General features: G+C 46.8%; 1 protein-coding gene and 1 pseudogene across 3 annotated transcripts; both read left to right on the forward strand.

Annotated features, from left to right (window-relative positions):
- Positions 1-4057: 4057 nt before the first annotated feature.
- Slc25a37 (solute carrier family 25 member 37) lies at positions 4058-46600 on the forward strand. Of its 3 annotated transcripts, XM_052191105.1 has the most exons (4): positions 4058-4353; positions 38689-38917; positions 40661-40717; positions 43043-46600. In XM_052191105.1, the coding sequence occupies exons 1-4, from the start codon at positions 4144-4146 to the stop codon at positions 43561-43563; spliced, it is 1017 nt and encodes a 338-aa protein (XP_052047065.1). In that variant the 5' UTR covers positions 4058-4143; the 3' UTR covers positions 43564-46600. The 3 variants fall into 3 exon arrangements, with proteins under 3 accessions (XP_052047065.1, XP_052047067.1, XP_052047066.1); XM_052191107.1 differs by lacking the exons at positions 4058-4353; positions 38689-38917 and adding an exon at positions 38924-39306; XM_052191106.1 differs by lacking the exons at positions 4058-4353; positions 38689-38917 and adding an exon at positions 39313-39441.
- LOC127691363 (40S ribosomal protein S23-like) lies at positions 24960-32379 on the forward strand (annotated as a pseudogene).
- Positions 46601-71261: the final 24661 nt, after the last annotated feature.

Below are 71261 nucleotides of genomic sequence, written 5' to 3' on the forward strand. Positions count from 1 at the left end.
TATGGCATTCAAAGGAAGTAGGCCAATCCAGGGGCCAGAGCCCTATTGTCAGTGGAACCAGAGCTGCCACAGGTCTCTGAGGCAAAGTTAGAGTCTGTGCACTGTGCATGCTCAGCAACTTCCTCTTTCTAAGCTAAGCTTGGCTTCCAGTTGACCTGGGGCAGATGGCGTGCTGGCATCTCCAGGCCTTCAACAGTCAGGAACTTTATGCAAGACTCCAGCAGAATCAGCAGCCCGTGTCTCCGGGCCTGACCCTGGAGGGAATATCCTCACCTCAGCAGCCAGTCTTCTGTTTCTGAGTTTCTGGGCTCCTGTCTTTCAAAGAAAGAACAGCTTTCCCCTGTGCAGGGTGTGTCTTAAACACAGGGTTCTAGAACTGGAATGTGGACCTTGCCCCAACAGGCCTTCTGCCCGACGTGGAGGAGCGGGGCTGGCTGCTGAATCGCCATGTTGAGGAGTGAGTCCTCCACCATCTGGGCCCTCTGCTGCTGTACGTGGTATTGTTAGAGGTGTGGAGAGCCGACTCCCGGCTAGGCCTCTGAGGATAATTCACAGATGCACATGGTCAAGATGGTTTCTCGAGGGGAACAGTTAACTCTCCCATTCCAGAGGGTGAGGGATCAAGAGGCCATATATGACACTGCTGTGAAGGAATTGGAAGGCTGCAATCAATCTTGCCATCAAAGACTCCCAACAAGCATATGTCAGCATGCAGCAGAAAATGGCTCTGGTTGCACTTCTGCTTTCTGGATCCCTCCAGTTCTATCTCCTGGCAGAGCAGCACATCTCGACCCCTGGCTACAAGCATGTCTTAGAAATGTGGTCGCTGCAATGCACCGGGTATGAGATAAACATTGAGCACACAGTCCATCCTAGAGAGAGGTAGAAAAAAATGCTAAGCACTTATAGTAAGCCCAACACAAATTTGCAGTTGGGCCTGACTTGAATTCTTTTCATATTTTGATTTTAATATTCATTTTTGTGTGCATTTCACATGTAAGTACTGTATTTATATCACTTCCCCTTCTTCTACTCCCTCCAATTCCTCTTGTGTTCTCTGCCAAACATCACATACTCCTCAAATTCATGAACTCTTGTTCTTTTTTTTTTTTTTTAAAGATTTACTTATTTGTGTATTTTATATACATGAGTGCTTTGTCTTTGTTAGTTGTGGGTTGCACATGAGTGCTGGGAATTGAACTCAGGGCCTCTGGAAGAGCAGCCAGGACCTCAAACCACTGAGTCATCTCTCTAGCCCCTGGCCGCTTATTCTTTATTATTGTTACACATATACAAATGCATTTATAAATACATCCTGCTGAGATAACTTAGTGTTGCTCATATGTGGTTAGGAATGGCCTCTTGGGATTGGATAGTCTATCAGGGGGCTCTTCCCAGAAGACTGATTCTCTGTCTCCTAGCAACTATTAATTGCCCATAGTTCTTCATCTAGGGGTGGAGCCTTGTAAGACTTCCCCCATCCATGCAGTCATGTCTATAGGTGTTGTCATTTTTCAGGTCTTGTTTAGTTAGCAACATGGTTGTTGTTTCCTGGGTGTCACTTCTCTGTCACATAGAAGACACGGTCTCCCAGCAGATGTCCTAGTCCTCTGGTTCTTATAATCTTTCTGTCTCTTCTACCTCCATGTTATGTGAGCCTTAGGGGTAGGGGTTGTGTCATAGATGTATCAGTTGGGGTTGGGCTCTCCGTGGTCCGTTGTTCTTTGCAATTTGACAAGCTGTGGCTTTCTGTAACGGTCTCCATCTGCTTCAAAGGGAAGCTTCTTTGATGAGGGGTGAGAGCTACACCATAATGATTTCCCCCCCTCCGGTTTTTCGAGACAGGGTTTCTCTGTGTAGCCCTGGCTGTCCTGGAACTCACTCTGTAGACCAGACTGGCCTTGAACTCAGAAATCCATTTGTCTCTACCAAGTGCTGGGATTAAAGGCATACACTGCCACTGCTTGGCCATAATGATTTTTTTTAAAAGAAAAATTTAAAAATCTTCTGACTCCAAAGATTATAGTCATATTCACATTTGTAAGAATCTTTAATTTGAAAAAAATTAATTTTAAAATTTCTAAGAATACTCTCAGTCACTGATAAGTTGGATACCTTCTACCAATGTCATTGTTGCCAATCTCAGCTGGTTTCCCATTCATTAGCATGTGGTATGTAAGCCCTTTTATTTTTTAAATCACAGAAATAATGTATTAACTGAAACCTGAAAAAAAAATAGTTGCCTGCAATCCCATTACTATCGCAAGTCGTTTCGCTTTTCTTTCTGTGCACAGACATTTTGTGAGTGTGATGACCCCAGAACTGTGCTTTGCGTTTTTGACCCAGCAGTGTATGAGTCATTTCCTTTGTGATTGCCTAACAGAACCACAGTTTTTACGGGGTGTGTAATACTTCACCAATACACATATTGTTTCTTCATTTCCCCTTTTACTGACTGTTTAGACAGCTTGTAAGTATTTGCTACTACAAATGATGCTTTCAAAAAGCTTTGTGTATCTCAGGTCTTTCTTCATGTCTCAAATCCAGAAGTGGGGTAAGGGAGTCCATACGTATTGGAGGAAGACTTTCATTTTTGTATGTATGTAACAGAGTCTCACACTGAGCTCAGGATGGCCTGGAACCCACCATATAGCCTGAACTGGCCTCACACTAGTGGCAATCCCCTTGCCTCAGACTCTTGGTTGCTGAGGTACAGCCTGTGAGTATCAACAACTTTTGATCAACAGTTCTTAAAACATCACCTTTGTCAAAAGTGGAGCCTTGTTTCTGTCACCCTTGTTAGACAGTGATCTGGTATCTACTTTCATAGACTTGGGATTCATCTGGAAGCTACTAGGACAGCTACAGAACACTGGGAAACAGTTCCCTTGCCCTGGGCACCTTTATTATCCTCTGCTGAATCCCTGAGGGTTGCTTGAGATGTGCTAGCCTGAAGCTGGGCAGGTACAGCGTCTACCGCATCTTCCTGTATCATCTACCTATATCATCCCTGCATATCTTATTGCTCAGACTTGCTCTTCAGAAGTTTTTACATAAGGGAAGGAGGCCCTGGCACTGCCCTCACCCCTGGGATAATGTCCTAAATGCATCTAAGGACAGAGCTGCCCATAAGCAGACCTCTGCATTTTGATTTCTAGTTTTAACCCTAGATGGAGCAAGGCAATATTAAGTTAAAAATAAAGCATCCTGGACTCTAATTCATTGAAGGGCTCAGCATGGTTTTCAAAGAATAGTCTTAAAAGATAGGCAGTGCTGCAAAATTTTATTCAGTTACTTGAGTACTCTTGCTGTAAAGATCTTACAAACCCCAAGAAAACGACCCAGGAGCTGTTTAGTGAAGGGTTCTGTTCCTGCCACTATTGTCTTGGTCCATCCAGGACAGGGTGGATTCAGATCTTCAAGGAAGAGCAACACACACTTAGCCCTTAGTTGTTTTCAGAAGAGAAACACACTTCCCAATCTACGAGGTTCTCCCCAAGCAAAGCTGTCTAGAAGTGGGGACCTTGAATGTTAACTGTTCACTTCCCGGAATGTGCCCTGGCAGAGCACAAAATGTGCACATACCCGGGTATATCCGCAATTCTAGATTCCTATGACCACTCCTTGGTCCAACCATTCTGCTTCATAACTGACATTCCCAGAAACAGCCCTCCTCTCCTACCAGATCCTCAGCCTTCGGAATGCTAAAGCTGGTTGATTAGTGTCTGCAAAATCATCGATTCCCCTTCTCCTGATCTTGCAGCTCTGCGCTTATCCCTTTTGTTGACTCTCCCCAGGGTCCTGACTGTCCCTTGCAGATGGTCACCACCCCTTAGGTAGTACAACTTCCCGGGACACCCCAATGTCTGCTCTCGCCCCCGTCCGGTTGCTTGGAAATGTGCAGCGGGCAGCGACGTCACACAGAGAGGTGGGTGCCCTCTGCCCGGCGCACCAATAGCGCCGCCACCGCCAGCCTCTTCTTCTCCAGCTATTGGTGCTTCTGGCCGCTCGGCTCCACCCCAGCCCGCCATGGCGTCAGCCGCCGCAACCCGGGGGAGGAGGTTCCCACTTTAAGAAGTGAAGTTTTCCTCCCCCTCCCCCCTGCCCACCTCCTGCCGCCTCCCGCGCCCCGCGGGGCCGCGGATGGAGCTCCGCCGTGGCGGCGTGGGAAGCCAGGCTGCGGGCCGAAGGATGGATGGGGACTGCCGCGATGGCGGCTGCGGCAGCAAGGACGCCGGGTCGGAGGACTATGAGAACCTACCGACCAGCGCCTCAGTGTCCACCCACATGACAGCGGGAGCGATGGCCGGGATTCTGGAGCACTCCATCATGTACCCGGTGGACTCCGTGAAGGTGAGGCGCGCGGAGGACTGTGGGGGAAAGGAGCCGGGAGAGCCGCCGCAGCAGCGCGCGCGTTTGCATCCCGCGCAGCTCCAGCCCCAGGGCAGAGCCACGAAGCCACATTGCCGGTTCCCCGGGGTGCGGCGACAGGCCAGGGTTCTCTCCCGGATTGGGTGCGTGCAGCCGGGGCTCCGGGAAAGCGCACCATGTCGCTCCTTCCGCGATGTCCCGGGGGAGTGCCCCCAGATTCCGCCAGGGACTCTTGCACTTCTGTCCCCGTCGCGGTCACGGGGGACAAGTGGTGAGCACTCGGTGCGCGGAGGTAGCTGTGGTTCTGCGCCGTCCGACCGCGCGGGCGCTGCACGTGCGCTGCTTCTGAAGGGAGCTGGTGGCCGGGAAGCGCTTGCCGCGCTCCTATGAGAAACGTACTGCTTCCTTCCCACCCCCTTCCCGGCCGCGCGCCCTCTGGCCCCGGCGCGTGCCTGCTGCTCTGGGGTGCTTTAGGGGCTGGGGAAGAGCCAGGGACTCCTTTTCGCCGATTCCCCAGGCTCTGGGGAGCTCTTGGTGGGTGGGGGTGGGAATACTGGATCAGCGACACTCCAAGTGACACCCCCCTTCCTACCCAGTTCTTCTAGAAGACGGTGGGACATATAGGGATCTTACTGCGACGTGGACCTGCAGACTGGTTGTGAAATAAGCTTCCAGTTTGACCTGGTCACTTACCCCCAGGTAGTTTCCCATGCGCTCCTGTCAAGAGGCGGCTTGAACAGGTGAGATTTGTTAGACCCGGAGCTGCTCTGTGCTGGACCTAGAGAGGCCCCCCCGCGAGAGATGCAGGAAGTAATACCTGTACTGACATTGCAGCTTTAGAGACAACCCTGGGAGTTAACGTGAATGAACCGAGGAGCAAGGAGGAGAGCCGAGGAGAAGCTTTCTCTGACTCCTTAGCCACTTGAATTCTGGGCTGCTGCAGCTCCACTATGCTTTGGAGAACTTGGGGGCCTCACTAAGTGGCAGTGCTTTTGTAAGGCAGGGTGCCAAGTCTGTCCACACGAAGCAGTACCTTACTGCTGATGCAGGCCCCGCCTGAGCAGGTAGGAATATCTGGGTTTTCTCAGAGCTGGCAGTCAGTGGCTGGACAGGCTAAGTCCAGTGAGCAGGATGCGGGGCCTACGGCAAGGCCTGTCTTCAGCTCACTGCCAGACCTGAGTCATCTTCACCTCTGACCCGCCACTGTCCTAGTGTGGAATCATGCAGTGCTCCTGGCCTGCCACTGTTGAGGAGTGGGGAGGGGGGAACTTGCTTTAGATTTTAAAATCACCTTAGAAAGAGCCTGGACACAATGCTAGATCACATTAATATAGGTAAAGACAGATCATATGTAAAGACATTTTCTGCAGTCTTGATTAGAGACAGGGGAAAGTTAGGAGCTATGAATCTGAACAGGTCACAGATCTGGAAATGACATTCCATTGAAGGAACCCTTCCACCTGTGAGGCTAAAGTTCCTATCACTTTAGCTTACTTTGAAGGTTAGAAACAATTACTGATGCCTCTTGATTTATTTGACTGTCTAGGCATGTGTTTCCCCTTCGTAAGTAACACACTCTGAGTTTAGTTCTCCCACACTCTCCCTACCTGTTTTGATTCAGACGTCACTTGTGTACTTAAGTCTTTTTCACATTTTTTCCATCTGTGGATAGACAAACATAGGCTATAAAGGTGTGTGTGTATGTGTGTGTGTGTGTGTGAGAGAGAGAGAGAGAGAGAATGTGTGTGTGAGTTGTGAGTGTTCTTGAATGTATGAGCTGTGAGCATATACCTCAGTGTGTGAGTGTGTGTGTGTGTGTGTGTGTGTGTGTGAGTATGTGTGTGTGCTTTCACAGCTATGTTGAGTGCCATAGCAAGTATTCACCTCATGGGATTTGCTTGTAAAATGAAGTTTCTCATTGCCAGTCAGCAGTTCTTCTAGTGCTGAGGCTGGTCCTGGCTGCCAGTTAGTAGTGACCCTCAGGACCCTCTGTTGTTCTTAGACTCACAGGTTGAATGTGAAGTTCCTTCTCTGTTCCCCTGCAGCTTTTTGGGGGCTACAAGGATTTTTTTCTTTCTAGTTTTCAGCAAAGGTAAAAAAAAAAAAAAAAAAAAAAAAAAAAAAGCACAGAGAAAGTGTCACAAGCCCTATGGCTCCAAGCAGGCCACAGGAGAGCCAAAGTCTACCAAGATCATCACAGGTGTCTGTGTCTAACCTGAGGTGGCAGGACACAATTATGTCCCAGTCATGGAAACAGTTCATGTGGGAAGACCACAGCTGCGTCCCTCTTAAATATTTTGGATGATGAAGACTGAGTAATTGAGTCAGGAGGGCGGGCTTGGCTCATGGCCCTGTAGCTCACTGCTGTCTGCATCAAGCGCCAACCTGTGCCTTTGTTTTGTTGGGGGAAATGGGCACTCCTTCACCTTTAGCCCCTCCCCCTTCGTATGGCACACCTATTGTCCTTTCGTGTTAATTATTGCAACTGAAACCAAATGCATGTAAATCGTATCTTGGAAAGAAGAAAAAAAGATGTCTTTGATTTTTTTTTTAAGGCATTCATTTTTTGAACTTGTAATTGTTAAGTATGAGTATTGAGTCCACCTGCTTTCTCTCAGATTTGCTATTTGAGGAAGTGTGAGCCATGGGACCCAGGGCAGGTCCTTTGCAATCAAAGCCTGCTGATCAGAGACTGTGTGCAAAAGCACTTCTGGCCAGGCCAGGTAAGGTACGTACATGCAACGAATCCTAGCAGTTGGAGGCTGGGATGGGAGGACAGAGAATTTGAGGTCAGCCTGAATTTCACAGTGAGTTCAAGGCCAGCCTGAGCTGCCTAGCAAGACTCCATTTCCACACAAAGTCTGAGCATCATAGAATCTGGTGGTCCATAATTTCCCTCCCAGCAGCAATACAATAGCCTGAGGTTACTTAAGTTCCTATTGGGAAGACTTGCATCCATTTTTCTAACCTTTCTCTAACTCTTTCCCCTTAGTCCTCACAGCTAGTGGTAGATAGGAAGCCTTCATTTAAAGAGTGCCAGACTGCTGGGACTGCTGAGTTCCCCCATGATTGTAGCAACTAAGGGAGGGATACCAAGTCTGGGACCTAGGATACCTGGGTATCTGCAGACTCGTGTCCAACGGTGGCTTCTTTCTAACCTGGGCTTGGCAGCATTTCCCTAGAAGCCTCTCACGGTGGTGGCAAGCCTACGGTGTGGTGACAAGCCTACAGTGTAGTGACAAGCCTACGGTATGGTGGTGTAGATTGATTGGCCCGTGAGGTAGAAGCAAGAGCTGGTGGTGGCCAGGAGTGCTCAGGACTGTAGGGAGCATGCCAGGTGGGTGGAGGAGGAAATTCCATCCAGATTAGGCAGAGACCATGCAAGTCAGCTTGGTAAGCACAGGGAAGAAAGGAAACAGGAAAGATTTGAAGTGGGGTAACTTCCGCTGAGCCTTTCACAGTCCTTCTTTGAGTGACTTGTCTGGAAAGCTCTAACCCTCGCTGGGGCTGGGTGAATCCTCTGTTCTCCAGGCACTGAATGACTGATATAGTGCTTACCTTACTGTAACTCCTCAGGGGGGTCCTCATGGGTGTCTGGGGGCGGAGGCAGCTGCCAGGACACCCCCAGCCTGTGAGCGGTTCCATTTGACTGGGAGGGAGTACTGGCAGCTGCTGGAGGCCTGCTCCCAGTTCCTTATGCTTTAGAGCAAAGTGTAGGGTAGCTGGCAGTACAACTTCCAGAGGCCACGAAGTCCCAAATTACCCTATTCCCTGGAGCAAAATGCTAGTGCTTTCTCTCCCTCTCTCCTTTCCCTGCCCTTCACTGGGAAGCACTTTTGAACAGGTGAGTTATAGGTGGACGAACATGGAGTCTAAAAAGAGTTCTCTTGACTAAGTTCTCCCATTCTTTCATGACACTGATAACCAGATCTGCTGTCTGCATCCCAGGGCAAAGTTGGGACTTGACCCACACACATTCCCTTGCCCAGGAATGGAGGGGAGGGTCACAGGGCGGGTCACAGAGGTGGTGGGGATAACACCCATAACAACCATGAGTAGCAAAGGGACCTCAGCATTTAAAAAATAAACAACCTTTGTTTTTAAATTTATACATAAACTTTAGTTAGTTTCTGTACTGGCTGGTTCTGTATGTCACAAGCTGGTGTTATCCTAGAGAAAGGAACTTTAGTTGAGGAAATGCCTCCAAGAGATCCAGCTGTAAGGCATTTTCTCAATTAGTGACCAAGGGGGGGGAGGGCCCCTTGTGAGTGGTGCCATCCCTGGGCTGGTAGTCATGGGTTCTATAAGAGAGCAGGCTGAGCAAGCCAGGGGAAGCAAGCCAGTAAGGAATTTCCCTCCATGGCCTCTGCATCAGCTCCTACTTCCTGACCTGCTTGAGTTCCAGTCCTGACTTCCTTTGGTGATGAACAGCAATATGGACGTGTAAACTGAATAAACTCTTTCCTCCCCAACTTGCTTCTTGTTCATATTGTTTTGTGCAGGAGTAGAAACCTTGACTAAGACAGTTATTTATTTAGACAAAATCTCTTTCTATAGCCCTACCTGGCTTGGGACTTACTATGTAGACCAGGCTGGCCTGAAACTCACAGAGAATCCCCTGTCTCTGCCTCCTGAGTGCTGGGATTAAAGGTGTGCGCCATAATACCTGGTGCTTTAGTTCAGGTTTTTTGTTTGTCTTTTTTTTTTTTTTTTTGGCTTACACTTCCACAGTATTGTTCATCTCTGAACAGGAACTCACGTAGGGCAAGAACCTGGAAGCAGGAGCTGGTGCAGACACCACAGAGGGGTGCTGCTTACTGGCTTGCTTCCCCTGGCTTGCTCAGCCTGCTTTCTTATAGACCCAGGACCACCAGCCCAAGGATGACATTATTTACAATGGTCTGGGCCTCCTCTTCCCATCAATCACTAATTAAGAAAATGCCTCTTATGGGGGGCATTGTCTCAATTGAAGTTCCCTCCAGATAACTGCAGCACATCTGGCCACTTTAGCTTTTTAGTATGGCGTGGCATTTGAGGTCTTTTTTTATTATTGTTCCTGGGTATGGTGTGTGAATGTGGGCATGACCATGGTAGGGTACACTTGTGGGTGGAATTCAGGGGACAATTTTGTAGAGTCATTTCTCTCCCTCCACTTTAAAGAGAGCTCAGGGGCTAGAACTTATGTCATCCAGCACTTCACCTGCTGAGTCACTGCTTACTGTGCATTTGGAGTTTAATGATGGGGTGGGGGTGGGAGTAGGGGCTGTTAATTGACTATTTCATAAGGCACACAGGGGCAAGTGTTCAGGGCTTAAGGGATGTGTTCTCCAAACTTTTTATTGACCTTTATTGGCTAAGTCTTTGCTGCCTTGACCATCTCTTCTCGGATCCCCTGGAGTTGGAGTTATAGGTGATTGTGAGCCACCCAACATGCATGCTGGGAACCAAACTTGTCCTCTGTAGCTCACCAGAACCTCCCCCACACCTTTTCTTTTGAGAAAGGATAGAAACTGACTTGAAAGTCACTAGGTAGCCCAGGCTAGCCTCAAACTCTTGTCAATCCTGCCTTCTAGTGCTGGGATTACAGTTGTAAGCCACCAGGCCTACTGGACTTTTGCCTTCTAGTTGCACAGAACTAAGTGCCTTTCCTGGACCAGTGGGTGAGCTACCCACTCCTCTCCCTTCCCTGCCCCCTCCCCGCTTCCCATTAAGCCAGTAGGGGCCTCTCTGGAACCCCAGTGCTTCCCAGTCTTTTTCTATCTCCCTTCTTACTCAGCCTTCCCTTTTGAGGGTGTTGATGTTTGTTTCTAATCTGAAGCAGTCTGTTCCCACACGGTGTCCCCCAGGGACATAGCACCTGCAGCCCTGTGGTTTGACCTTGCTATTTCCTGCTCTGTCTTTGTGAACTCCACGAAGCTCAATGTATTCTGCCCTTGGGGTTGGCATCCCGGAGTTGTGCTCCCCATGACTGAGTTCTGATTTCCTTATCTATGGAGGAGAACCCTAACTTCTGTCTCTTGTTCTCCCTCCTGGCCTCACTGCCCCCCTGATGGCTTCTCCCCTCATCTGTACTGTGAGAGTGTCTGGGTGACATTATCGTCCCCTGTCAGCGAAGGCTGCCTTCATTCTCATTCTTTTCCTAGCTCCCTTTGCTGTCCTCCTAGAAGTCCATCTCTCTTCCTAGTGGTGAGACACTCTCAGGACCTTTCACCCATCTGCCTGGCAATGGCCCCCCTTCTTACCTGTGTGATCCTGACATAGTTTCTCAGCCTCTCTGTTCTGTTTTCCCATCTGTAGAAAGAAGGCAATGTACTCTTGGGTGGATGGAGGGTGAGGTTCTTGTAATGCTCAGGACAGAGTTGGTACAGGGAGAATGTTCTCCAGGAGTGAGCCTGCTTCTTCCTCCTCCCCTTCAGTAATGTGGCTATAGTCACTGTCCCTCCTCCAAGGACTCAGACTCTTGGCAATCTGCTTCTCTCCAGACCTCTATGGATATACCACCTGACAGTGCAGGCCTCTGTGTCTGTCGTGAGTGTGTCTGAAAGCACCCGGTGCGTGCATGTGCATGTAGAGCTCATTGGCCTGGTTCCTGCTCCAGGGATCTACCTGCTCTGCCTCCCCAGGGATTATAAGCACACTACCACACCTAGCTTGTGCACTCTCCCACCTCTCTTCCTGTATGTATGTATGTATGTATGTATGTATATATTTACATAAGATCTCAATGTGTTGCCCTTGTTTTTCCTAGAAATCAGAAACCAGGACAACCTTGAGTTTACAGAGATCAGCCTGCCTCTGCCTCTCAATGTCTGGGATTGAAGGCCTGGTGGGTTCTGGGAATCAAATTCAGGTCTGTTAGTGCAGCTGCAGGCTTAAGTTTCTTTGTCTTTGCTTTAATTCTGAAAAGCTGCTCTGCCCAGTGGGCAGCCGAGCCCGTGGGTAATTCATTGCTGCCCCCATTGGTACCCATAGGCTCCAATCTCTGGGTCTGACCTCCCTGGGGTCCCATCAATAGCTTCTGGCCATCCACCTGCCTCCGCTTTCCTCATTGCCACAGTTGCCTCTATTCCTACACTGCAGAGAAGCCAGGACCCCAGATGGCTCCCCTCATCATCCCCTCAGTGCCCTTCACTGTCTCCTGTTTTCCAACCCCCACTATAAGGGAACAGGGCTCTCTTGTTCCTCTAGCAGAGTTGATAGTGGCAGGGAGGTATGACGTGCATGAACCACCCAGATACTGCAGGACCGAATCCTGACTCTATATCCAGGGCACATGATTTAACCTCTGTCCCTTCAGGTCCTTTCCCAGCAGTTGGGAGTGGGGTGGGGCGGGGCGGGGAGGGGCATTAATCTCAGATCCATCTTAGAGGGTTACAGGAAGAAAAAAAAATGTCCCTGCCTGGTGAGGCTCTTAGTAAAATGGTTTGTTGGTTTCCTCTTCCTCTTCCTCCTCCTCTTCCTCTTCTTCTAGACAGAGTTTCTCTATGTAGCCCTGGCTGCCCTGGAACTTGTTCTATAGACCAGGCTGGCCTTGAACTCCGAGATGGACCTGCATCTTGTGTTTCTGCTTGGTGCCTCCCACAGCCTCCCCTGGACACAGCATGTCTTGATCATTGGCCCAACCTCCCCCTCCCCTGTCTTCCCTATCTCAGTGCCCTTCTGAGAGCCTGTCCCTAACCCTGTGGTGTGGCGCCTTCAGCTTCCCTGGCCCCTGCTTGTGTAAATGGATGACAAGCGAATCTCTGAGTCCAAGGTCTTTATGGGCTTCCCCATCCCTGCTGCTGTGATTTAGGGTGTTTGGTTTTGTGGATGGGCTTGGCTTCCTGGTCTCCTTACCTCTCTTCTCTCTCGGTTTTTGATTTTTTTGTTTTTACCTTCTAACACACAGTGCCTTTTGCTTGTTTATAGTGTTTAGACGTTATCTACAGTTACAGAATTCTTTATTGCTTATTTATTGCTCATTAAACTCTCAGCTTCCAGTGGGAGGGACTTGGGTTTGCGGTCCTTCGATCTTTGCATTCCCGTGACCTGAAACAGAAGAGGTGCTAGGAAGTACTTGGTGTGTGAATGTCTGCTGTCCCTCCTGCGGAGCCTGCCCTTCACAGCTGCTCCTGCGCACCTGACCTCGGAGCCCTCCAAGTTTATCCATCTGAAAGCAGAAGAGTGGTAACACCAGGTGGTGTGTCACATCTGGTCAGATGCTTTGACAGGGATTCCAGGCACTGTGGTTTTCAATGGGGAGGTTCTATGCTGGGGCTGCCCATGGTATTTATGATAGTCAAAGTGAGATCCTGTTGTAAAGGGAAGGCTGGCTCCCTGATGTGGGTCATCTAGCTGGTTTTCCTGGTGCTAGTTAGACCCCCGGGACATGGGGATGGGAAGCAGCCCTGCCTTCCTACACTAACCCAGTGCTCTCTATGCCTGGCAGCACATTCACGTACGATAACGCTTGAACGCATACGACCCTTCCCTCCAGCTTTCTCCCATGTGCTCACCAGGTTGAGGCCCATAAAGGCATTCCTGGGATATTATTGGCCCGGTGAGTCAGGTGAACAAAGACAGGACATGGCAGTTACAGAGAGCTACAAAACCCAGCCAGCCAGAGTATTTCATGTTATTAAACAAATACTAGCTTTGCCTTTGTCTTATTCTATATTTTTTGAAATCGAAACATATCTTGGCCACAAAAAATTACCTTAGTAATTTTGTTAAGGTCCCTCCCTTTTTTTAAATTTTTTTTTCAGTAGAACCTGGGAGTAACTTTGTCTTTGTGGTGATTTGACCTCCCCCCCCCCCATCATATTATTGAATTCTAGGTCTCTAATTGGTGGAAATGTTTTGGGAAGGATTAGGGGGTACAGCCTTATTAGAGGAGGTGTGTGTGTTGTTGGGGGTGGGCTTTGAGATTCCAAAATTTCACTCTAGGCCCAGTCTCTCCCTTTCGGATAAGGAAAAGGCTCTCAGCCACTGCCCCAGCACCGTGCCTGCCGCTCTGCTGCTGCCTGTCATGATGACCACCATCTGAAAGCCCCAATCAACTCTTTCATACATGGCCTTGGTCATGGTGTGTCTTTACAGCAACAGAACAGTAGCTAAGTCACCCACTGTGACGCTATCCCTTCATCTGGCTGCACGTCTTGCTCCATATTTGCTGACCCCTCTCTTTCCATACCCTGCACTAAACGCAAGGCTGCAAAAATAAGAATTCTTGGCCCTCATTCACAGAGTAGGCATGCTCCTTCCCTGTAACTAGACCTTAAGCAGGGTGAAGGGCTGTGTCCCCTTAAAGAGAATCTTGTCTCCATGTGCACAGCAGTCCCCTTTATCCTGGGGACGGCATGGTGATGTAATTAGGATATTCTGCCTATATCTGGAAACACAACAATAAAGAACACTGTACACATACTGATTTTCCTCATTGGTAATACCTATGACATAGTGTAGTTTATAAATTAGACACCTTAAGAGATGAACACTAACCAATGATAAAAACAGAACAGTTATAATAAGATGCTGTAACCTGTTGTTTAAAAACTTATAAATATGATCCCAGCATTCTGGAGGCAGAGGCAGGTGGATCTCTGAGTATGAATCTACCCTGATCTGCAGAGTAAGTTCCAGGACAGCCATGGTTACACAGAGAAACCCTGTCTAGAAAAACCAACACCTCTCACCCCTGCCAATAAAAATCAACAACAAAAATATGAATTATTTACGTCATTTTCCATTTAATATTTTCCAAGCACTTTGGCTTTCTACCCCCACCCAAGGCATAGAAACCTTGAAATTCGATAGTTTCACTTGGGCTAGAAGGATGAGGTGGGAGTTTTCAGACTCTGAGTGGCCACACTGCTGTTTTCTTGAAGGTCTGGAAGTTACAACAGTGTCCCCTGACTTCCTTTGGGGGACATTGTTAAATAGAGAAAGTGACGGTAGATCCTGACTGCTTCTACACTGTGATCTTTAGTCATTCTAGAAGGTCACATTGGCTGACAGAAGTGCCTTTGAAAATATCCACCCACCCTGTATGTAATCCCAGACAGCCCAGGGTGCTGTTGGCTTAGTCACTAAGGGGCCACAGCCTTAAACCGGTGTCTTCTTTGAGAGAAAACAAAACGTGTTGAAATTGGGAGAAATCCCAGACTGCTTGAAGCAACAGTTGCATAATAGGTTAGGAAATGTCTGTCCTCGATGGTCAAGCTTAGCCACTGTCCCGATGGCACTTCCTGTGTCTGATGAACTCTTGGGTCCATCGGATGTGGCTGGGCAGAGCCTTAGAAAGTTCCAGAACTTTGTGTGGCTGTCCATACAGTAGGTGGTGCATACTGCATCTGAAAGAAGCCCTGATCCTGTTACCTCAGGGTGTTGATGTTTTTTTTTTATTTCCTGGGATAGCCAGGACAGGTACTTCTGAGATGTAGCTGTGGGTAGGACCTCAGAAGAGGTGTGTGCCTGTCCTGTGTATGACAGTGTTGAAGCCGTCAAACCAAGAGAGAGCCTTTAGTGTTCAGTTCTTGGTCTTGCCATTAACCAGCTTTAGCGTTGGGCAAGTCATTTCTCCAAGCTGGTTTTCTCCTGGAACCACATAAGAATCTTCTTTCCCTTTTTGACAGGGCTGTTGGGAAGCTTAGGTGAGATCGTGTTAGTTAAAATGGCTTTTGTAAGCTTTAACATGCAAAAGTTAGGACAAGTTGTATATAGTTTGTAATGTATAATGTGGCTAACGGTTGGTAGCCAGGCTTGTGTCTAGGGACAGACTCAGAGCTCTAGTGATAGAAAGAACCTGACTCTACTTATCCAGACCTCCTTGTGCTATTTGAAATGGGCTCTCATGATTGTAGTACATTGTAGTATAGGCTAGCCTCTGACTCTCAAGTCTTCCTGTTTCAACTTCACAAAGTTCTGAGATTATAGGCATGTGATATCATACCATGCACAGAACACGGCTTTTTCTATCCTTCCTCCCTTCTTCCCTGTTTCCCTCCCTCCCTCCCTAGTTCCAGGTGTTGGTGTCATGGCATATGTTCAGAGGTCGAAGGTCAACTTTGGGTACTGATTCTTACCTTCCCTCTTGTTGAGACAATGCCTCTTGTTCATCACAGCCCTGGTCGGGCTAGCTGGCCTAGAAACTTCCAGAGATTTGTCATGTCTCCACCCCTCTTGCAGTAGAAGCACTAAAGATTACACACAGTCCTGTGCATGTCTTTATGTGGGATCTGGGGATCATACTCAGGTTCTAGCTTGCATGGCAAGTGGTTTTTTTCACTGAGCCACCTCCTTAGCCCGGGACACAGCCTTAAAGCTCAACGCAGGTTGCTCTACCATGTTATCTATTGTTGAACAGGGCTCTAGGGAGAGAGGTGAAGTCGGCCCTGTGTTCATGTGGGACTGTAGGATTCCCTGTGGCTGCGGCCTTGGGCTTTGACCTCTTATCCAGTTGGGTCCTCAGCTGTCTGCTGGTGTCTTCACCTGGGACACAGAGGAAGAGGAGGTGACCAGCAGAATACACAGGGCTGTTGCTCAGAAATACTCTGGAGACTTTTCATTGCATACCTTCATTCTAATTTTGAGTCTGCCCCATGGATCACCAAACAGATGAGTCTGGGGATGTTTTGGGAAGGATATGCCGGAGATCATCTGGCTCTTGGACTGTGTACTGTCCTAATTTCTGAGCTTGTTTGTCTGTGTGGAAATAGGTGGCATCACCTCAGGGTCTCCTGACCTCCCTTTCTTCATGGTTTTTGCTGGTATTTGGCATCAGGAACTGAAGGTAGAGTGGTGAGTACTGGCTTGTGGGGCAGAGACTTGCCCACACAGCCTCTGACTCAGCTGTGGCCCGAGTACAGGGTTCTCTCTGTCCGGATATGGCAAGGTAGTTAGAAGTGTCTGGATTGAAAGTGCTAGGTGGCTGGTGGATAATTAGCTTTAAGAAGTTGGACCCAAAAGGATGCTTCTTTGCGTGTGTGTACGTGTATGTGTGTGTGTGAAAGAGAGTGCATGCCTGAGCACATTTTTCTGCCTCTTTCTGTCTGTCCTGTGCATAGTTATGCAAGTGATCTAGGTGCATCTTAATGAGGAATGGAGAGGTGGATTTCCATAGTCACCATCTCTTGTTTGGTTGCTACTATAGTCTCCAATCTGTTGCATCCCTAATTCATTGTAATGTCCCTCCTGGGAAGACTTAAGGGCCTCTGTGAAGATGCATTATGCCTTGGCCACCATCAAGCAACAGCACTCACTGTGAGATGGATGCCTCTTCCGTGAGGTCTGATGCCCAAGAGGATGGATGCATGTTACATTAAGTCTTCAAAGAGAGGTAGACCATTCTCAGGGACTTGAGCTTCAAAGAGAGGCAAAGAGTCTTTGAGGTCCTGTGCAGGTTCAATAGGATCTCAGTGTGTGTCTAAGCCTGAAGAAGTTGTGGGTGTTAGAACAGGGATATACGTGTTTCGTTCCGATAAATCAGAGCAAGTCCCCCAGACAGCAGCTCATTTCTTCTATTCATACCCATGATGGGCACTGACTCCCATTTCTCCTGGAGGCCAATCCAGCACCACGTGCATGGACCTATTTACCAGCTCAGTATGTGACTGTGGAGTTCCCTGGCACAGGAGGCCTTGGTGACTCAGCTCATTTTCTGGGGGCTCTGGTTGGGAACAGACCTTTTTCTGTGTCTAGCCAGTGTCAGGTAGTTCCTCAGAAGAAACACTAGAAGGAAAGATTTGGTCTGCTTGAAGCAGAGCCCAAGAAAGTACCGATATGATAGTTTCTCTCTTCTGTATCCCTTCTTGTATGTGTATGTGGTATGCATGTTTACATGTGAATGGCAACATCTGTGTATGTCAGATACAGTGTGTTTTATGGAGGCTTGAGGTTGAGTGACTCCCTAAGATTCTGGGGATCTGAACTCTGGTCCTCATGCACTTTGCCCATGGAGCTGTTCCCATCCCCCACCTCCCCTCCCCCCCCTCCCTCCCCCCCCCCCCCCCCCCCCCGCAGCCCTAGAACACCACCCTTCATGAAACTGTACATTAAACCATGTTTTCCCTCTTTGGTCTCTTAGCTTTTCCAGAACCATCTGAGTACTGAGTACTTGTGTATGTCAGGAAGGGAGGAAAGGCTCAACAAACTCGATTCCAGAATTACTGAAGATTGTCATATGCATCTTAGAGCTTTGAAGGTGTCAGCTCAGAAATGGCCTTTAGGGCAACTCTCGCCATCTGTGAATTGGACAAACCCTTAGCTACTTGTTTACTTCTGACAGACCCTTTCAAGTTTGGATTGGAGTTGGAGAAGTTGAAATTGCAATATGCTATTATGGGATGCATAGCGCCATGACTACAGGTAGCGGTGGGTTCTGCTGACCCTCTGAGGCTTGTGAGCAGGCCCCTGTCAGTATGGTGACATGTCACAGACCTTGCTCTTTGTGTTTGGTTCCTGAAATTCTCTGTCAGACCCTGGAAATCAAAAGTTCCTGCAAAGCTGGGCTGTCCCCAGAAGCTGCGGCGCAATTGGGAACAGATGTCTGCTCTCAGAGCAGCCTGGATGAAGGGACCAGGAACCACAGGGCAGTGCTTTTTCATCCTGGAGGGAGGGACTCCAAAGAAGCGAAGAGAAGCCTGTGTTTACTTGCAGTGTAAGGTGACCAGGGGTGCATTGACTGAGCAGCAAGTGTGACTCGAACTCATGTCCTCTCTGTGCCTTAGGATACTGTGATTTCTAGGTGCTCTGAATACACTTGGCCATAAATGTAGACTTCTAGCCAGAGCAATTCTGCCTCGTGAAGAAAGCTGGGAGGGAGGATTGTTTGCAGTGCATTCTGGGAGAGGAGCCAACTGCTCACATCCCATTTTGGGCCTGCCTCCTCCCTGAATTCCAAAGTGCCAGCCTCAAAATTGCAGTTTATTTTGTCCACTTGAAGTCACCCTTCAAGACTGCAGACCCTTCATTTAAGCCGCTCCAGAGTGTTGAATGACTCCAGCCCCGCCCTGGAACCAGGAGGAGAAAGTCCCTGAGGTTTCTAGAGGGCCCTGTTTACAACTCTCTGACTCTTTCCTGCTTGGGGACCTTTCAAAAGTTCATCACCAGGAAGCTGAGTCATGCAGGGGTCAGCTGGCATGATCAAAGATCACCCAGGCTGCCAGCAACTCACATCGGGCTGTCTGGGCATTTGTGGGGAGCAGTGTAGGAATGATGAAGTGCTATAAGCTCAAAGGCCCTCTTAGCATGGCCCCTCTTGGGTGGGGTGGGGTGGGTGGGGTGGTGGGCTGCACACCCTGGGGATTGCGCAGCCGAGAACCGTCACCCACTTCACTCACTTGATTTCTCTCCCTCTTCTCCGAATTCAAGGCCAAGGTCAGAATCAAACAGAAACACGGTGCAGAGGATAAAACACCTTCCCTTGTCTCATGTTTGGGGCTCAGCTTGCCCTCTCCACCCCTGCCTTTTCCACCCCTGCTCTCTCCACCCCTGCCCTGTGCTCTCAGGCACAGCTCCTGATACTTAGCACATTTATGGGAAACCAGTCCCCCCAGGCACTCAGCCACACTCCCATTCCACATGCCATGCGCCTGAGCCCCTTTCTTTTATTTGTGTGTGTGTGTGTGTGTGTGTGTGTGCGCGCGCGCGCGTATAGACAATCCTGGCCATTATTCCTCAGGTCCTGTCTATCTTGCCTATGTTTTCTACACATCTCCGGCTTCATTTTCCTGAGTCTTGGAGTTACTGCTGGTTTGAGTCAGAGTCTCCTCATGTAGCCCAGGCTGGCCTAGAACTCATGGAGATCTGTTTGTTTCTACCTCATGAGTGCTGGGATTAAAGAACCTGTGCCACTATGCCTAGCATTACCTCGTCTTTTTGAGACAGACTGTCACGAGGCTAGACCAGGTCTGCTAGTCTTCCCTTCTTCAGTGCTGGGAGTGTAAGAGTGGCTCACTGTGCCTAGTTTTGTTTTGTTGTTGTTGTTGTTGTTGCTGTTGTTTTTAATGTGGATTCTGAGCATCTGACTCAGGCCCTTTGTGAGTACTTTAGCAATGACCGAGCTGTCCCCCAAGCCACAGGTTATATCAGGTGATGCATCTGATATAACTTTCTTTCTCCTACACATCATCAGCTTTACCTTACCGTTCTCAGCCTTGGTGTCCATGTGATGGCACCCCCAGATCTAAATAAGGTACCCAGCCTCGGATCTGATGGCACCTCCTCTTTGGAGCATTCAGAGTTTTGAAAATTATTTGAGAGAATTGTGGAATTTCCTCTTTCTCCCTTTTTAGATCATATATATCTCAAAAACCAGAACCCCACCCACCCTGCTGCCCCCCCAGCCCCCCAGCCCCAACCCCATCAGTACACTAATAGGCAGTTTGTGGGAAGATCTCTCTGGCAGAACAGCATGTCATTTTCCCTGCTGGAACCTCCGTAAAACTGGAGTCACTGTCACCCTGGTCCCTCATCTTCTGTCACTCCTGGGACCCCTTCTCTCAGACAGTTTTGCTTTAAATTGTATGTTCTAGTTCTTTCTTTCTAGGGAGAAGATTTTTAGTTAGTGTCTGCTCTTACGCATGATGGGCGCTTTCTGCCGTATTTGCATCCAGAGAGACCTTAAATCTGTCTTAAATCTGGGGCTCGACTTTGATGGTGCTTGTGTTCCTTGGCTGGTTTCTCGTGTGTTGTGCCTCAGACTCTGGGGCACACAGATTCATTGTTGATAGCGTGTGGGGCTTTGTGCCTGTGGGTGAAACCCGGTTGGTCCCCGGCTCCCTGGGCCATTGTTAGAGTGTTTTAGTGGGGCACACTGAACAACAGTGGATGGTTCTCACAGGAGACAGACTCGCAGATGCATCACCTGATATAATTATAAGCAGAGGAATGAGCAAGCCAAGCTGGCGACAGGACTGCTGCAAATTCTGCTTTTTCTCCTTTGTTTAATGGGCTAATCACTGGGCATACTTCAGAAGGTGTGGCCTCTGTGAAGGGTGTGGAAGCCCGCCTTGTAGAAGCTGGCAGGACCGCACCCAATTCACAGGCATACACCGGGCGCCTGGCTCCCAGTCCGGTGTAGGTTTCAGCCAAGCTGTACCCACTGAATCCTGGGGCCCCTCCCTTGCTTGGTATCAACACTAAGAGCTGAGTCTTAGGGCCACTTGTCTTGTCACCCTCCTGGTCTCTCACACAGACACATAGCTGGTTTTTGTCAGTTCCCTCATGCCTGAACAGCTGGGATGTGTTCTGGGAGGGTGTCCGTTGGGGTGGCAAGAGGCTGGCACATACTAGAGAGGAAGTGCTGTGTCATCCAGTCAAGTTGGCCTGTGGAAGGAGAAGGACTCGGGTTTTGTGGCCTAAGCATTTTGTCTTCCTTTGCAGAAGCCTGAGAGTCCTTGGACTTGGCCTTTCAGAGGCTTCCTCTGTGGCGTGCTCCTGGCTAGGGACAGAGCTGTGCCCTGGGGTGGGCTGGGGGCGGGGTCTGACACTTCAGAAACCCAGGGCAGATGACTGACAAGACAAAGGCGAGCTCTGGGAAGGGATGCAGGAGACTTCAGGGACTTCTGATTGCAGACTCCGGGATACATCCTTGGAGCAAACTGTAGGTTATGTCTTTTTCAAATTGAGGCTGTGTATGTATGTGTATACACACACACACACACACACACACACACACACACACACACACATTATGTCATTTTGCCCTTTCAAAAACTTTTCTTTGTGTGTGTATTCGTGTGTGGGGTGCATGTATATGAGTGTGTGGTAAGGCTAGAAACCAACCTTGAATGTTGTTCCTCAGGCACTACCCACCTTATTATTATTTTTTAATTTTTAAAATATATTTATTTATACACATGTGGAACATGTGTGCATGTGGAGATCAGAGGAGAACTTCTCTTCTTCTACCCTGTGAGTTCTGGGTATCGAACTTAGATTGTCAGACTTGACGGCAGGCATCTCCACGTGTTGAGTCATCTTGCCAGCCCACTTTTTTTTTTTAATGTGCATGAGTGTTTTGCCTGCAGGTATGTCTATGCTCATCCACCACATGTGTGCCTGGTGTCTACAGAGTTCAGAAGAGGGCATTGGATGTCCTAGAACTGGAGTTACACATAGATATAAAGCCTCTGTGTAGATGTTGGGAATTGAACCCAAGTCCTCTACAAGAACAGCAAGTGCACCTAACTGCTGAGCCATCTCTCTAGCCGATCACATTATCTTTTACCTGAAACTGGTTGGCTGGCAGCCAGAGAGCTTCAAGAGTCCACTTGTCTCTACGCCTCTGTGCCTGGCTTGTGCATAGGTTGTGGGGGTTGCAGTTGGGTGGTCCTGCTTCTCTGGCAAGTCCCTTACTGACGGAGCCGTCTCTTTTCAAGTATACTCTTCAGCAGTGTGGAGTTCCTCTTCTTTATGATGTAGCTGAACTCACACATCTTTCCATCTTGCAAAACTAAAATCCGACTCTTAGATAAAAAAGTTTCTATTTCTCCCTCCACAGACCCTGGTGGTCTCTATTCTGCTCCCTGTCTCTTTGAATTCCATTTCTTTCAGTGCCTGACGTAATCAGAATCATGATAGAACTGCCCTTTTGCGATTGGCTTACTTCACTCAGCATACGGTCTTCTAGGTTCATCCATATGCAATGTGTGTCAGAATGTTCACCCTTTCAAAAGCTAGATGGTATTCCATCGATGGCTAAGACCACATCATCTTCATCCGTGGTAGACGACAGTGCTCTTTCTACCCACCCACATCTTTCTTTGAGGCTCTGCTTTTAGTGTTCCTGGGTATAGCCCCACTCCCCACAGGTGGATTGCTGGATCCTTGGGAATTCTGCTTTTTTACTTTTGGAAGAACCGCCTTGGTGCCCTTTTAAATCTTCTTACTAATAATAAACAGTGCCTTTGAATGAGAATGGCCCCCATGGGCTCATATATTGGAACTTTAGGTCTCCACTTGGTGGAACTGTTTGGGAAGGATTAGGAGGTGTGGAATTGTTATGGGAAAGGGTGTGTCAGTGGGGGTGGGATTTAAGGTATCAACAGCCCATGCCAGGGTGAGGCTTGCTCTGCCTGCCTCTAACCTAAGGATAAGCTATAAGGTCTCTGCTTTTACTCTAGCACCAGCACCATGCTTATCTGCATGCCGAGGTGCTCCCCACCATGATGATGCTTATCTGCATGCTGAGGTGCTCCCCACCATGATGATGCTGCTTATCTGCATGCTGAGGTGCTCCCCACCATGATGATGCTTATCTGCATGCCGAGGTGCTCCCCACCATGATGATGCTTATCTGCATGCTGAGGTGCTCCCCACCATGATGATCAGCCCCCTGAAACTATAGGCAAGGCCCCAATTAAACGTTTCCTTTTATAAGTCACCTTTGTCATGGTATCTCTTCATAGCAATAGACAAGTGCACAGGGTTCGGGTCTCTCCTGGTTTTCAGCCTCTCCCCCCTCTTTGGCGCTGTCTCTGACAGAGCCTCTTCACATGTCTCTCTGGCTGTCTGTGAGCTTACACACTTCCCTCCTTCATTTCCCAAGTGTGCACCACCATGCATGGTTTAAAATGTTTAAACAGGTGGGCTTAACTTTTGTTTTAAATAGAGGATTTTAAAGCTGCAAATAAGTCCAATGTACATTCGTGTCAGTAGGTTTAACGTCCTTCCTAAACACCGCCGCACACTGCTGCACCTTTGTTTATAGATGGCCCTACCTGTCACATAAGTACTGATGGCTGGCATTCTGAATGGCTCCTTAGAGACAGGGTTAGTGTTAGGATTCTGTCTAAGCTCCACCCCACAGTTACCTGGCAATAGCCAGGTAGGTCTGGCCCACTATAAAGGGGTGGCTGCTTGCCCCTCCCCTCTCTCTCTCTCTCTTATTCTCTTTTCCGCTTCTTTCTTAGCTTCTCTCTTGCTCCCTTGCTTCCTTCCCCCTCTCCCCATTCCCTTCCCCCTCTCTCCACGTGGTCATGGTTGGCCTCTACTTCTCTGCTCTTTCCTTCACTGCTCTCCTCTCTCCTCTCTGCCTTTCTCTGCCTCCACTACCCCCTTAACCCCCTTCCCCATGTCCTAAATAAACGCTATTCTATACTATACCATCGTGTGTGTGTGTGTGTGTGTGTGTGTGTGTGTGCACGTGTCAGCATGGGCCCTCTGAGGCATCCCCTTCCCCCACACACCCATAGAACATATTCTTACACCGCTTCCCTTTTTATGATCACAACAGTTAACCCTATTGGTTCAAGCAGCAGCCCTTTGTAGTTGTAATAGATGGTGGACACAAGCACTAGGAATCCACCTGTCGAGCTCTGCTGGTGAGTGTCCAGAGAGGTGATCGCTCAGAGTCCCTGTGGTGGCCGAGCTAGCTGCACAGGAATTTAGGTCTGCTAACTTCCAGAACATTCTGGGGGACCTTCTGTTGGGCAAAGTGAGTTAGCACTCGCACTGGGTTTGCACTCCTAGACAATCTCAGAGGCGAGAGCCCCTGCGTCCCACCTCTGCGCGGTGGAGAGGTCTAGACCCTCCAGGTCCCAAGGGACCTGGGCAGCGGAGAGAGGTCCCCTGTGCTCAGTCTTGTTGCTGACCTCAATCCACACCTGGCTGCCACCCTGGGTCTATTTTTTCAACACCCCAGAAGGCATTGAGAGAGGCCAAAGGCTTGCCGCAGAGGGGAGCTTGCTTAGAACAGACCACACAACAGTCTCAGGGTGTCTTGGAACTCAAGGACCCTCCCCAGTCCTGGGCTGGAACTTGGGTACCCATAAAGGTGAACAAGGAGGCCAGGTGAGTGAGCTCCCTGGAGCACTTTTGTTTGTGACTTTTTTAATCCATGTAAACTGATATTAGTGACAGCTCCCCATCCCCCATGCTAGTTAGCTGTCCAAGTTTCCTTTGTTACATAACCAGGATTAATTTAAGCGGCTCTTGTCCCTTCATTCAGAAGTGACAGGGAAGAGGAGTGACTAGTAGGAGGGTCGGTGTCCCTCAAGGGACAGCCTGGGTGAATTCCCTCATTCCTCTGGGCCCTAGCTTTCCTTCCGTTTAAATGCAATGGCAGAATGGAACAGTACCTCAGGTGTGCCGGAGTCTGCAGGTGTTTGTGGGGTGGGGCTCACCCTCACCCTGGGCAGATCTTGCCCTTTCTCCAAGCAAGAAGAGCTGAAGGAATCAGCACAAGTGACAGTTTCTAGGAGTTTGGTTCCCCCCCCCCCCAAAATAACCTAACTGCTCACCAGATCTAAAGTCAAAAGGGTTTAATCTTCATAGCCTTTCTAGATGGTTGGTGCTGTGAGGAATCTCCCACAGAAAAGGAAACAAGCTAAGGAGATGAGCCATTGTGTGAGTTTGCACTTGGTAGAGGAAGAAGCCCCCAGGACATCTCACTGCTCTGGCAACCCCTGGCCAGTGAGTCTGCAGTCATCAGGAAGTAGTCTAGCGTTTTCAAGATCCTTTTGCTAAGAGAGGATCAGAAATTAATGCTGAGGCCTGCGGGGGGGGGTGGGGGGGGGTGGGGGGTGGGGGTGAGGGTGGGGGGGGGGTGGGGGGTGGGGGTGAGGGTGGGGGTGGGCACCCCCCCCCCCCCAGGCTCTGTGGCTGGGAGCCTGATGTCCTGTGTGCCAGACATCGAGTCTTTCAGCAGCTGGCTAAGAGAAACACACCTTCAGGAGAGGTAAAGCTAGTCTTTGTGGGGAGAGTCCGGCCATCCATATTACCAGAGGTGGTCTTTCCCTTCTCCCAGGGAGAGAACACAGAGCAGCCTCTCTATAGGTAACTGCAACAGCGACGAACCCTTATCGATCACTTGGTCACTGGACTAGCCTGCCAATATGCTTCCATTCCCTCTTTCTTCATCACTGGAAGCACAGGCACATAAGGTAGGGCGCCCTGCAGGTGAGGCAGCTAAAGGTCAGAGAGGTGACATAAGTTTACCAGGCTACAAAGTTGAATGAGACTAGCTGGCAGAGGACTGGGCCATCTCTGACTCTTTGGATCTTGATCCAGGTACAAGGTCTCAAATCAGCTTGTACTCTGCAACTGATAGATGAGTAGATTAGCAGGCAGATGAACTTGTAACAACCATCCCTGCCAGGAATGAAGATATTCTAAGGAGCTGAGTCCGTCCCTCCCTTTGGCTGTCAGACGATTGAGACAATGAGGCCTAAGGTATTGGGATTTCTCACTGTTCTGACAGCTTGTCAGATCACCTTGCAGGAGACTGGAGCTAGACAGTAATTGACACATCACCTAGAACTGCTAGAGTGTGCATTCCTCTTCCTTCTGTTTAAATCGAACCCTCTGGAAAGGGATACTGTTTGATCTCTATACTTATCTTTCCTCTGCTTTTTCACAATGACTTTGACTCATTGCAGACAGGTGCCACCTAGGTCGCTGGGTCTTCTTGGGGCCTAGGGTCTTCCTAACTTCCAATTCTTCCCCATGTTCCTCAGCTTTGCGTCCAGTGCCCCAGAGTCTGTGGGAGGCCTCTCCTAACCCCATCTCCGGTCCACCCCACCTCTTCTTTACAGGACTAAGATGTCTCCTAGTAGAGTGTCCCCAGACAGCCTGAAATTCCTTGAGAGCAGTGGCTGTCTCTGAGGTCTTGTGTGGATGGCCAAAGGCTTCCAGCAGACTCCAAGACTGCGTTTTTTCAGAAAAATGCAGTTGGAGGACTGGCAGAGGGTACGATCCGTGACTGGCTCTCTGTTACTTTTCCTTCACAGCAGAACAAAGTGGGAGGCATGGGAGCTCAAATAAAACTCTCTCAAGCCCCCACCCCCACCCCAGGCTTCTGTGGTGCTTGCATGGGGGACTCTTCAATGTCAATTTCTTTTTCACTGTGGCATGCCAGGCTTACCGATGCTTTGCAGAAGTCATATGCTGTTTCTCCAGTTTGTCTCAACATCTTGTCCTTACTTGTGAGTAGAGTGTTTACAAGCCACTCTACTCAAGAATGGCTGAGTCAGTGGGCGGCCTCAGAAGTTCACAGAGTTAGCAGAGGGTTGAACTGTGTGTCTCTTGTATTAGCCTCTGAGTCCTGAGCCGTTTGGAATATCCTGCTGAAAAACAATGTTGAAATTGAACTTCTGCTCCTTGGATCCTGGTCCTGACAAAGATGGTCAAGTGTCATGGTCTTCTTACTGCCAGGAAGCTCCAAAGTCACCAGTGGTTTCCAAAGAGGCATGAGAAACAATATAAGAAAGCCCTCATGGGCCTAGCCCTGCAGGCCAGTCCTGCTGGAGGTGTTTCTTATGCAAAGAGAATTGTGTAGGAAAAAGTGGAAGTTGGTGTCAGACATCCAAACCGTGCTGCCAAGAAGTGCAGCTCCTCAAAAACAGCAAGAAGGTCGCAGTGATGGCTGCTTGAGCTTCGCTGAGGAAGACAATGAAGTTTTGGTTGCTGGATTTGGTCGAAAAGGTCGCTCAAGCCCTAGGCAATATTTCCGGAGTCTGCTTTAAGACTGTTAAAGTAGACAGTGTGTCTGTCTCTTTTGGCTCTGTACAAAGGCAAGAAGGAAAGATCAAGACCATACATTTTGACAACGGAAATACTAATACATTTACATATTCTGGGATAAAGAAAAGAAGTGGAGCTGCTATCACAGCATAGTTAGGAAACAGGTCCTTCAGGAGACGTGGGAGAAAGAGCTCTGACCTGCTGAATGGATTGAGGCCCCTGATACTGGGATAAGTCCACTACCATGGGAGTGGGTGAATTCCTGATAAGCCTGGGTTGGTCTGGGTCTTGCATGCATTTGCCCTTCTACCTTCCACAATGTGGGAGTCCTTTCCAAATACTGGGATGTGCTCTTAGATTTCCAGGGCCGTGGTACTGCACTGTGATGCCCGCAAACACTGCTGCTGGGTATAACAATACCCAGAGGTGTTCCTTTACAGCGCAGGATGGGCTGAGACAAACACTGATTCAGCTTTTAGCCTTTCAGATACCCTACCTGTCCCCTGACCTCAGTGAGTATCTGCCTCAAATTCTTTCTTGGGAGGCCAAGTGGTAGGATGTCGATCCAGCTCTATAGCGAGTTCTGTTGGAGATCTGTGGCCGTGAGGTCTGTGTGGGAAGTGGCTCAGGACTTGGCCTGTGAGGACACCGGTACAGGCCATGCATAGACAGAGCATGCGTAGACAGGGGTGCCTGAACTTGAACTTGGGGGAGCTTGGGTGGCTTTGACATTTAGTGTGGCTCTTCTATTCCCTAACACTGGGCACAAAAGCAATGGCTATGTGTAACTTAGTGTGACCATAGAAGCAGAGTATGCTGGGGACAGCCAGGAATTTGAAGTCACTGCCTGTTGTCTGACTCTCTACCTTAGTTTCCCCATTTATAAAGTGGAGATAGCTAGCCATTCCTTTTCTTGCTTTTATTATAGTATTTTTGGTAAATAGAGATACAAAAGGCTCAGAGTTTACCACTGGCAGAAGCTGGAGTAGGCCACAGCCTGTTCAGAGTGGGAAGGAGTGACCTGTGTCTCAGGTTTCCCTTCTGTCCCTCAGTGAGGTCACCGTTGGACCCATGCTATCTGGTATCCTGGGAATTTGCTCCACGTGAGGAGCAGAGGGCGTTTAATCCTTGAGGTGTGCCTCACATGGGGTGTTCTGAGGGTGTCCTGAGCAAACTGGACTTGGGCCAGGCTGGGGTTCTTTTATCCCTTCCTGTTTGCTGTAGGACCTTCTGGAGAAAGGCAAGAGCCCAAGTCCAGCTCCTGGGGTCAGGAATGGGAACTGTATTCTTGGAGTCATAGACATACTGTAAGCTGCTGCCCTAGGTAGTGGGGAACCCCAGTGGTGTAACGTTGTTACAGCTTTGGGTGGAACAGTCAACCCGTCTGGGGCTCCGGAGGGCTTCGGTTGTATGTGGCTGCCTCCCGATTCAAGGAGCCCATCTGTCTAGCTAAACGTTTGGCATTTCCTACTATCTGTCCTTTCACTGTTGTAAACAGGGTATAGCCATGCGTGGAAAGTCACCTGACTAAATTCCAGAATCATTGGCTGGCTTCTGGCCTTCCTCTCCGTGGTCTGATCCTAACCACCCTTCTTCCAGCCATTTTCAGATGCCCATGTAATGGTCCAGCTGTTTCTCTGAGTCTTGTCCTGGTTGGGGGTGGGGCATCCCTGCAGCCCATGCCCCAGCCACACAGTCTCGTTTCCCAGGTAGCTGCACATGTCCGTATGGCCCTATTTTTCCCCCAAATACTCCCACATGTCCATTCCCCAACCCCTCCCCACCAATAGGTCATTGTCCCCTTACCCTCCATGACTGCACTTCCATTATATTTTTGTCAGGGTAGCATATTCTAAATGACTAAACAGTATAGAAAGAGCTGTTGTAACAGTCCTGTTCTGACAGCTTGATGCCTTTTCCTAGTTGTCACTTTTCCTAGTTGAAGCTTGAGTAGCCCCCTTTCTGGCCACCCTCCACCTTGGTGGTGCGAGTCTTTGTACCTTGGTGCGCCCCACTGTGGCCACAGGTAGAGAAGCAGGCTTGGTACCGTGGCTCCTTCAGGCAACCTGAGGAACTTAGTTATTCTTGCCAAGGTGGAATTCCATCCAACACATGATGTACTTTGTCCCCAGAAACAGCAAGTGTCTTGGCTGGGGTCTAACTTAGTCAATAGAGCGTTTGCCTGGCACGCACAAGGCCCTGGTTTGATGCCTAGCACGGCAAATGAAACAAAGTAACAAAACAAAATGAGCAGTAATTCCTAAAGCAGGCGTGCATTGGGCCCTGGAGGTCCCAGTATTGTTCCTACAGGGTGAGGGCAGCTGGGAGGATACTTTGTAGCCATAGGTAGCTAGGTGGGACTGTGGTACAACAATCATAATAACACTTGTGAAAATGCGGATCTCTGGGGTCCTGAGTGAGCAACAGAACCTTTATGGTTTGCGCGTGAACACACTTTCTCTCAGCTACCTCCTAACACTGGGGCCACCTGAAGAACTTCAGGGACTGTGATGAGGCATCATCGCCCTTCAGGCGTCCTCCTCTTCTCTGTATCTAATGCTGTGGACTTCTAGCAGGTGGACTAGCCTTTCTGCTTGCTTCCAACTAGAGAGTTTTCAGGAGGGGGCATTTCAGCATGCATGGGAAGTCTCTGATCAGAATATATGTTCTGGAATGCTCATCGTGTGTGCTGTGTCGCTACGCCATTCTCTGCCTTTGAAGGACACAGTAGTGACCACTCTTGGGGTAGTCGTTTTCTCTTGCTGCTCTGTAAACATCACAGTTTTGCTCTTGGTTAAATATATGCATATACCTGTCTTTATTTTTGTGTGTCTGGATAGGCAAGTTTGTTCTCTGTGTCTGTGGTTTCTAAGGATGATATAAAATCAAAGCACAGGGGATGAATTAGAACAAAGTGTATTGACTCATGTGTGGACGTGCTGTAATACAATCCTTTGTAGGCTGATTCTAAAAATTAACTTTTAGAAAACAGCAGAGCACGAGGTGAAGTTCAGAGCTCGTGGGTGAAACTGGATGTGTGTGGGGCATCATGAGTGTCAGCTTCTCTTTCGGGACTCAGTGTACGCTTTGTTAGTGAACGTGTGAGGACAATGCTGGCTGGTAGGTTTTTATATAAGATTTTAAAGGACCAGGATGAGACCATGAAAGCTATATTACGAGTCTGTCTTCTATAAAGCAGCAAGAAAAGGGTGTGGGTTCTAATTTAGGGATGCTGGTGAGTTAGGGATGCTGGTGTGCTAGAGATGCTGGTGAGTTAGGGATGCTGATGTATTAGAGACCCTGGTGTGTTAGAAATGCTGGTGAGTTAGAGATGCTAGAGTGTTAGAGATGCTGGTGAGTTAGGGATCCTGGTGTTGGGGATGCTGTTGGATTAGAGGTACTGGTGGCTTAGCTGTGTTGCAGGGTTAGGGGCCTGGGTAATTTGAGCCTGAATATTGAGTGCTTCTCTGCATTTTGGAATTTCACATCTATAGTATGTACTTCAGAAGGATTCTGGGAGAGGGGGCATGGCTCTCAAGGCCTGGGTAAGTTTACAGTTTCACTTCAGAAGACTTCCCACAGAACACTTGGCCAGAGGAGACTCTTTCTGCTGACCTTGGGCTTGTGATCTGCAGTGGGATGAGTCAGTGGGAGGTACTAGGCCCTATCCTCTGTCTTGTGGGTGGCTGTTGATGGAAACTGGCCTTGTGTGTCTGCAGAGCTGCCTCAGCTCCCAGTGTGGAGGGAACACAAGACAGGGTGTGTGTGTGTGTGTGTGTGTGTGTGTATGTGTGTGTGTTTGTGTGTGTGTGTTTGGCTGGACATAGTAAGGTTTCTGCTGTTTGCTGACACTGGTAGACAGCTAGTGTGGATGTTGCCTGTCTGATTATATATTCCTCCAGAGCCAACCCTGCCAATAGAAGCTACAACTGTCTGGCCTTTTTCTAGTACTTCCTGGGTACCTTTCCTTCCTTCTTTTCTTCAGGGAATCTCTGGAACACGGGGACACAGGTTGTTGGGCATTCTTAGCTCAGTTTTGGTGCCTAGGGAGGTTGTATGTATGTTCACAGCAGGCCCTGGGGGCCTGCACCCCGGCTGTATCCTCGTTGTTCTTGGCTTTCATGTTATCTTCTGATCCTGGAAGCGCCACCCGTACTTTGAACAAGGGAAGGTCCTCTCCCCACCCTCTCTTTGGAAATATGAACTGGGAGGTTGAAAGTCGCCAGCTCCCCTGGGTTGTCGGGCAGGAGTCAGTGGCTTAGTGATGACCCGCTGGCGAGTGGGCTGGGCCAGCATCCTGAGCAGATTTTTTAGGGAGATCTGAGGCCTCCCTTCCAGGCCTTTTCTCTTTTTTTTGGGTTTGCACCCAGTTTTCACACTCCCCACCCATCCAAAGATGCAGACGGTGCTTCTGGGGTCCCAGCTTCCTGTTTAAATACAGGGCTGAGCTTCACAGGCTCCTTGCCTCTGGTTATATGATCCCTGAGCTCACCTGGGACAGCACACACATTTTCCACTCTCCCTCCTCCTCCTCCTCCCCCTCCTCCTCCTTTCCCTCCCCCGGGTAAGAGAACAGGCTGGGCCTACCAGTCTTACCATCCTGGGGAGGGTTTGAAAAAGAGATGGCCCCTCTCTTAATCTTTCTGGAAGGCTATGGAGGAAACCCAGCCTAAGGGTGTATCATTACCCGAAATCCCTCTCATAACTCTCATCTGGTTCCCAAGGGGGCCTGAGCACGCCACACTCTGAAAGACAGAGCTAGGCCGAGCCCCAGAGCACTCTGCTATTTGCTGCCCCCTTGAGAGTGAATGGCAGAGGTGTAGGAGGAGGCTGGGGAACTCAGCTGCAGAAGAGGGTGCACCTGCTCTGCTGCTGTCTGTTGTCTCCAGACTGCACCCTGCTGACCGGCCTGGCCTTTGCTTTCGGGGGCTGCCTCAGGGTCGCTGACACAGGCCTGCTCCCGGTGTAAGAGCCTTAGAGATCCGGCTGTTGGCCCCAGCTGTGTTTTCACAAGGATGCTTGGCCGAGTGTAACTGCTTATTAAACGAAAAAAAAAAAAAAAAAAACCTGCTCATGCTGCCAAAGACACATGTTTAGGAAGTGCCTGGTTAAAACTCGCTGAACGAGTTTCTTTCCTGAATGCCTCCTCAGAGCCTGCCACATGCTGTTGTGTGTCATGAATTTCTAAGAGGTAGAATTACAGCCCAGCCGTGAAAACTGAGTGGAAGGCAAGCTCGGTCCAACACAGGGGCTGAATCCAGGCAGGGTAGTGAATAAAGGCTCTTGCTGTGGAGCCTTGTGGCTCGAGGTTGATCCCCATCACCCACTGGCCAGACAGAGAGAATTAGTCCCTTACAGGTTAGCCTCTCATCTTCACATGTGCATCCTACATCCTGGCACATGCTTGCCCTCATCCATACCCAAATAAACATAAAATTCAAGGTGATGATGATGATGAAACCCAGATGGCCGAATTCTTTCTCATGCTTGTGTGTGTGTGTGTGACTATACATGTGTGTCTTTTCTGCATGTTCTTTGTGTAGCTTCGTTTATTCATTTCCTTCATTCTTCTCCTTTTTTTATTTTAAAAATTATAGTTTCATATAATATATATATATATATATATATATACATACATACATACATACATACACCATTTTCAAGCTAGGGCTGGAGAGATGGCTCAGTTGTTAAAAGTACTTGCTTTGCAGTCATGTCTTCTAGAATTTGGATTAAGACATCCTGTTGCTCAGTAACCCCAGCTGCCGGAGAGATACGACATATGCGCGGGACTCACACACTTCCAGCTTGAGAAAATAGAGTCCTAGTTCAGGAAGACACAATCTCAAAGGAGTAGGTGTCCAACAATAGATGACGATACCTGATGCCCCTTTTGTACCCTCTGTGCATTTCAAGCACAATCACACACACACACACAGACACACACACACACAGATACACAGACATTTTTAAGTACACATTTTTAAGTATCATTTTTAAGTACACAGATCAGCATCATATGCACTCATGTTGCTATGTAGCTATGGCCACTGTCAATCTGTGGAACTCTTCCTACTGCAGAACCAAACTCCTGTGCCCATAAAACACCAGTCTCCATCTACTATCCCCACCTCTGGCTGCCCCCTCTCTGCCTTGCATGGATGGATCTGACTAGGGTAGGCGCCTCCTATTGGCATAGTGCTCTGTGGAGTGGATAACTACATTTTTGTCCACCCTTCATTCTTTGTTTAAATTTTTTAAAAAAAATGTTTATTTATATGACTATGCTGTAGCTGTCTTCAGAGATACCAGACAAGGCCACTGGATCCCATTACAGATGGTTGTGAGCCACCATGTGGTTGCTGGGAATTGAACTCAGGACCTTCAGAAGAACAGTCAGTGCTCTTAACCTCTGGGCCATCTCTCCAGCCCTCACCCTTCATTCTTTTGAGTTGCTTTTACTCACGCTTTCTTCTCCCTCTGGCCTACATGACAGAGAATATCAGCTTTTTTGTTTATATTTTATGACGGAGTTAACCGAAAACTTAAAAACAAGAGGTTAAATTGATTCCATTCCCGCCATCTCTGGCATCCTTCTGCCTCACCCGTGTGACCTTCCTGACTCCAGCCTCTCATCTGAAACTCTGTCAGTTTTCAGGTCAGTTCTGAGTTTCTTCTTTTGGCACCTCAGTGGTTAGTCCCTTCCTTCCTGACACATGTCCCCCCACCCCATCGCACACACTCCATTGCCTTTTTCTCTTTCTGTCCCACGGCCTGGGGATTTGCTCTTTGCAGGTTGGCGAGGGCTTGATTGGGCCCCGCACCAGGCACGCAGCCACCCGCCCTACACCAGCTGAGGAGCATAGAACTCTCCCCCCACCCCAGGGGGGGCCTGAACCATCCACCAGAGTACAGAGATATTCAGTTGGCTTTCTCTTTCTCTTAGGTGGTTGGTGCGTGGAGGTTCAGTGGGGTTTGGCATAAGCACCACACCTTTATCAGGAAAGCAGGTGGGAATGAATACAGAGTCGAACCCAGACTTCCCTGGGAAGCATTAGAGGGGATGCTGTGTCTGATGAGCTACCAAGGATGCCCGTGTAAGAGAAAGGCCTTCGGGATGATCTCACGTGTATGAGAGTGGTAAAGGATGTAGAGTTGTTGACTGACAGCCAGTGCTGTGTTCCCCCAGGAGCGCTCTGGGTGGTTATCACAGCGGAGGACAGGCACATTCGAGGGTAAGCTACTTCAGCTTGATTCTGAAGCCTACGCTGTGGACCCCACTGTCACTCTGCTTGGCTCTGTGCCCATGGGCTCTCAGCCCCACCATCAGCCACTTCCCACCTCCCTCCTCATAGGTCTAGAGGTGAATCCCATACTGCTGGATGGAATTTGAAAGTACCAGGGGGCTAGGTGGGGCCTAAAGGGCCCTTTAATGGTTCTTCCTAACCTGCAGTGATTAGAATCATCAGGATTCGGGAATTTAAGAAATAAGAACATTTTGAATTCATGTGTGTTGAGGTGGTACCCATGGATCTTGCCACAATTTCCCCAGTGATTCTGCTAACAACCCCCCCGTCCCCTCCCCCACCCCCAGTTTCACCCCCTCTCTTTCATTTTCAAACCAGACATGTTGGGGACCAGGTAAGTAACATCACAAATCAGAACCCTCTTGCGACTGCCAGAGCCTGGTCTAGTCTGAGGCCTTGCAGCAGTCATTCCCAGTGCCTCTGTTTTCTCACCTGGTGGCCCCCAGTTCTCATCCCGGTTTCTGTGGTTTCTGCCTGTTCAGATGCAAGGAAACCCTCAATCAAACAGGAGTTGTGTAAACCCCTGCCCCTACTTCAAAAACCCTAGAGGAAGTGGTAAGCCAGTGACTGCTTTATTATCCAAGAAGAGGCACAAGACAGTGGCAGACTCTCTTTGGAGGCATGGAGGCCTGTGCCCTGGACAAGGCCTGGCCAGAGTCATTCTTTTCCATAAGAATGACTCTCTTCTTCAGATCACTCTTCAGGGACAAGCTTGTGCAGCAGGGGCTACCACAGCGTGAGGAATAGCGGACATCAGTTAGGAATGGATGAAGGGTGGGGATGGTGAAGGGTGGGTTTAGTCCCCGAGAACGTGGTCCTTGCTCAGGGAAGGGGGGTGGGGTGATGGGAGAATCCCCTTACCCCCTGTATCAGCAACTCATCTATCTATACGTTGGGCAAATATTTATTGGGTATACAGGATTAGTACATCTGCCAAGCCTGAGTCCTTGCAGTGAATGAGAGCTAGGGCCCAGACTGGGGGTGGCGGTGGTGTCTCAGCTCTCTGGGAGACTATAGCCTAGCTCCATGTTAATACCCACCCCCGCTCCACAGGGACGTATAGAGGGGGAAACAGACAGGATGTCATCTCGTTTCCCAGCTACTCTCCCAGGGAATGAACTCACACTTAGAGAGATGAACTGTCTGACCAGGGTTGCAACAGGGACCTTGAGATGGGAATCCACCCCAGCCCTGTGCTGCCAAGGCCTGGGGCCACAAACCCTGTGTTGCATCACCTGTTATGCCAAGATTTTAGCTCTTTGTCACTGACAGCCACAGGACACACACAACCCCGTGAAAGGCCTCATTTGCTTGAAACTTTGATTTCAAACCTTCTACAAGTTAGTGCCCGACAGCTTCTTCAGCCTTCTCAGCCTACGTGAGCACTATACCATACCTGGACTTCTCGGGGTTGCTGCCCAGCACCTAAACAGCATGGTAGCCATGATTCTTCTGTCCCTTTGGTTGTCATAGTGCTTGCTTAACCCATCCCCCTGCTTTCGTTTGCTTATAATAGACCCTCCAATTAAACCAGAAGCTAACATAAACCACGGACTAGCCATTCTCAGGGGCTTTCAGATGCTACAGCCTCCTTAGGATGAGCCAGAGACGTTTCCTTCAGCCTGTGGGAGGGAAAGGAGAACTTCTGACAAGACTGCATTCAACTTGACTGTTGTTGTTGTTATTATTATTATTATTACTATTAAATGCATTTATTTATTCACTTTACAGCCCAATATCAGCCCTCCTCCCAGTACCCCTTTACATAAGTCATTCCCCACTCCCTGGGTGTCAACCACCCTATCCCATTCCTACCCCCACCTCCATACCCCATATCCCCACCAATCATAACTTGCCTGTTTTAACAGGGACACCGAGAGGCATCCTCCCTACCTGTTTTTCTTTGGTGCTGGGGACTGAATCTAGTGCAGGCTGAGCATGTGCTCTCCCACTGATCTATAGTCACAGTTTCTTCATTTTTATTTCTAGATAGGGTTGTGCTAAGCTGCCTAGCTTCCTGAACTCACTCTATAGTCCCAGATAGATAGCCTTGAACTTTGGATCTTCATTTCTTAGCCCCTGGAGGAGCTGCAATTGCAGACCTGTACCTTTAGGCCTGCCTTTTCTTTCTTTTCTTCCTCCTTTTCCTACTAAGCATTAAAATGCACTTGTTTTTTTTTTTTTGTTGTTGTTGTTTTTTTTTTGTTGTTGTTTTTTGAGGAACTGATAATTGTGGCAAAGGTCAATGGTAACTCATGCTTTTGTTGTTGGTTGGGTCTTGGTTGGCAAGAATACGTCCATGTTCTCCACAATTTTAGTGGGCAGAACATTCTGAAATCTGAAAACAGCTCCTAATTGAGGCTATGGTTGTTGTTTACTGTTCCTGTATAAAATAAATACAGAAAAAGGTGCGCCTGTATTAAACATGTGCAGTCTGTTAGAGCTTGCCTTTTCCCGATGGGAAGTAGGGTTGGCGGTGGGAGGTGGCACTCTGTTGGAGGGAGTAGAAGGGAAACACCACAGTGGAACCCAGGGCCCTTTGCTCCATTTCCTTTGTACAGAGTAGGTGATATATATGATTTTGCTTGGGAATTAAAGGCTTCTGCCACCAAAGGTTGAAGATCCACTCCTCTCATCTGGGAGGTGATTTGGAGGAGGGAAAGATGGGGGGGAGTGGGGGGGGATGGAGGGGTGGGGGGGAAGGAACATAAGTCTACCAGTGGGCAGGTATTTCAAGTATCTCCTACTGATGTGATAAGGAAGACTTTCCAGGGGGAAAGGCCAAGAAGGGTGTATACCCAGAACTAACTCTCTAACTCTCTCTCGCTCTCTCTCTCTCTCTCTCTCTCTCTCTCTCTCTCTCTCTCTCTCCTCTCTCCTCTCTCTCAGAGAGAATGAGCCTAAACTGAGTTTTAAGTAACTGGCTCAGATCACTGTAGGGCTGGACATTGCCAGCTTTTGTGGCAGGCCCGCAGGCTGGACAGTTACCAACACCACACAAGTGACCTGCTTTAGTCAGGGGCAACTGACTTTAAATGTTAACCTTATCTAAACAAAACAAAACAAATATTAGAGACTCATCTAGAGTACACTGATGTTTGATCAGGTATTTGGGTACCTCAGCCTAGCTGTTGAAATATGAAAATTAACTCTCCCATCTCCTTAAGTGCTTTCCGTGCCTGGCTAGTGCTGGCGGGCCGCAGAGCCAGGTAAGCCCTGGCCTCTTCCCACGCAGACGACTCTGTGCATAGAAAGCAGTAAGAGCACGGCTTCCTCAGTTATTGACTGTTACTTTATTAGAACATACAGTAAAAGATGCTTAAAGGTGGAGAACTGGGCGAGGCCCAGAGGCTGTGGCAGAGACTTCCTGTTAGGAGCTGAGGGATAATTACCAGGGCACAGAGGTTCAGGTGTAGAAGGATGCACGAGACTTGGAGACCAGAGTAGACCAGAAGGATGCTGATACCTCACTTGGTTTTCTCCGGGCCAGCAGCTGCCGTCAGCTGTGCAGGATAACTACAGAAAAACTGGGCTGGAGAGATGGCTCAGTGGTTAAGAGGACTGGGTACTCTTCCAGAGGACCTGAGTTCAATTCCTAGCACCCACGTGGCAGGCAGCTCCCAACCATCTGTAACTCCAGCTTCAGGGGATCTCACAGTCACAGAGAATAAAATAAATACAGGAAAAGAAATGTGCACCTGTATTAAACAAGTGCAGACTGTTAAAGTTTGCCATTGGTCCCTGAGTAGTGTGCTCTAATAATGTCCTATAGCATTTCTTTTGGTGATCACAAAAGGTTTTTTTTTTAACTATTTATTTATTTATTTATTTATTTATTTATTTATTTATTTATTTATCATTGGTTTGGTTGGTTAATTGGTTTTGTTCTTTGAGACAGGATCTCATGTAGCCTAGCCTGGCCTTGAACTTCTGATCCCTTTTCCTTTTGCATCCCAAGTGCTGAGATTGTCGGCATGCCTGTATGTGATCCTAGGGTGCATCCCCGAGGTCCTGGGGTGCATCCCCAAGGTTTTGTGTACGATAGGCAAACATTCTGCCGATGGAGCCACATCCCAGGGCCTTTATGCCACACCTTTGTTATATCAGATATCATCTGGAGACATGCAACCAGGTCACAAGCACTATGCTATGGCATTTTATAGAAAGTTAAATGTTTGTGAATCTTGATCAATCCAGGGTCAGCTTTCTCCAAGGACTCAGGGGCAAGAGAGTCTAAGGTTGTGAGGGATTTGAAGATGTTGTCTCAACACTTGCTTTTAATAGATGCCGTATTTTCATTGAAGACCCCAAGGCTTGGGGTGGCTAAAGGCTCTCCCTGAGGCCACACCGCCTACCATGGCCGGACTCAGAAGGAATCTCCCTCCCCTTAGCTTTGTCGTCTTTTCTACAAGCCGTGAGGCCTTCCAAATGCAGAGCTATGGGGACTGATGGAGTCCATTCATTTTTTTTCTCACCAGCCTGTTTTCCTTCTGTTCTCTGGGTTGTCCCTTCCCCTTTATCATATGTATTAACCCCCCTATTCATACATATTTTCTGTTTCCCACAGACACGGATGCAGAGTTTGAATCCAGATCCCAAAGCCCGGTATACAAGCATCTATGGCGCCCTCAAGCGGATCATGCACACTGAAGGCTTCTGGAGACCACTGCGGGGCCTGAACGTGATGATGATGGGCGCGGGGCCTGCACACGCCATGTATTTTGCCTGCTATGAAAACATGAAAAGGACTTTAAATGACGTTTTCAGCCACCAAGGAAACAGCCATCTAGCTAATGGTATTTTGAAGCGTTTGTCTGGAGCTGGGAAGCTCTTCTCTTCAGTGCTTGCTCCCTGGGGCTTCCTCCTCGGGACCCAGCAGCCTTCATCCTCGACAGTTTGCTCAGGAACAGAGAACTCTAGGGTCACGTGAATGCGCGCACACGTGTTTGTTTTTTTTTTTTTTTTTATTCAATCCCTCTTTCCTGGGGGAAGCTGGTGGTAGATGTGTTTTGGTATTTGGTATTTATTATTGTGTGTCCTTTTTTTTTTTTTTGCTTTTAAAAAAAACACTCCAAACAATTAATGATCAGTCATAGGAAAAAAAAAATTCTTTTGAATGCTGGATGCAAAACAAAACACAGAAAAGGACAGCTTCTTTGAGACTATTTAAAAACTGGTACTGCAGGTATCTCCAGGATCTAACTAAGCTTTGAAAGGTCAAGACGTTTTATGCTGACAGAGGACTCCAAGCCACTCTGGAAGGCCATCCCCACTTTAAGCTGCAGGAGATTCGGGCCTTTGACTCCGCCCAGCCTCCTCCGTGTGTCTGAGTCGCATCTTTCTGCAAGCCAGGGCTGAACTAGTTTCCTGTGGTTGATCTAAGGAGGGCGGGGGGACGGGAACGGGGCATTTGTGGGCAGTTCTTACGTAAGGCAGGAGTCAATGGGCTGGACCAAGTGTTAGCACGGGTGGGACTTTAACAGGCTTTTCAGTGGGTGGAGAGGACCGTGGGGAGCAAAGCAACATAAAATAACATTCACTTTGACAAAATTTACTCTGAGGAATGGAGATGTGGATGTGATCAACAGTAACCCTCTCCTTTGCTTTTTATTCGGCCCATAACAAAGCAGCATCCTTCCTGCCAGTCACCCTTAGACGCAAGCGCAGTTGGATGCTTTGCTGCCATCCTTTGCCTTTTCGGCTGGTGACCATTCTTTGATTGTATTGCTTCAGGCACCAAGAGCCATGCTCCCATGCCTCTGAGATGGTGGTAACAGACCCTCTTCTCACCCACACCACCTTATGTAATGGTTTGGCTCCTCGAAGGAGACAAGGAGACTTGACAAAACCCAGCCGTACACCAGGCTCTGCCCCATGCTATCCCTACAGCATTGGTGTAAATGTTGTGGTCACTGGCACCTCTCTGGGGATAATTATGTGTGTGTCTATGCGTGCAGTAAGTAGGTGGCACTAGGTGCCTTCCTGAGAGGTGGCCTGTGGTCTGTCCCTCATCCCTCCCTCTCTCCACTCATCATTGTAACTCTAGGTAGCTGCACTGCCGTGGAAGGCACTGGGAAGCCAGAGCAGAAATTCCATGGCCAATTCAGGCTTTCAAAGCCAGGCTGAAGGAGACGTCACATGAGCTCCTTCACTCACAAGGCCGGTCCTAAGTATGCTCAGACTTCAGCTCAGGCAACTAGCCTTATGTATAATCGTACCCCCTTCAGTAGCCTTTGCTTAAGGGCACAGAGAGCTATCTGTACCCAAAGGCTTGGGACAAGGGAATAAAACTCTAGGCAGTGGGACATGTCTAAGGTCCGGTTTCTGAGCTCTAACTTTTCCCAAGGTTTAGATGTAACGGTGCTCCAGAGAGCTGCTCTCCTAATTGCTGTCTAGCGTTTCTGCCACCTTGCTCGCCTCGGCTGAGCTGCTAGGTGACAGCCTTAGAAAGCCGAGTCCAGCGTTTATCTGATTTAAGTTCGTGGAACTTCCCAGAACGGCAGGTGACAGCGGGTAATTTTCTGGAGTTTGTTTTGCAGGGATAGCTGGGAGTATGGCCACCCTACTCCACGATGCAGTAATGAATCCAGCAGAAGGTAATGTTTCGTGGCTCTAGGGAGGGACCGTGGGGGATAGGTAGAGAGGCCGGAGGAGCTGGGGGAGGAAGAGGGGGTAAGGGCTGGCTTTATTGGAGCCTGCAGGAAGACTGCATTCATTATACATTACTGGGGTCTCCAGAAAGCCAGCTAGAATTGGGGCTCTAGGAGCATCCTGTTGTGGAAACAGCTTAGCAGAGCTATCTGTCTACCTATAGGATCCTGGGATTTGTTAAAAACGAATCTTCAGGCCCCGCCCCAGGGGCAGACTATCTGGGGGTTGTTTTACATGCTTATCACTACTGTGCAACCTGCGTGTCCAGGGGTGTGCACAGCAAACATATACACATGTCTGACTCTGTTAATTGTCTCCAGTCATAGACAAATCTAGAGGGAACTGTTCCCATCTCATTCATTGCATCCTTCAGCCTCATTATAGAATCTCCCCAGGCAGCCCAGGATGCCCTGGAACTCTCTCTGAGGCCCAGGCTAGCCCCAAACTCTGACCCTTCCTGCCTCAGCCTCCTGAGTACTGGGGTTATAGGCACACCTAGACTAATTTTTTTCTTAATTGTAAGATGATGGCAAATTTCCAGAAACAGTGAATATATAGAATTATTAACCCTTTGTACTTCAAAATTAATGTGTGGCTTTTTTGAAGGGGGCTATACCTTCCTTTGAATTTGGGGGCCCTCTCATAAGGCAGTATTTATAACCTACTTGGCATCCTTCTGCGTGCTTAAGTCATCCCTGGCTTACTCCTAGGGTTCAGAACAGTGTAAGCAGATGCTGTGTGGCCTCCCTTAGGGAATAATGCTAAGGAAAAGGTCTGCTTGTGTTCGGTACAGACTATTTTCTTTCCTGGTTATTTTCATATACAGTTAGTTAAATCTGTGCATACAGAATCATGGTATAGAAGGACTGACTAACTGTATAGATCTTAGGATTCTTTCCTTTTAAAAAATTATTTGTACAGGGAGCTGACAATGACAGTCACTCGTGATCAATGTTAACTAAGCGAAGAGTTTGTTTATTTAAAGAGTTGTTTTTTTTTTAAAAGGTGGTGTTATATAACCCAGGCTAGGCTTGAAATCCCTATCTCCTGACTCAGCTTCCAGATTTCTAGAATTATAAGTAAATGATACCATACCTGGTGTTTATATTTTTAATTTATTTTTTATGTGGATGGGTGTTTTGTTTGCATGCATTTATGTGTACCTGGTGCCCACAGAAGCCAGACCAGTGTCTGTGGGAATCCCCTGGAACTAGAGTTACAGACAGTTGTGAGTCTCTTTATGGGTGCTGGGAATCTAATCCAGGTCCTCGGAAGAGCAGCAAGGCTCCTACCATGGACCCACCCGTCTCCCCAGCCCCCACCCCCTCGAGTTTGTATTTTTTGTAAGACTTACATGAGGCTCATCTCCCTTTCCCCCTTGGCATGACTCTTGATTCAGTTAGGCTTGTATTTAAAGACTGAGCAACTTGGCCGTGTGTATACTCTTTATTTTCTCTGATCCTATGGACCATTGGTTCATTCATTCATTCATTCATTCATTCATTCATTTATTTATTTATTTATTTATTTATTTATTTATTTATTTATGTGAGTACACAGTAGCTGTCTTCAGACCCACTAGAAGAGGGCGTCAGATCTTAGTATGGATGGTTGTGAGCCATCATGTGGTTGCTGGGATTTGAACTCAGGACCTTCAGAAGAGCAGTCAGTGCTCTTAACCCCTGAGCCATCTCTCCAGCCCAGTTCATTTTGTCTTAAAGCCAAGGTCCCAGGGGTACTGTGATAGAGATTAAATCAGAGAAGATAGATCAATGAAGAATCAGGGATGCTCTTGCAGGTCAGTGTTGTGTTTTGTTTTGTCATAGGATCTCACTATGTAGTCTTGTGTCTCCTTAGGGCTGGAATTAATGGTGTGTACCACCACACTTAGCTCAAGGACCAGGACAGGTCAGAGAGAGGGAAGTATTTTCGGGGGAGTATATGGAAGGCTAGGACCTTGGGGATCAGGCAAACTAATCGAGCCTGAAGTGACCGCCTGATTTGGGAATCATCTCTCATTCACGCTTCAGACGGGAAATTGTTTAGAAGTACCTACTTTCCCGGCGCAGAGTCACAAAGTTAAAGTGGGCCACCTGGAGGAGGCCCTCCAATGGCCTCTTAGCTGGGGCTGTATGTGTGCTGTCTTGGTACCTGTCACCCGTGTGTATTCTAATATGCTTGTTTCTCTTTATTGGTTGGCTTCCCATGTCACTGGGATGGGGCCAAACCATCCACCTGTCTGCTGGTTCCTCATCCCCCACCCGACACAGTGGTGAAACAACGCTTACAGATGTACAACTCTCAGCACCAGTCAGCCCTCAGTTGTATCCGGACAGTGTGGCGGACCGAGGGGTTGGGGGCCTTCTACAGGAGTTACACCACCCAGCTGACCATGAACATCCCCTTCCAATCTATCCACTTCATCACGTATGAGTTTCTGCAGGAGCAAGTCAACCCTCGCCGGGACTACAACCCACAGTCTCACATCATCTCAGGGGGCCTGGCCGGTGCGCTGGCTGCAGCTGCCACCACCCCGCTGGACGTCTGCAAGACCCTCCTCAACACACAGGAGAACATGGCCCTCTCCCTGGCCAACGTCAGTGGCCGGCTGTCAGGCATGGCCAATGCCTTCAGGACGGTGTACCAGCTGAACGGCCTTGCCGGGTACTTCAAAGGTATCCAGGCTCGAGTCATTTACCAGATGCCTTCCACCGCCATCTCCTGGTCCGTTTATGAGTTCTTCAAGTATTTCCTTACGAAGAGGCAGCTGGAGAATCGAACTCTGTACTAAAGGAACGGGCAGTGGGAAGTGGTTCCGGCATCTTTTGTTCCAGCTTCCTCCTCTTGTTCTCACACCCAGGGCTTGTCCTGAAGGGTGCTTGCGCCGGGCCCTTTGTTCCCCGGTGCCTTAGAAAGGGAGGCCCGGCCTCCACTGGCCGGCATGCTGTCTGTGGGGGCATCCGAGGTGGTGGTAGGCGGGAGAAACTTGGGGACGGGGAGAAGCTGCTTTTTCTCCTCCTTCCCCGAGAGGAGTGTAGCTTTTCTGCCTCACTGTGTGGCCTTCTCCCTAGATCTTTAGATCACACTGCAGAAGCAAACAGTGACACAGTAAAGAAAAAGTTTATGTACATAAAAGTACCATTACCCAGTCTGAAATAGGTGGATAATGTTTATCCTTTATTTTTCTACATAGAGATTTTTGAAATTGTGTGTGCTTGTGTGTGTCCATAAATAATATTAGAGTTGGGGGAATGATGGACCTGTTTTTTTTTAAATAAGAGATTTCACTTCTTCCATCATAAGAAGTAAAACAAACAAACAAACAAACAACAACAAAAAACAAGGAAAAAAAAGGCACCAAAGTAATAAATGGCTTTATGTGGCCTGAAATTGTGTGTAGCGTCCCTCCCATGGGAGTTTAACTTGAATGTAAAATAATAAATACAAAGTTTATATTTTGAATTTCTCTTTTCATGGGGAAAAAGGTACGTTGAAAATGAATCAAAATAGTCTATCACTTGGAGTTTTTTTGTTTTTGCTTTTGTTTTGTTTTGTTTTTAAATACAGTCACCCCGTGTGCCTTTCTGTCTTCTCTAAGACTCCCAGGACCAAAAATTGGGTCCTGGGGCACTTTTCTTCCTCTGTGCCCCCCCCCCCCCCCCGTAGAGTCCTTGGCAGCCTGGCTGTCCCAGTAGAATAAGAATGGCTGGCCTTAACCTTCCGTGTGAGTGATGTGACCGTGTGTCCCCCTGGTCAGCTCTTAGCACTGGAAATGCCACCATCTGCCTAGTGGGTCGATGAGACAATTCCTGCCTTTGTCTTAGGACTGATTTCTGTAGCAACCTCCTTCTCGGGCACTTCTGCTAACGTGGTCTGTAAGTTTTTTTATTAGTCCCCTCTTGGCCCATTTCTCCTGCAGCCTAGGGATTTTGGGTCTTTCTAACACTCATCTGTCTGCCTTGTTCCAACTCTAGGACTTTAACATCATAGCGCCTTACTGTACTGAGGGAAGCCCTCCAGCCCGGGACTGAAGCCTGTGGTGACCCTCCGCCCCTCCAGAGCTGCCCAGCAGCCTTCTCTCCGCCTCTGTCGCTTGAGAACATACGTCCTCTCTGCTTTGTTTTCTGAAGTGGGGTCAGATCATCTCAGAGAAAACACAAGCCCAGTCTCCCATCCTCGTGGAGATGACAGGACGGGCTCAGTGTTCCTCTTCCAACTGTCTACGAGTAAGGGAGGACACTTGTGTCTTCATTTCTATGGCCCTGGTCTAATTCAGAAGCCATGGCTAGCATGCTCTCTCACTGGGGAGGCTTAGCCCTCATCCATGAGTTCTTGTGCTGCCTGGGAAGAGATTCGGCTCGTACTTGGAGAATTTTCATCTTGGGTCCACGTACCACCCAGAGCTGGTAGATGTAGATTTTTTGGTTTTGTCCAGCAGCTGTGCAAAGTTACACACTGGTCAGCTGGCTTCCCCCCCCCCCCCGCCCCCCAGAGAGAACCACCTCCCTCAAATACTTCCATGCTCTCCAGGAGGGCTCCTTGGCTGGCTGCAGGTTTCTGTTCTATTGGTGTCCTGGGCTGGCTGGTATCCTATTATCCCTGAAAACATTTTCTATTCTTACCCTGCTAGCCTTGAGTAGAGTTAAATTCTATAAATGGAGAGGGAAGTCAAATTATAGAGTCTAAAGTCAAATTTAAATAAAATCCTAAACTAGTCCCATACCATCCTTTGTACACTGGTGACTAATCTTGCTGCAAAGACAATATTTGTCCTTGGATTTTCTTTACAGTAATCTAATACTGGGGTAGCCCCTTTGGTCAGGATCTTGTAAGGTAGGATCAGGACTCCAGAACTCTCCAGGACGCTTGAAGTCCAGGGGTCTTATCCTGGCTCTCCTCTCCCTCTGCAGGAGGACAGCTTTTTAACCTGCCCATCCCATCCAATCACCCTAAGATTGAGCAAGTGATGTCTCTGCAAAAAAGTTGTTAAAAGTTGGGAAGCAGTCAACATAAGTTCTGTGGAAGTCAGTGCCCCCACCCTTAGCTCCAAAGTTGAAATTGTCCTTGACCCCCCACACATGTGGGATCCAATGCCTGTGTGTGGATTGTAATTTTTGACATTGCAAATTTCTAGATATGGAAATGCTTCCCCTCCCAGTGACCATTTTAGGAGAGCCATAACCTGTCTTAGTCATTGGCATCTTTGCGGTGCCATCCAAGAATGGACCATCCTACCTGGGTACAATCAATGATAATACTTTAGTGCACTTTCTCTCTCTCTCTCTCTCTCTCTCTCTCTCTCTCTCTCTCTCTCTCTCTCTCTCTCTCTGTGTGTGTGTGTGTGTGCAGGCCATGTGACAGCCATTTAATAGATGAGTGTTAATTTATTATAGACAAATATTGATCTTTTAAAAATGGGATGCTCTTAATTCATGACTTTTTAAAGAATTGGATTAAATATAGCTACTTTTATGTGAGCTCTGCTCCACCCTTCTCTCTGTCTCTTGTCTTACAACTATCACCCTCCAGTGTCACCCCAAGGCTATATCTCCAACATACTGCTATGCCATTAAGGTTTTATTTAACTTTATTTAATAGATAATTGTGTCTGTGAATAACAAATGTGCCGCTGCCGGTCGCACAGTGTGTGGGATAAGAGTGGCCCAGTGTTGCTTTCTGAATGTCTTACAATGCCTGTGGTCAAGACTGTGTTTGCCTTTGTGGCCTTTGGGTCTGGGAAGCAGCAGTGTGTTCACTTGTGTGGGTGTCTGTTGTGCTGCTACAGTTGTAACACTGGAGTTGGAGAAAATAAAACATTGATTCTGAAAGCATTGTGGGGTCTTTGTGGGGATGCAGCCAGAACAGCGACCTCCTAGGCTGGGGACTAGCTGAGTTGGAAGCAGATCATCCTGCCAGCAGAGGGCGCTCATGTACATCACACTGTCTAGAGGCTTGCATTGAACATTGATGGCTCCCTCGCCCACATCCCCACCCCAAACCCCTGCACATAACTCAATGGAGAGTCAGTCAGAAACCTCTTACAGAGAAAGTCTTAGCTGACCAGGATCCATATTCCCAAATATCACAGCCAAAGCCAGAGAGTAGAACTTTCCTAAGAGGTACAGGCAAGGAAGACTGAAAGAAAAATGTTTGTTTTGAGAACTTTGGACTCAATCCCCAGAACCAAGGCCAAAGATCTGCTCAGTATGACTGCTGAGCCCCTACCAACAGGTACAAAGTTAGAACAGAGGCTAGCCTGGGATCCAGCCATGGACACAGGTGCCAGGTGGGCAAAGGTGCAGACAGTGCCAGGGAGCAACCATCTGACTAGTCTCCCTTACCCATAGTCGACTCTCAGCTACTCTGTGTCCCTGTGGCTTGTAGCTGCTGCATTTTGGTGTGGGGTGTAGGGTGGGTTCAATGTCTACTCATCCAACCCAGTTGCCCACCTGCCTCAGCCGGCAAACACAGTAACGGTGGTGAGCAGAAGTCGCGCCAGAGCTGTGGGAAGGAAGCCTGAGATGTCCTATCCCCCATAGGCTATGCGGTCTAGTAGAATACAAAGACAGCCAGCTCTGTCGCAGGCCTGTAATGCCAGCTACCTGGGAGGCAGGAGGTGACAAATTCAAGGCCGGCATGGACTGAAGAGTGAGATTAATAAAGCCTCCTTGAGTGGCTTGGTGGGGTGGGCTGTGTGGATGGGAGACCTGGCTCAATGATTCCAAGCACCTGCTGTTCTTACTGAGGACCTGGGTTCAGCTCCCTACACCACAGGTGGCTCACACCCATCTGGAACTTTGTTTAGGGAATCTGATACCTCTGGCCTTTGTGGGTATCTGCACTCTAGTGCGTATAACCCTCCGCACATGTACATAACTGAAAAGAATCTTAAAATCCTGTTTTAAATGTCTAAGGTGGACTAGGGTTAGGCCAAGTGTCCAAGTGCTTACCTAGCATGTGTGAGAGATTCTGGTTCAGTCCCTATCACCTCACTGACACATAGCCACATTGCTTTGTGGGTTTGTCCATAGTAAGCTATAGTGAGCATCTAGCCTGCAGTTTTTAATTCTAAAACAATTTTGTGTATGCGGTGGGGGGGGCAGGTACCTACACATGAGTGCAGGTGCCCATGGAGTTCAGAAGAGACCACTGGGTTCCCCTGAAACTGGAGTTGCAGGCAGTTGTGAGCCGCCCAGTGTGGGTACTGGAGAGCAAACTCAGGTCCCCCGCAGGGGCAGCATGCACTCCTACCCATAGGGCCATCTTTCTAGCCTCTAGGTCGTTTCCTCCTCCTGCTTCTCCTTCCCATCCTCAGGCTCCTCCAACCCCTTCCTTTTCTTCCTTTCCCTCCGCCTCTCCGTCCTCCTCTCCGTCCTCCTCTCCGTCCTCCTCTCCGTCCTCTTCTCCTTCCTCCCCTCCCTCCTCTTCTCCGTCCTCTCCATCCTCTTCTCCCTCCTCCTTCCCCTCCTCTTCTCCCCTTTTCACTGTGATAAAAATCCTGGCTAAAACAGCTCCTAATGAAGGGAAGAGTGTGACTTATGATACAGAGATGCGATCCAACATGTCAGAGAAGGCAAGGGTGTATGAAAGGCTTGCTCACTTCTGAGAGGGAGGGAGAGTCGGAGGGAGCAGAGAGATAAGAAAAGAGCAAGAAACAGAGAGCAGGCAGACCCCTTGGTGCCGTCTCTATCCCCTTCTTACAGGTAGGCTCCACCTCCTAAAGATTCAACAACCTCCCAAGAATGCCACCAGCTGAAGATCATGTGTTTAAGCACTTGTTTGTCGGAGACATTTCATGTTCAACCCAGAACACTGCCTTTGCAAGACATTTGACCCTTAGGTACCAAGTTATGGGGTGATGTTGTCATTGGAGAAACCCATGGCATAGAAGTGACAGGGCAAGTGGGGTTGGTGAGCATCCTCAGTAGTTTGGTGACATAATGAATTTCCTAGAAGGAAGCCTAAGAGGCAGGCAAGGAAGACTGGAACTGAGTGTCAGGGACTGAATCTCTGAACAAAGTTCATAGGCCTTGGGATGTGAGGCTATGGGGCTAGGTGAGAAACACCACGGAAAGGAGGGCCTTACTGAAAGGACCAGCAGGTGGCAGCAGAGGGGCTGAGACCCAGTCATGGCGTAGGCATAGCTACTTGGAGAGGTTCTGCTATCTCCACACTGAGTTGCTGTTTCTGGAGACTATCCTTGGATTGGCCACAGCAGCCACACTCTTGTCCCTGGCCTCGAATCTAAATGTCACAGAGCCAATAGAGATCTCTGAGACTTGAACTTGCCCCCCCTCTCAAGAGAATACCCATCACTTTGTTGAAGAGAATGGCACTCCCTTGCCTACAGTGAAGCACACATAACGCTATGCTTTGACCGTGACTGATTGATGAAGTAGTGCAGTGACCCTTCCCTCCCCTTGATTGCACCAGTGTATAGTCAGGACTGAAATCATGTCCCAAACATGCCTTATATTTAGCCCAGGCTGGCCCCCAACTCATAATCCTCCTGCCTTTGATTCCTGAGTGCTTGAAAAGCTTTTGATTTGAGAGAATTACACATGTGACTGTGGGAATGATTACTACTTCACATTCATGTCCCACATGTTCTGGGTGGGGTGGGGAGTGCAGAAAAGGGATGGAGAAGGGGTGAAGAAATAGGGTGGGAAGAAACAAAACACACTTTGTTCAAAAATATAATGGTATCTAACACCTTATATGTTGACTTAACCATATAATTTAGATATATTTACTTGATGTGTTTGAGAGGATTTTTTTTTTTGCCTGCATGTATGTAAGAACACCAATTGTGTGCCTGGTGCTCTAAGAAATTAGAAGAGAAAGCTAGGCTCCCTAGAACTGGAGTTATGGATGTTTGGGAGCCACTAAGTGGATACTGGGAAAGGAATCTGGGTCTTTGCAAGAACAAATGTTCTTAGCAACTGAGCCATGTCTCAAGTCCCATATACTTATTTTCAAAAATTTTTTTTAATTGACCAGAAGTGCTCATTTGATCAGAATTTCCCATGAAAATGAAATCTACTAATTAAGATTACACATTCTTATTGGAAAGTGGATCAAAATATCCATGATTAAGAAAACACAAAGGACTCACCAGGATATTCTGATGAATTTGTATGGCATTCTAAATATTAATTCTTCTTCCATTAAATGTCTTGAGTTATTCCAACCTCATTATTTCATGTAGACAGCTTATTGGATGATAGCTATTCCTTTACCTCAGGGACAGTACACACTGTTGGTCCTAGTTTTCTTTCTTTCTTTCTTTCTTTTTTCTTTTTTAGATATTTGCTTTATTTACATTTCAAATGGTATCCCTTTTCTGAGTTACCCCTCCAAAAACCCCCTATCCCCTTCCCCTGCTCACCCCCCCCCCCAGATTTCCTGACTTGTATTCCTCTATTTTGGGGAATTGAGCCTTCACAGGACCAATGGCCTCTCCTCTTATTGGTGTCTGAAACGGTCATCTTCTGCTATATATGTAACTGGAGCTCTGGGAGTACTGGTTGATACATATTATTGTTCCTCCTGCAGGGCTGCAAATCTCTTCAGCTTCTTGGGTCCTTTTTCTAGCTGCTCCATTGGGGACACCGTGCTCTTTCTATTGGTTGACTGTGAGCCATGGCTATTTTGATCCACTTTCCAATAAGAATCAAAGCACCCACACTTTGGTCTTCCTTCTTCTTGAGCTTCATATGGCCTGTGAGTTGTATCTTGGGCATTCTGAGCTTGGGGCTAATATCCACTTATCAGCAAGTGCATACCGTGTGTGTTCTTTTGTGATTGGGTTACCTTACTCAGGATGATATTTTCTAGCTCCATTAATTTTCCTAAGAATTTCATGAATTCATTGTTTTTAATAGCCGAGTAGTACTCCATTGTGTAAATGTACCACATTTTCTGTATCCATTTCTCTGTTGAGGGACATCTGGGCTCTTTCCAGTTTCTGGCTATTATAAATAAGGCTGCTATGAACATAGTGGAACATGTGTCCTTATTACATGTTGTTATATCATGTGTCCTTATTACATGTTGGTATATGCCCAGGAGTGGTATAGCTGGGTCCTCAGGTAGAGGACCAATTTTCTGAGGAACTGTCAAACTGATTTCTAGAGTGGTTTTACCAGCTTGCAATCCCACCAGCAATGGAGGAGTGTTCCTCTTTCTCCACATCCTCCCCAGCATCTGCTGTCCCCTGAGTTTTTGATCTTGGCCATTCTGACTGGTGTAAGACAACTCAGGGTTGTTTTGATTTGCATTTCCCTGATGACTAAGGATGTTCATGGAAACATCTGTAGTGTCATCTTTTTCACAGATGAGCATTCCCTCTGAGTGTTTGTCATGTGTAAACCCACATAGCCGTCAGTAGAAGAGGTGATCCAATCCACAGGTGGGAGCAGGGAGTTTAGGGGGCGTGGAAATGTGTACACTGGGAATTGTGGCTCTAAGTGGGTCATATCGGAGCAGAGGCACATTTGAGGTTTTTTTTTCAACTTTTCATTGATTCTTTGTGAGTTTCACATCATGCACCCCAACCCCACTCATCCATCCTTTTGTATATGTCCCATGCCCTTTCAACCTACCCCTAAAAGAAAATTAAAAGCAAAAATAAAAAAAAAACATAGAAATCTTGTTGTGGAAGCTGTAGTGTGTCACAGCATGTCCCACAGTACACCCTTTTGTCCACACATCTTCACTTGCAAATGTCCATTGCAATGAGTCACTGGTCCGCTTCAAGGCCTCTGGTTTCTGCTACAGAATCAGTACTGGATGGATCCCTGCATTGATATAGAGACTCCTCTCAGATATCCTGTTGTTGCACTGTGTCATGGAGATCCTGTAGTTGTGGATCTGCAGGACAGGCCCTTTCATTCACTCCAGAAGTTCATAGATGAGGTAGATATTTGGGATCACAGCCCTGGATCTGGGACAGGGTGGTGAGTGAGTTGATCAGACCACTAGCTTTCCCATACCTATGTCATCAGGGAGAGCTCTCCAGCACTGCCTGGGCTAGCTTACCCGATGCTGCAGCCAGCAAGGGGCAGGAACAGCGCTCCCTCCCTCATGCCCTCAGGCTGTCTACCCTCACCTCCACCAGCAGGGCCAGCAGCTCCATTGTGCTGCCCAGGTGAGGTGCAGGACCCGCTCTTCCACGTGCTGCAGTCAGTGAGGGGCATGGCCAACTCTCCTACTCTCATGATCCTGGAGCTAGTTTTCCAGACTGCTGCAAGTAGTAAGGGAGGAGGGAATCTCCCCCACCCCCACCCCACCCCATGGAAGACAAATGGTGTGGCCCATATTTGAGGTTTTAATGTGGTTATACACTGTTCTCACTAGGCTAGTTAGTACATGTAGCTTATGGAATGCAATTTTATATTTGCTTCCCAACTCAATCCTGTATTTCTACTTCTGGCCACAAGGCGGTATCTGATCTTCATTAATGCTTAAGTCAAGCACCCACCCCCACCCCCACCCCCATCTTTTGTAGCTCAACCAGGAAACTCACCCAAACCCAATTTCTCATCCTTTCTGTTTCTGCACCTGTTGCACCAGACAGAATTCCTAAAGAAAGTTTGGTTAACGTGTTTTCGTTGAGGAGACTTGTATTGGGTCAGTCTTATCTGTGGCAAGATATAAATATGTACTTTTTAGTTCATCTTTGATTATCTTTCATAGTCTCTTTTTTTACAACCTAGAATAGAAACACATTGTACTTTTACAAGTGCCTGTTATAGGCTGCACACTGGTTAGCTTGCAAGTGGGACATTTCAGAGGAGCCTTCTCAGAAACTGACTTTCCAGCTGAGTATACACAGGGTGCATACATGAGACGCCCAGTGAAGCAAGCATGAGTCCAGTTGTCTCAGTTCTATACTTGTGTTCAGTGTAAGGTCTCTAAATCCATGGGGATTACATTTTTTAAATCTACTCAGTTTATGTATGAGTATTTTGCCAGTATGTATGTATGTATGTATGTATGTATGTATGTATGCCATGTACGTACTGGCAGAGGTCAGAAAGTGTGTCAGATCCCTTGGACTGGAGTTACAAAGGATGGTTGTAAGCCATTATGTGGGTGCTGGGGACTGAACCTGGATCTTCTGCCTCCCGATCTCTGCCCCATAGGGAATTAAGATTGATAGGTGCTCCCTTATGTTTTTCAAGGTAATGTTACCACATGGGAGTAAACCCCCAAATAAAGGGACTACAGAGTTGGGAAAGGTTTCACAGGGGGTGGGGTAGGTGGTGACACTGGTTTAAAATAGTGGGTGTGCCACACTCTCTCTAGCGCTGGGATGACAGGCAAGTGTCACCACCATATCCAGCTCTGATCTGTATGTTCTTGGAAAGGAAATTTTGGACAAGGACATATAGACCGGGGAGAACAAACAGTTTCTAACTATAAGCAAGGCTACGTTGACAGAGCATCATGCAATCACTGAGACAGGCTGATCTTTTTTGTTTTGTACCTGTGTGTGTATTCTCACATGTGTGCACATATTGGAACCAGAAGACAGCCTTTGGTGGTGCTCTTTGGATGTTGTGATGGCTATCCTTGGTTGTCAACTTGACATCCGTCAGATGAGGGAGCGCCTCAACTAAGAAATCACCTCTATCAGATTATCTGTGAGATGTTGTCTTGACTGCTAATTGATGGAGGACATAGCCCACTGGGTAGTGCCATCCTTGGCAAGTGCTTCCACAGGAAGTAGGTGAGCTGAAGCAGAGGCCAGCCACTAAGTAGCTTTCCTCCCTGGTTTTGCTTTAACCTTTTGCCTTGAGTTCCTATCTTGGCTTCTCTTGATGAGGGGCTGTAGCCTGCTGCAATAAGTTCTTTCCTTGCCAGGCTCTGCCTTTGGTCATAGTGTTTATTGTATTGAGAGAATGCAAACTAGAACAGTGGTTGTCCACCTTGTTTTTAAGACAAGTTCTTTCACTGGCCTTAAACTTGCTGCTAGGCTAGCTGGCCAGGGGAGCCCCCCCATGGTCCTTGTATTGGGTGTAGAAGTGTCAAACCTTGCTTGGCTTACTAATATGGTTCTAGGGCTTGAACTTTGCTCACGTGGCAATTTTTTTATGGGGGAGCTATCCTAAGTCCCCAAAATTGTCCAATCTTCTTCCAAGTAAATGTCAGGAGACAAAGCTGTAACTGCAGGAGTTGTGACTTAATTATGGGCTCTGTAGCCATGAGACTTGGGTTTGAATGGCCACTTTCTGGCTTAAGAGGCTTTGGGCAAGTCATCATGAATTCCTGTGCCTTATTTTTCCTCTGTGCACCGCAAGGATAATAATTCCCAGCTCAAAATATTGCAGGGAAGATGCTATGAACAATACAAGTGCAACAAATTGATCATAGGTGTTGAACTCCGGCTTCTGTTTGATTCAGAGGTGTGGGGCCACAGTTGGTTGAATCACAGCAAGCTGACTTGGCCTTGGAAAGGGTCCATTTCTGGATTCCTGTGTGCAAGGCTGTTGTTTCCATTGTGTACCAGAGGTTTAGCATTTAGGGATAACAGCTTTACAGAGGAAGATAGGAACACCTGAATGCCAAAAAGAAAATAGCTGGGTTTCAAACCAAATACAGAAAAAAATCAAAATTCATGAATATTTCATGATACATCATGCTAATGCATGTCATTTTTTATCAATTTCATAAAATGATAGGAATTATACAGTCACATAGAAATTGTATTTCATGTGAGTAATGGGGAAATCTAAAATGTTGGTTTGCTGTGGGATGAGGACTCAAAGGTAGGAGACCAACAGGCATGTGAAGCTCATAAAACAGCTGTGATGGAGACTAGGAGGTTCACAGTGACCAAGGGTCCAGCAGATTCACATCTGCTAAAGGCTCACACAAATGGAACTCTCTCTGTTCTTCACATGAAAGGAAAATGAGCCTCTCTTGGCCCTTTTCTGTAAATGCACTAGTCTCATCCATGGAGCCTTCACCTCCTTACCTCATCACCTTCTTTGATGGTTGGTTCTTTGACTGTCAATGTGGTTGGCAAGGTTCACCTCTGGGTGCATCTGTGGGGGGTGTTTCCAGAGAGAGGTGACATATGGGATAGTGACTGGGGGTCACTATGAGAAAGATCCACTCGGTGGGCAGCTCTGTCCAATACACTAGAAGTTCAGAAAGAGAAATCTGGAGGATGCCAGTATAGGCATGTGCTCTACTCTCTCTGGGTAAGTTGGTCCTTTTCCTAGGGGGGCTGGAGTGATAGCTCTGCAGTTAAGAGCACTTACTGCTCTTATAAAAGACTAGGGTTTAGTTCCCAGCATGTACTTTGTGACTTCAGCTTCAGGGGCTCAAACTCCCTCTTCTGGCCTCCTTGGGCACTGCACACTCCTGGCACATATACATACATGTAGGCAAAACACTGGAATACATAAGATAAAAACAAATAGACCTTCTAAAATTATAACTAAAAATTCAGTAGTCACTGATCCCACCCAAAAATGGAAAAGAAGAAAGAAGCTACATCATGGTGGTATCCATTGTTTAATGCCCTAACAATCTAGTAATTTCTTTTTACTTAATACACACATCCTTTAAGTTTATCATTCCCTGATGGAGTTGTGGTCCCATTTGTCCCTTCAGGGAAGCTGTGTTCTATGAATAGGATCCTGACGAATCTATGGGGGCTCCTGGATGGAAGAGACAGTGAGAGAATAGAAAGAGAGAGATTCCTGTAAGGCAAGGCTCCTAGAAATGGTTCTGACATTCAGCAATAACTTGAATGCCTACCTGGCCCCAAAACAACTTTGTGCTAAGACAGACTTAGTAGCTGGAGAGACTGGTAAGCATGTGTGCTCGTACCTGTTTGTGGATCAGGAGGGGTCTAGATTAGTGTCTTTATAAAAAGAGACTTCAAATTGTAGGAGCCAACCTGGGTTTGCTTTATGAGGCACTCCCTGCCCATTTATTATGCTGTGTGATTGGTAACAATGAGATTTGCATCCATTGTTTTTCTCAGGAAGTTACTGAGCAAAGTGAGGAACACCCTCCTAGGAGGGGCCAAGGCAGAGGTGTCTTCCAGTCTTTGAAGAACCACTGAACCTGAAACATAGCTTGGGGAAGCAAGGCCTGAGGAAATGTGTCCAGGATGTAAAGACTGGCCAGGTGGAGCACCTGAGCTAACTTCCGGCTGGAAGAAGCCAGGAATAGGAGTGGAAAGTTTACCTGGTGCATTGAACAGGTGTCATCTTCGACACACATCGCTGAGCATGGTACTGAGACAAAGGCGACTTCCTCCTCCTCCTGAACCTCATGTTTGCACTTGGCATCTGGGCATTTCCAAAGCTGGCAGGCTGATAGGAAGGATGTGGCTGTGATCTGGCTCCCTGGGACTCAGACCCAGTGACCTCACACTGTGAACAGTTTGAAAAATGTCAAGGCACTTGAGGTCCACCTCCAGTGTCCTTGTTGTCCACTCTGGTCATGTTGGCTTTCTCCAGTAAGAGGTCCTAGGTAGTAGAACTGTCCAGCAGGGAAGCAGCTCCTTTTCTTCTGGGCATAGATCTCATATGAGCCAGACCAGGAAATCTAAATCTGTTTATGTAGATATCAGAAATACTGTATGTGCTAACCTGGTTTACATTACAAGAGTTTCTAATACCACATTGAAAGGTGAGTTCCCTTGGTGACTCTTTAGATATTTAAATTTAGGAGAATTCAGTCAACATTCAGCTTTTAAATACTATGTATTGTTTTGAGAGATGAACACATGACATAGAAAATGTAAGAGACTTTGCATAAGAATAAATCACAGTTTTGGTCTTAGCTCTGTATTTTGAGAATTAGATTGAGAGTTGTCTAATTACCACAATATCCAAGGCACACAATTGCTGTCACCTCTCAAAATCCCCCTGTGCTGCCTTGGCATTGCTAATTACTTCTTCTGGCCTTCACCCTTAGCAAACTTTCCTTGTTCTCCACTGACTTGCCTGTTTCAGGATGGTATGTGATGTATAGGGTACCAAATATGACAGTCTGCTCATCTAGTCTCTAATAAAAGCTTATTTACATTGCCTCTGCTCTGGAGTGATTATGAGCACAACTGAACTAATCATGTACAAGTAAAACTTTGTGTCAACATAAGTTTCTTTTCTTTTTCTATTTTTATGTGTATATTTCTGCTTGTTATATGTACCATGTGCATGCAGTGCCTGTGGAGACCAGAAGAGGGCGCAGGAACCCCTGGAACTGAAGTTGCAGGCAGTTGTGAGCATCTACCATGTGGGTTCTGGTTCTCTGCAAGAGCAGCAAGTGTTCTTCACTGATGAGCAATCTCTCCAGCCCCAAATTTTCTTAAGAAAAAGAAAATGACTGTATGTGTCCACTCTACGTGGTTGTGTTACATGAGGTCATTTTTGTGCATTGCACATGTTCCCTCTGTCCTCCTCAGCAGTTTATCTTCTACTTTCATGTCATACATATTCATGTATGTATTCTATACATTTATGTAAAATCAATCAGATTTTATATAGGTATTTTACATCTGAGAGAAATTTTTTTGTCTTCCAGAGACTTGCTTAATTCATTTAATATGATTATGTACAGTTGCATCCGTTTTACTGCAAACAACATGAAAAACTCCATCTTGAACACTGATCCATTGATCTCCATGTCTGCCTTTGTGCCAGTACCATGCTTGTTAGTCTAAGAAATTAGGTATAGCGATACTTCTCATCATATTATTTTTCTTGCTCAGAATTGCTTTGGCAATCTAGGGCCCTTTGTAGCTCCATGTAAGGTTTAATATTTTTCTATTTCTTCAGAGAAGGATGCTGGAATTTTGATGGGATTGGATTGACTATGTAGGCTGATTTTGGTAGTATAGTCATTTCTGCGATGTTGATTCTTTCAGTCCATCTTTTCATTCTTGGGCCTATCCTCAGTGTCCACACAGGATGGTGACATCTCTCTTTCAGCTCAAGAGAGTTGCTTCCTGTTGTCCTCAGGCTTCTATGTAATCTCTCGAGAAATTAGCTGTCATTCAGACTGATGTGTCTTCCCTACCATTTGCTATTTGTGTGGCTGTTTTAATTATTTTCTTCATATTTGCTTGATCAAATATATCATCAGTTTGATGACAGTTTGTTGGTTTTTTCTTGAGTTTCTGTGTTGTTGGGTTTCATTGAAGCTTTTAAATTTATAGAATGATGTCTTTCACAACATTTATGAAGTTTTTACCCCCATTTCTTGACATTTTGGTTATACACAAGTCCCTCACCCTTTATTCTGTGACACTAATGGCATGAATGTTAGAATAGCAGAATTCTTGTTTTGAGGTGTGTGTGTGTTTGTGTGTTGTGTGTGTGTTTGTGTGTGTGTGTGTGTGAGAGAGACATGTGTGCATGTGCATGCAACTTCCTTTGAGGTAGAATCTCTACTTAGCCTGGAGTTTACCAATTACACTAGGTTGGTCAGTGAGTCTCAAGACTGATTTTATTTCTGCCTATCCCGGGCTGGAGTTATGAGTGCATACCACCATGACCCATTTGTTCTCCACATTAAATGTGAGCTCCATTCATTCTCCATGTTAAATGTGAGCTTTCGATATCATTCCAACTTTCTTAGACATGATTTCTATCTTAAATTTCCTTCCTTTCTTCCTCCCTTCCTCCAATCCTCTCTCCCTTTTCTAGACTGAGAAATTACTGTTGATCAATATCTAGGTTTATTTATTATTTTATTTTTATTATTACCTTTTTATTTTGGTGTCTTGTATCCTGCTATTGGGCATGGTGGGATGCACCTGTAGCCGTCTACACTCGAGAAATAGTAGCAGGAAATACAGCAAGCCCAAGGTCACATCCTGCACTACAGTCAAGACAGGGAGGGAGGAAAGGAAAGAATGAGGGAGAGGATTATTTTTACATTCTTATTCAAGGCATTTATCTAATTTCAGAATGCCATTCTTATTCCAACAACTAAGACACCTCAGGGCTGGCATCTTTTAGTCTTCTGTTGAAAACAGGTGATAATCTTCTTGTTGACACTGGGTAGTGTTACTTAGTATCTTGATTCCTTCGAGTGCTGTGTTGTGAGAGCTTGAGTCACATTAACATCCTCTGGTGTTTGTTTGTTTGTTGTTTTAGTGGGCAACCAACCTGATGACACCCTTAGTCCAGGTTCTGTTCAGTGGAGGAAAGGCGTGTCCATTCAGTTGTCAACACCTTTGCTGCTTACTCTGAGCCTTCGCTCCTGTACGTGTGTCCCAACTGTTTAGTCTTGGCTGCCATCCGTGGACATTTTAATCACAGTTCTGTCCTCAAAGCCTTTACTGTTCCTGCTATCTCTGTTTCACACCTGGGAGACTCAGGCATGAGCTTGGGGTTGTGAGCAGTTCTGAGCTCTGTTCCCCATCTGGGAGATTCAGGGATGATCCTAGGGTTACTAGTGCTTCACACAGGGTTATGATATTTAATTCTCTACTTCTCTTTTTACAAAATTCTCCCATCCTCTGATGCTATGAGTTCTCTAAGAGTCTTAGCCTTTCTCCTACTGTGATGTCACACAGTTGATTTCGACTTAACTACCATGGATACAGAGGAATTGAGAGAAATGTAGTTGGGAATTGTTTCCACTTTCACTATGTCAGGAACTTCTTTCCCATGCTTTGTGAGTCCATGAAGCTGGCATCAGCACAAGGTCTAGAGGGAGGGAGGGAGGGAGGGAGGGAGGGAGGGAGGGAGGGGAGAGAGAGAGAGAGAGAGAGAGAGAGAGAGAGAGAGAGAGAGAGAGAGAGAGAGAGAGAGAGAGAGATGTCTTTCAAATCTGGGGATCCTTTTGCTCCCTAATCTGTTCTGAGATAAGCAGTTTCTTGCTACTTATGCTCCCTGCATCCACTGTGCAGCTCAGCCAGTGTGGTCCACTCTAGGGTGAAAGCCAGATTAAAGCAACAGAAGCAAAGAAAAACTGCAAAACTCACTATTGATTTGATCAGCCTTGTCCACTCTTCAGGAGGTGAGGACTGAACCTAGGACCTTAGTATTTGCTCAGCAATTGCTCTACCACTGAGCTAAATCCCAACCACACTGACCCACCGTTAACTTTGTCTTTCTTACCTACCTGCTTTAGGGACTTTTCAGAGCCCACAGGGAGTTGTGTCTTATATCTTGTAGAATTGTAATCACACACACACACACACATACACACACACACACACACACACACAGAGAGAGAGAGAGAGAGAGAGAGAGAGAGAGAGAGAGAGAGAGAGAGAGAGAGAGAGAAGAGAGAGAAGAGAGAGAGACAGAGACAGAGACAGAGACAGAGACAGAGACAGAGGATGTAGTGAGTCTACTCCTCTTTGCCCAGGACTGGAATCCTTAGGCTGCTAATATTGGATGGACGGGTATTGTCTGTTTGTGTTCCTGGTCTGGGCTTTCTTAGAAAAGTATGAGCCTCCAACTGTGGCTGCTTCTCAACAGCTCCACATTGGCCTGAGCACTGGGAAACACAAACACTGCTTTTCTGGAAACTTTGCATCAACCAGCATGCCTATGCCTCACAGTCCTGCTGGCCTGGGTCAGAGCCAGGAGGAAGCATCTCTGATTTCTGTCTTCTCCAGTACCTCTCATGGTCATCATGCTTGGAGGCATCTCTCCATCACCCATATTTTTACTTCCTTTAACTCTACATTCCACCACGCCCTCTAGAAACCAAACAAGCAAGCACACCATGGATGCTTCCTACAATAGCCCATTTACCTTCTTGACTTAACTAAAGTCGAGTTTTCAACCCAGGGACATTTATTTCCCTTACGTCTTCCAAAGAAGAGGTTGCTATTCATCTGTGGCTTCTCCCCACAACCCTCCCTTCCACAGGCCCAGAGGCCATCATAAGGAAAGGCTTGCATGCTTTCTTTTTATTAATTTTTTCAAGTTGGCATACAAAGGGATGAATTTCCTTATGGCATATATCCATATATATGTGTATATGTGTGTATAATGTATATATACACACAAATATATATGCATATACACATATGCTTATGTACATACACGTATATGTATATACACACATGTATTATACACTGTGTATAATATGTATAAATCTGTATATACACATATACATATAATGCCACAGCCTTTGTTCTCATTCAACTTCCTGTCCACTGCCTTTTCCTGTTCCCCCCATGCCTCCTATTTTGGTTTCCTTTCTTCAAACAGTCCCCTTGTTGTTTTCATTTCACATGAATTCCAGAAACTTCTGCCCCTTTCCCTTAAGGTCTTATTCCCCTCATCTCGCGGTCAGATTTCTACGCTCATGGCATAAAACTATTTTAGATTTTTTTCATATGAAAGAACAAGTATGATATTTTCTTTCTAGCTGACTTATTTCATTTAACCTAATAATCGCTAACTCTATTCGTTTTCATACAAATATAATTTTAATTTCGTTTACAGCTGAAAAGAATATGTACATACTGAATTTTCTTTATCCACACATCTGTTTAATGGGCATGGTTGGTTCCAGATCTTAGTTATTATGCATGGTGTGACAATAGCTTGGATGTGTGGCGTGGTTGACTTAGAGTCCATCAGTATATACACACAGGAGTCTTGAAGCTGAGCCACATGGTAATTCTATTTTTGGCATTGTAAGGAACCCTCACACAGACTTCCATAGTGCTGTTAAACCACTTTACATTACCACCAGCAATGACTATTTTTTCCACTTATCCTCCCAGTATTTGTATGTTTTTCCCCCTGATGATCACCATTCTGAGTCAGGAAAAGGAATCCGAAGTAGTTACACATGTATGATGAGAAGCAGTTGCACACGTATGATGAGAAGTAGTTAGACATGTATGATGAGAAGCAGTTAGATATATATGATGACAAGCAGTTACACATGTATGATGAGAAGCAGTTACACATGTATGATGAGAAGCAGTTAGACATGTATGATGAGAAGCAGTTAGACATATATGATGAAAAGCAGTTACACATGTATGATGAGAAGCAGTTAGACATGTATGATGACAAGCAGTTACACATGTATGATGTCATAATGAAACGATTGGTTTTGTGTAACATATGCTAATGAAAAACTGTTTTTATTCATGTTTCCTTGATGTTTAGGAATGCTGAACTTGTTTTTAAATATTTATTGATTGTTTTTCTTCTTTTAAGAATTCTCTATTCAGTTCATTAGTTCACTTATTGATTGATTGGTGTGATTTTTTGTTTACTTGCTTAATTTTTTGGAGTTCTTTATATAGTCTAGAAACTAATCTCTCATCCCACCTGTTGGTGACAAAGATTGATTTCTAATCTGTAGGCTGTCTCCTCACTGGTGATTAGGTCCCTTTCTGTACAGAATCTTTTTAATTTCATGCAATACCATTTATTGATCCAACCCTATACTATTGGAATCCTTTTTAGACAGTCCATACCACTGTATACATTTTGAAGTGGTTTAGCATTGTTTACAGATTGTTAGTTAAATCTTATACTGAAGGATTTCAGATGCTCCTTCATCCTTTAGCATTTGAAAATGAAATAACAAAAGATATGAAAACAAAACTTTAGAAATAACGCGTGTATTAGTTGCATCTCTTCTCTGGCAGTTTTATGGAGTTCTACTGTACTTCTTTCTACATGGCTGAGTGGTCTTTAGCAGGAAGCCTTTTCGGGCTGCTAGTTCTCCTTGTTTGTAACAGATCTATTTGAGTTGTTGGTCTCTTCTCGGTGTAAATGTGGAATTTCAGATGAATCTAGGAATTCATCCATTTCTTTTAGGTTTTCTTTCTCTTTGTGGTGAAATAATATCCCTTTTTAATTTTTTTTTTGTTATTTATTCACTTTACATCCCATTCACTGCCCCCTCCCGGTCATCCCCCTCTCGATCATCCCTCTCCTGGTCACCCCCTCTCACAATCCTTACCCCTTCCCCTCTCTTTCTCCTTTGGGTGGTAGTCCCCCTGTATCCACCACACCTTGGCACTTCAAATCTTTGTGAGGCTAGGCGCTTCCTCTGCCTCTGAGACCTGACAAGGCAACTCAGCTGGTAGAACATGTCCTACATACAGTCAACAGCTTTTGGGATAGCCCCCGTTCCAGTTCAGAACCCACATGAAGACCAAGCTGCACATCTGCTACATATGAGCAGGGAGACCTAGGTCTAGCTCATGTATGTTCTTTGGTTGGTGGTTCAGACTCTGAAAGTCCCAGGGGTTCAGATTAGTTGATTCTTTGGTCTTCCTGAGGAGTTCTTTTTTCCTTCGGAGCCCGCAATCTTTCCTCCTATTTTTCCATAAGAGTCCCAAAGCTCCATCCACTGTTTGGTTGTGGGTATCTGTATCAGTCTGAGTCAGCTGCTGTGTGGAGCCTCTTAAAGGACAACATGCTCCTGTCTGCAAGCAAATTAGAGTATCATTAATAGTGCCAAGGATCAATGCTTGTCCATGGGATGGGTCTCAAGCTGGGCCTGTTATTGGTTGGCCATTCCCTCTGTCTTTGCTCCAATCCTATGCCTGTATTTCTTGTAGACAGAATGGTATGTACTCACTTATAAGTGGATATTAGCCATAAAATACAGGTACCATGTTACACTTCACAGACCCAAAGAAGCTAAACAAGAAGGACCAAGCAAGAAAGCTTGAATCTCAGTTAGAAAGGGGAATAAAATATCATAAGAGGCAGATGGAGGGAGGAAACTGATAGGAAGGGGATGGGAGGAGAATGGGGTTCAGGATCAGGTGTGGAGAAGGGCAGGAGAGACGGCTAGATGGCCATGGAAATCTACAACTGATGGGGGTGAATAGGTGGAGGGCATTTCCAGGATGAGACAGACCTGGGAAAGGGAGGCTCCCAAGAATCAGTGGGAGTGACCTAACTATGACTCACTGCATTGGAGATAAGGAACCTGAAGAGGCCATCTCCTGTAGTAGGGAGCCCAGTGGAGCAACCCACCCACCCACAAAACTTTCAACTCTTTTTTTTAAAGATGTAATATATGTGAGTACACTGTTGCTCTCTTCAGACACACCAGAAGAGGGCATCGGACCCATTACAGATAGTTGTGAGCCACCATGTGGTTGTTGGAAATTGAACTTGGGTCCTCTGGAAGAGCAGTCAGTGCTCTTAAACACTGAGTCATCTCTCCAGGTCTTTCTTTTAGGTTTCCTAACTGAATTAAGTATAGGGTTTTCAAACTATTCCCTTAGAGCATTCTGCATTTCTTTGGTGTCTGTTGTGATGTTTCCCTGTTCATCTCTGATTCTTTTATGTTAACTTGGATCTCATCTCTTCTTCATCTTTGTAAAGAACCATCTCTTGATTTTGTTGGGTCTATTGTAATATCACCATTGATTTATACTGTTGATTCATGTAAAAGAGAAATGCTAGAAGGATACACTGAACACTGGTAAGAATTGGGAGGAGGGTTATGTAGTGGTTTGAATATGCTTGGCCCAGGGAGTGGCACTATTAGGAGGTGTGGCCTTGTTAGAAGAAGTGTGTCATTCTGGGCATGGTTTTTAAGACCCTTGTCCTCGCTGCCTGGAAGCTAGTCTTCTCCTGTCTGTCTTTGGATGAAGAGGTAGAACTCTCAGGTCCTGCAGTTCCTTGTCTGTCTGGATGCTGCCATAGCCCCATCTTGATGACAACGGACTGAACCTCTGAACCTAAAATCCAGCCCCAATTAAATGTTGTCCTTTTTAAGAGTTGCATTGGTCATAGCAATCATTGCATCTTTTCACAGCAATAAAACTCCAGCTAAGGCAGGTTATAAATGGGTTGCAACTGGGAGGCGAAAGCCAAGAATGAAGAGAGACTTCGTGGGTGTGGTTGAATTAAATGATAAATCCTTTTTGCATCTTAAAATGTTGTTCATGTTGGAAAGCATCTAATGAAACTCCATTGGAAGTGTTTGAGTCTTTAAATCCCCACTTGTTCAAAGGAAATTGTAAAAAATTCACAGCGATTACAAAACACAGCATCTTGATCAGTCCTGAGGTTGTGAATGGAGAGAAGAGATGTCACAGTTGAACCCAATCTGTAAATGATCCACATTAAAGATGGGCCAGAGACAGGAATGAGTGTGTGTAAAGTGCAAGAACATTAGGAGATGGGAAGACAATGGCAGTTTGGGAAGTTTGGCATCTGCCTTTCACTTAACTTGGGAGAAGCCATCAGAGCTTTACAGGATACTCACCAAAATCTTTGGGAAGTTGTGGGATTCTAGTGCTTAACTATATGCAGAGAATGGCTCTATTTGTTTTTCCACAGTCCAAGAGTCATCAGAGAAAGAGACTCTCCATTGAAGAATTGACTAGATGAAACTGGCCCTGGGCATGTCTGTGGGGACTGTCATGACTGTTGACATTGAGGGCCCATTGAGAGAGGTGGCCTGGGGCTATATAAGAAAGCTAGCTAGTGTTCCTTCATTGTTTCTGCTGGAAGATCCTGCCTGAGTTTCTGCCCTGACTTCCCTGCATCATGGGCTGAGACCCAAAAGTGTAAGGCAAATAAATCCTTCATTCTTTCATTTGGTCAGAGTGTTCTATCAAGCAAGACAAATAAGCTAGAAAGGACTCCCAAATGGTCAGAAGAAATGATGGCACCCAAACATCTACTATGCTCAGAAGAGGACATGGGGCCCTGCTTCAATAGTGACTCAACCACATCTTGAACTGCATTATACTCTATGGCTATTTACTTGGCTGAGGCTAGCAGAGCCCCCGCATGTGTCCTGGCCTTTTCCTTTGCCTGAACTGCTCACATGTGTCTCCATTTCAACATGTGGATGAAGATCACTGTATGGGGTTTACAGAGAAGTAGCTGTTCCATGAACTTCAGTGTAGTCAAGAGCTCAGCACTAATACGTAAGAAACAGCGCTAAATACAATGTGCTTAAGACAAATGAAATAAAAGCAGCGTTTTAGAGTTGTCAAACACCGAATCGATCAGGAGAGCTGCGTTTCCTGGGGTGTGTGAAAGCTGGTCTGTTTGAACACGCAGCGGCATTCATGAAAAACTGCAGTGGTAGTTCGTTCCAATACAGTAGCTCCCAAGGACTTATTGAAATCTGTGCAGAGGACAATCTGTTTCTGGGATTCGAATCATTTTTACTTTATTGTGCCTGTATTTTATGGTTCTTCTACCTCTTCCTTTGTAATTGGTTTATCACTGTACCTTTTAATTTGCTGATAATTATCTACAATGGGTCTGAGAACAAACAAACCCTTTTAACGAGGCTACCATGTCAACAGTCCAGCAAATCAACCCCAACTAAGTCTACGAGTTTTTCCTTCTGGAAAATGTTAAAATGGCAGACAGACTGTTGATAACTCTCCCTCCTTATTCTCAACTTATTTTCTGATCCATGATTCTCTTACAGAGAATTCAGACATCGAGTGGCTTGGGGCGATGGCTCAGGCAGGAAAGTTCTTGCCTTACAAACATGGGGACAGGAGGTCAGCCCCTCAGAACTCAAATAAGGAGAATCCTGGTATAGCAACATGTCCTTACAATCTCCATGCGGGGAGGCAGAGGCCGGCGAGTCTCTGGGGTTCGTTGGCCAGTCACTGTCATCTTTGGTGAGTCCCAGGCCAGTGTGTTAGAATCCTCATTGACAGATGGTACTGAAAGATGAGCCTTCAGGAAGCCACCAGGGTTACATGAGGCCATTAGGATGAGGTTTCACGGTGGCATCCGTGCCCTTATAAGAAGAGGAGGAGAGGACAAGCTGTCTATGTGATGCACCCTGCAGCATGAGGTCCCCATTATTTTCTTGACTTCCCTGCCAATAAATAAATATGAGCTAGTAAGCAACAATTCTTTGTAAATGGCCTGGAGTGTGGCATTTCATTATAGCAACAGGAAACAGACTGAGACACAGACTAAATACGTTTTAAAATTCCTTTGTTTTGACAAGATACCAACCTCATAAAGAGGGAAAGTGTCATCAAGAGTGTTGCTGGACTTCAGGAAGCCCCAGATATGGTCTCCTCATAGCTATTGCATAGTGTTTATTAAATGCCTTCTTTGGACCAGAGTGTGACTATAGGGGTGGATCTCATCTCTTGTTTATTTGTGTAAAGACCCATCTCTTGATTTTGTTGGGTCTATTGTAATATCGCCATTAATTTATACATGGGCTCTGGTCCCCACAGTTTAGATTTAGTCCCAACTCTATGGACAGATCATAACATATGACCAGAGAGAAAATGTGAGGGTGCAGATCTGAGTTAGGAGCTCAGCCAATGGGAAGGTCTTTGGAAAGCTTTCCAGAGGACGTGACTCCCCAGCCCGGAACCCAATTGTGAACAGTAATGATATTGGTTTGAACCAGTTCTGCTAGTGGACTCCTCACATTGAGGCTTGAACTTTGGACGTGCATTTTAAGTGCCTTATTATCCTGGGTAGGTCTCCCTAGCCCCATTTCAACTCCATCCATGTCATCAAATAATTTTGGAATGTAATTTGTGATTGTCATTCCATTTGCTTGCATATTTTTCTTCATCCCAGCAAACACATGATGGTTCATAACCATCTATAATGGGATTTGATGCCCTCTTCTGGCATGCAAATGTACATGCAGATAGAGCATACATACAATACACAAATAAATATGCATACAACAAATAAACAATTCTTTAAACAAAACAAAGCAAAAAGCAGAGATTCCTAACTGTGAGTCACCTCTTTGAGGATTAAACAATCCTTTCACAGGGGCAGCGTATCAGATATCCTGCATATCAGATATTTATATTACAATTCATAACAGTAGCAAAATTACAGTTATGAAGTAGCAACAATAATTATATTATAGTTGGGATGGGTCACCATAGCACAAGGAACTCTATTAAAGGGTCACAGCATCAAGAAGGTGGAGAACTTCTGGTCTTTTTTTTGTTTGTTTGTTTTTTAAAGATTGCTTTTTTTTTGGGGGATTGGATATTTTCTTTATTTGCATTTCAAATATTCTCCTCTTTCCAGGTCTTCCCTAAACCTCTGGTCTTAAGAGAAAAAAACCAAAGAGTGATTTCCAACAGTTGTGCCACCAGTGACTAACACAGAAATAGACTGGTGTTACCTACTGTGCTTGCAACCTAACCAAACTTCAGTTTTGAAAGCTGGGCCTGAGTCTGGACTGACAACCTAGACAGTGTTGGCCTTGCAAGCTTGAGGACCTGAGTTCAGTTTCCCAGATATCCATCCATCCATCCATCCATCCATCCATCCATGCACCCATCCATCCGTCTTCAAAGAAGCAGGCAGATATATGAGTTAAAGACCAGCCTGGTCTACAGAGAGTTCCAGGACAGCTAGGGCTATAATATAGAGAAACCTTATCTCAACAAAAACCCAAACAATTCAGGGTATGGTGCCACCTGCATTGTAATCTAAGTTCTGGGGGTGCAGAGAGAGGCAGACCCAGGAGTCCTCCTACTCAGTGAGCTTCAGGCTAATGAAGGTGGAGAACACCTGAGAAGTGACCATTGAAGTCCCCTCCTGGCCTTTGCATGCACTAGCATGCACACACAAATGCATTTGCACTTGCACATGCATGTGCATACACACACACACACACACACACACACACACACACACAGAATCCTATTTGAAAGGGAAACACTTCTGTCCTAGCCTGTGATCCTGCAAATATGTATTCAGGACATCTGCGGTAGCTTTGTTTACCTAACTATTTCTAACGGCAACTTTGGACCTAAGACAGTGGGACATGAAAACCTGGCTCTTCGAGCTTTCTCGGGATGGGGTTCTGGCCCAGTGGACCATAACCACTGCTTCAAAGAACAGGATTTCCTTGAAGTAAAGTCCGCAGAGCACCAGGCAGGGCACACAGTGTTTCCAGAGCTGTTCACGCAGCCATTCCAAACTGCTTTCGTCAGGAAGTCCAGCCATTACTCAGCTCTGAAGAGCCATAAACATGAAAGCTGAGCGTCCTTAAAACAAATGAGGACGGGGTCAGATGATTCCTCACGGGCGGTAAACAGATAGTGGGTAAGAAGATGTCGCTTTAAGAGAATTTGTACAGCCAAGCCAAATACACAGGGCGGCAGTCGTGACAACTCTGATGGCAATCAGGTGAGGCCTGGGTTTTCTGATCATGTGTAGAGCCAAATCTCACCAAAAACATGACAGTGTCCTAAGAGAGGATGAGGTGACCCAGGGCAGCTCACCTTGTACGGTGTTGTTGTGTTTTACAAAGAGCTACCTCCTTTGCAATTGTGTCATGAATATGAGACACCTTACCGGGAAGGCCCTCCGCAGCTCACGTAGCTCTCTCCTGTGGTTATTACGAAAAATCACACATAACATGACTTAAAATTCAGAGACACACTCTCCAACTCCCTCTCCCCATGCCCTCTGGAGGCCAGCAGCCTGAATTTAGGGTGGGTTCAGTGCCAACGTTCTTCTTGTTCCTTTCATTCCCAGTGACTAGATTACTTTTTGCTTTATTTTTTTGTTTTCTTTGACTTTCATTTTCTGATTATTTTGAAAGAGAGAAAGAACACAGCTGGGTCAGTAGGGAAGACCTGGAAGAAGTTAGGAGAGGGGGAAAACATGGTCAAAATATATATGAAAAAACTAATAAAAAACCCAAACATGAGCCGCCATACCTGGCTTAGAAGTGTACTCTGTGACATGATCAGGGGCAAGGAGATTTTGGAGACACATTTTTGAGACTGCATCGCCTGATGAGCTGGCCTTTAGTCCCTTGAAGGAGTGATGAGGAGTCAGGTTTGGATAATCTCAGTATGCAATAAGATCCCAGCTGCCAGGAGTCAACATGGGACCTTTGTCTGTGTTGGAAACAGGGGGCCCTCGTAGGCAGCTGTAGCTACAGCAGCCTTTGTCAAGATAACTAACTCTCTTGCTACCATTTTACCGGTGAGGGCTCCCAGCTCTTGCTATTCTTCAGGGTCTTTGAGAAGCACATGGGCTGTCCCACCATACAGAGCAACCCTGACTGAAGGCAGAGCTCTCCTACTACCCTGTCTCCTTCACAGCTGTGATTAAGAGGAGCAACAAAGTAGCCTTTGGGGATGACTGGACTAGTGACGTGGATGGCTGCCACTACAAATTGAGGAGATCCATCATTTGGAGGATTCCTCCAGTTCTGAAAGTCCAAGACTCTGAAATGATTTTCCATTTATGTTTGAACCAAATTTAAGGATTTTTTTAAAAAAAATTTAAGTCTTTGCAGGTAGATAAAACAACAACAACAACAACCAAAAACTCTTCAGAAAACAATCTGTCACTGTCAAATGGTGGTGAGGCCAGATCATCTAAGTGCCCCTAATTCAGCAACTTCTTGGTGCTCATTCTAAGAAACTTGCAAGATCATAGTCTGGAACAGTCTTTGTTAATTATACTACCTTATCTTCAGAGTCAGTCTTTCACTGAGCCTGGAACTGGCTAGCCAGGGAGTCCTGGGGAATCCCCCATCTCTGCCTCCCTGGCATGGGAATCATAGGCATGAGTGCCTGTGCCTGACTTTAAGGATTATTACTATTACTATTATTATTATTGTTGTTGTTGTTGCTGTTGAGATTATAATATGATTACATCATTTCTCTCTTACACTTCCTCCCTTCAAACCCTCTCGTATATTATTCCTAGCTCTCTTTCAAATTCATGGCCTCCCTTTTTTATTCATGGTTATTAATGCATGCGCGTGCGCACATACACACACTCCTAAATATTACCTGTTTGGTCTATACAATGCTATTTGTATGTATCTTTCAGCAGTGACCAGTGGGTAATGTAAAAGTGCTGGTGTGCTCTTCCCTAGGGGAGACTGCCTCTCTCGCTGTCAGCGTTCCTTAGCTGTTTGGAGTTCCATGTGTGGGATTGAGGCCTTGTGGCCTTTCCTCTGCCCATTGTTGTCCTTGTTCAGCTCATATTTAGGCAGTCGTGTTGGTGAGACTTCATGGTTGTGGCTTCTGATGTTCCTGGGAGACACAGTCGCACGCACAGCTCTTAGAATCTCCCTGACTCTTACGCTCCTTCTGCCCCTCTCCCACAGTATCCCCTAAGCCTTTGGTGCAGTGAGATGTTCTATAAATGTATCCATCGGGACTGGCTCTTTCTTTTTATTGGTTGTAATTTTCTGTAATGATTTCTATCTGTGGCAAAGAGAAGTCTCCTTGACGAGAGGTGAGGACTACTCTTATATGTGGGTATAATGAGGACAACTGTTTAGCTAGAGACTGTTGCTGTAGTTAAGTGGTAATTGTAGTTCTCCTTCAAGATCCATGACTTCACTAGCCCTGGGTAGTTGCCTAGGTTTACTGGACCTCTTGAGTGGGGTTTAAATCCAACGAGAGAGTCAGTGGTTACCACCAGGGTATGCATGCCACTACTGCACCCTTAGCGTTGCTGTGCCATGTTGGTCTTATTGTGGTTCACAAGTGTCATTGCTGAAGCTTACATGGGACAGTCCTCAGGCTAGTGCCAGCTCAGGGGCCTCTGGGCCTTG

This window comes from Apodemus sylvaticus, chromosome 8 (assembly GCF_947179515.1).
Source record: "Apodemus sylvaticus chromosome 8, mApoSyl1.1, whole genome shotgun sequence".
Classification (NCBI taxonomy): domain Eukaryota; kingdom Metazoa; phylum Chordata; class Mammalia; order Rodentia; family Muridae; genus Apodemus; species Apodemus sylvaticus.

Bases quoted from the DNA above. Each gene is read 5' to 3' on its own strand.
- Slc25a37 (XM_052191105.1), top strand. From the start codon at position 4,144: ATGGAGCTCCGCCGTGGCGGCGTGGGAAGCCAGGCTGCGGGCCGAAGG. The intron at 38,918-40,660 runs GTATTTTGAAGC...TTTGTTTTGCAG, and splicing joins AAACAGCCATCTAGCTAATG to GGATAGCTGGGAGTATGGCC. The intron at 40,718-43,042 runs GTAATGTTTCGT...CACCCGACACAG, and splicing joins AGTAATGAATCCAGCAGAAG to TGGTGAAACAACGCTTACAG.